The sequence below is a fragment of the Lycorma delicatula genome, chromosome 6 (assembly GCF_047948215.1).
Source record: "Lycorma delicatula isolate Av1 chromosome 6, ASM4794821v1, whole genome shotgun sequence".
In the NCBI taxonomy this organism is placed as follows: domain Eukaryota; kingdom Metazoa; phylum Arthropoda; class Insecta; order Hemiptera; family Fulgoridae; genus Lycorma; species Lycorma delicatula.
The window spans coordinates 146,388,801-146,460,889 of NC_134460.1; positions in this window are offsets into that span (position 1 = coordinate 146,388,801).

A 72,089-nucleotide genomic window follows, 5' to 3' on the forward strand; every position below is an offset into this window, starting at 1 on the left:
GCGGTATCACAAAAGTAAATAATTATAAAATAAAAAATAATTGTAATTAAAATGTTGATTATTTATTTAAAATATAAACACAAAATAATTTTTAAAGTAAATATATGAAGATATTAAATATAAAAAAATAAATTATTCAGAAGGCGTTAATTAAAATTATTTATGTATACAGTGAACGGATTGCTGAAAATTTTCGTTTTTTGTTAATTTTTTAACTAACATTATTTGAATATTTATCTACAGATTACTGTCTCTGTAAAACAAAATATTTTTGCTGTGTTTTAAAAGGTTCGAAAATTTATTAAAAAGTCAAAGGAAACAAATGCTTTACTTTATCTCAACGTTTCTATTGTCTGGCTTAAGAGAGAGGTGGATATTATTGTTTTATATAAGTTTAATTACTTTAAGTATAAAGAATAAATATTCTGTAGCGAGTATTGATGAAATTCTTTTCAGGTTTTTCAGAGAAGTTGTAGATGTTTTCATTATCTCTCCTATAAATTTAATTGATGAATCTTTCAATAAATAGCGTTTCTGAGGTAGGACTAGAATCTGCTTACTAACAACGGGAAGGGTTCTTATTTCTAGGTTACTCCATCCTAGTCTGGCTTGCTCATATAGCATGTAGATCGCATTGTCTTTAAACTAAACTACAACTATGGCGAGTCGAGTTCCGCTAAGCGGCCCGTAGGGCCTTGTTAAATAAACTTAAACACTTCCAAACAAAAGCAGTCGAACCCACCGCGGATTAAATAATCCGGTTGCCCTTTGTCAATATTTACACTAGAAATTGAATTTTGAGGACAAAAAATGTAAAAGGAAATTTAAGTGGCGCGATCAGCCATAGATATGACGGTGTACGTCATATCCCGCCTGCGGAAGAGGCTTCAGAGCCTCACGATGGAAGCATGACAGTTAGAATGGAACCCTACGACTAAGGAAAGATCCCTGTACAAGTTTATACGGAATCTGGGGTATGGTATGCCTCGAGTTCATTTTTAAGGGCAACGGGTGCCCAGCTGCTCACCGACGATGTTAATTTTAATCAATATCTGTCTCGGTTCCGCTTGGCTGCTGATGAGCTGTGCGTCTGCGGGGAGGTCCAGTCAAATGAACACCTGATGTTTGACTGCCCTGCTCTTGGAAGGGTGCCAGAGACCGGGCCACCCTAGAACTTACAGGTCAAGGGGAAAATTGGTCACTCACAAGCGGCGAGTCAATGTGGGAGATCCTTGATGTGGTTACTATGTTCAACCGACATCACTAGTTTACTTAAGGGAAAGACTTTTACCGCACTGCTGTCGGAAGCTAACTTAGGGATATATATGGCTAACCACCAGCCAATTAAGGCTCTAAGCGCTTTAATATGGTGGACAGATACTTTCTGCCATTCAGTGACCTAGGAGTGGCAGCGAATTGCTGTCTAGACAAAGTAAATTTCAATTTATGGATGTCATATATATATTTAGTAGTTAACGGGGTTCCTGTATCCATTTTAGCCAATATATGACAAATGAGCGGTTGGGACACGTAAGCCGATGGTGTATGGCACCACGCTTAGCCCGCTCATGCTGTTAGGTAAGCTCTAGGAGCTATGTTAGGACACTGGTCGCTAAACTGTTCGAGGCTCAGTTTCCGTTTGCGGCACAGACATTTCGTCTTATGCTTTAGGGCGACCAACTGGGGTGGTAGTGGGAGAAATACCAAGCAAAACATGACGGAGTACGATATCAAGAGACAACTTCAGGGTGATGAGCGACATTTTTTTATTATAGCCGGGGAATAAATCCCCAGCGTCTGCAGATGTTGCGTAGTGATGTTCGGTACTGCTCCCCTACTGCGACCACGATCGGAACCACTTCGCAGCGATCGCCATACTAGTTGAGCAGAATTATTTTGTGGTAATTTTTTATACATAATGTATTTACATTATTATTTCGTGAGTTTATATCTTCTTTCTTATAAAAAAATACTGGGTTTGTTTGTTTGATGTATGTTCTCACATTTTAGTTGCTACTGGCGCAGAGCGGACCACGTGTTGTGCGGGGCAGCTGGGTAGCTGCACGCAGCGCACGAACGATTCATTCGTTCAAACGATTTATACTTTTCGAACGATTCATTCGTTCGGACGATTTATTTATATTTCTGTTTTGTAGATTAAAAAGGAGGGTTAGAGCTGTGTTAAAAAAATCAAAACTCAAGAGACAGCTAAAAATGTTGAGGAATTTGAAGCTTTTCGTTGTATAAGGGGTTGTTGTTAGTACGCTAAACTCTTGAACGTTATTTAGTTACAGTTGGAAAATCCTTTTAATAAAATCCTGTGTAATGAAATATAAATCATGTAACATTTTTGCGGCGGGCCACAGGCCCATCTTTTTTTCCTCTAAACGGTCTAAAACCTCTAAACGGTACACCTTTTTTATTGTATTTTTTCGTTTTTTCTTTTTGTTATTATATTTTATTTTTTACTTTAATTATTTACTTACAATTTATGTATTGTCAATTTTCTTCAGTATTTACTTTGTTTATAATATTGTATTTATTTTTATAAATTTAACACATTAAAAAAAAGTAGTACTCATTAAAAAATCTCTTGACGAGGGGATGTTTGTTGAAATGATTTACAATCTGATATTAAAAAATCTGTTGTGGACACCACATCAATTTCTTGTACGCGTATTAAATTACATATACACATTTTTTTACTGCAGTTCATTTAAACTTATTCATTTGAAAGTGGGGTACGATCATCCCAATTCTAAAATAAATTTTTTTTCATTTCATTTTTTTTATTATTGAATTATTATATATTATAATTTTTTTTTTACAATCACACGTTGATAATTATTAATAAATCAATATATTTAAATTAAAAAAGTTAAAAAAAAAGAAAAGGAAATGAAGTCGGATTTGAACCGATCTGCCTTCCTCTTGTAAGATACAAATATTTCATTAATTAAAATTTTATTTGGATATAACTCTGGAACCAATGAAAATAAGAACCACTTACGATATATCATTTAAAATCTCTCACTGAGGACTTATTATTGCAGTTAAGAAAAATTCCAAAATCCAAACTTTTTAGATTTTGAGCTTTGTTGAACACTTTTGGTCCAGTCTATTACAATCTAAAAGGACAGTGCACAACTAGATGTTACAACAGTCCTAATCCAAAATTTTAACACTTTACGACTCTTTTTTTCTAGTTTTAGCCTCCGGTAACTACCGTTCAGATAATACTTAAGAGGATGAATGAGGATGATATGTATGAGTGTAAATGAAGTGTAGTCTTGTACATCACCAAAGAACACCGGTATCCACGATCTAGTACTCAAATCCTGTAAAAAAACTGACTTCACTAGGACTTGAAAGCTGGAACTCTCGACTTCCTAATCAGCTGATTTGAGAAGACGCGTTCACCACTAGACCAACCCCAAATGGGTAACATTTTACGACTCATCGTTTTTGAGTTATACGAGATACGTACGTACGTACAGACGTCACGCAAAACTAGTCAAAATGGATTCAGGGATGGTCAAAATGGATATTTCCGTTGAAATCTGAAACCGTATTTTTCGTTATCGCAATACTCCCTTTACTTCGTTCATGGAAATAATAATTTAAAAAGATTCTTTTTGTACGATAAAAGTTGTGTTTATAAATTATAAAATGCCCCTTTCTGAAGCCTACAATCGGACGTATCCATAATTTCTTATTCTTCTTAACGCCCAAAGAAATAATTGTGTCTGGTTGGTTTCATCATATTTCTACCTCCTAAAAAACAAGGAAAAAATTAATAAACCGAAAAATCAAAACACAGACGATACAATAACATTAAAATCACAGGTAGAAACAATAGATTATCAAATTCTGTACGTGAACTCTGATAGAATTGAATTTTTCCGAATAAATAGGTATTAGTGATATCAGAGAGACTGGTTATCGGCTCCGCTGCCAGCGTTACCAGTGATCTTTTGAAACGTCAGTTAAAAATGTACCTCGTTTATGTAATAATTAAAAACGAGCCTTACATTAGATAGACGTCCAAAGCTGTGGTGGTAATATACCGGAGGATTCTTCCACAATCACGATATCGGTTGTGTCTTTAATAATATTAAATATAAGTTTTACAAACACAAGAACGACTTATACTCGCTTAAAAAAATGTGTCATGACGATATGCTAATAATTAGTTTACAAGTATAACAAAAACGCACACAACAATTTATATTTATAAAACTATCGGTGTAGTTTGTATCGGTGAACTGGTATCCACACGTAAAAGTACATACAGTTAGAAGTAAAGTATATAATTTCTTACTGTTGTCTACCAGTGTCTTTTCATCTAAAGTTAGCATTGTACAAAAATCTATGAAAATCTTTTGTTTGTGTAAGAAAATATAACGGTTCATTATTACATTAGTTTAGTATGGTAGATCATAAGTAACAAAAGTTACGGTAAATAATCGAATGAATAGATTTAAATTATGCACGACGCATACGATAGCGTCGCATAAGGTTGTGAATATCCCTGCGAGGTGAGAGGAGAAGAGCGGAATACATAAACGCTTATGTGTTTATGCAACATACTAGTCAATGTTATTTTATAATATATGTAAGATTCACTGATGTTTATAGTTAAGATAGTACAACAATGTTTATAATTCATAACGTATATATAAACCGCTTTCCTTGTGAGTATACCGGAAGCTTAATCCGAAACAGAATACAACGTCTGACTGGCCACCATTTAATCGGTTCTAATTAATAACATAACCTGTTCGTCGGACAGAACTGCGCTGCAACATATCTAAAGTTTAACTATCACTTAATGAATAAGAAACGAAGCTGTCTAATGTGCTTACTGAACAACAAACTGTTATAAATTGTATTTATATAAATAGATCGTAACTTGCAATTGATGTTTTAGGATCTTAATTTCAGAAGAAATGTTGTAGTGTATTTTATTAACAGGTTAAAATAAAATTCCTGTTTTAACATTAGTAACGAACAAATTAAAAACGGGTAATTCTCACGATTATTAATTTTTGCTTTCCCGGCTGTACCCAAAATCTTTTACTAAGAATTTTGATTTTTTTCTCATCATCTATACATATAAAAATGAATGTTTGTTTGTTTGTTTCTTTGTCCCGTACGCGTTCCTATACCATTCATCCGATTGCGATGAAATTTTGGTGAGTTGTTGTCTGCACGTCCGCGAAGATTTCTCAATTAGTTTGGACCCGCTAGGTGGCGCTGGGATCGTGATATTTCGAAAAAATTATATTTATGGTTCGATTTGGTTCGTATTCAGAATATGTGTTACATGAAAAGAAATACCTCTGCAAAAAATGGACGTGCTAGGTGGTGCTGGGGTTAACATATTTAGAAAAATGAATTTATGGTCCGATTTGGGTTATATTCAGAATATATATTAATTACATGAAAAGAAAGTTTTTTCGTAAAATCTATACCTGCTAGGTAGCGCCGGTGTCGAGATATTTACGAATTATATACAAACAAATTTTCTTTATATATATATATATATATATAAAGAAAATAGAAGATTACCTCCGTGCGGACAAAATACATATTACAAAAATTTACATTTTTTTAAATTCGTCCAGAAGATCTCGCAAGGAAAAACTATTTAAGCTCTGACAATTTTTCTTAAGCGGTCAGAAAAAGGTCTGTGAACGTGGACTGCGACTGTGAAAATGGATTTGTGTGACGTGACTGGCTGCACCTGTCCCCTGTTACTTGATTAAAAACATAAAATAAAAATAATTGATCAAGACGGGAAATCCAAGTAACCATATAAGCCGCGACGAGAAGGTTCTAGTTAAAAATATTTTTATTATACTTTTATTGCTGCATAATTTATAAGATAAAAAGGTCATTTGATCAAGGGGGTCACAATTCGGACTGAAATTTTTTTAATGAACATTTTGATCTTGTATTTTATTGTATGTTAATTGTTGCATAATTAAGTTATCGATGTTTAAAAATCCTATTTCGTATCTGAAATAGAAATCTATTCAAGGGCAAAACCGAAAATTTATGCGATTCTTTGACGACTGATTTTCTGATAGATAATTGTTTAATTAAAAAAAAAAATTACAGGGTTAAGCATTTGCTTTCTTAATTGTGTAATTACTAAACTTCACATCTCTCAAAATATAACAAGAACTAAATGTTACGGGTATAATTGAAAAAAAGCGGAAGCCAATTACGTCTCATCTGTAGAAGTGTACTTTACGTTGAGCAAATGCGTTCCAGTTCATTTAGTGTTACCAACGTTAACATCGCGTGGAGCCCAACTTGATTACACTTCTAAAAAAAAAAAGAAAAAAAATTCTGCCTACGTCAGTTCAGTAAGTTAATTATAGTTTTTTTTAATGTTTTCTTTTTTTATATCTGTTCGATTATCTTTTTTTTTCCATTTATTTGCCCTTTATTTTGTTCTATCAATACAACGTAATTTAATTAGTTACATATCTAAGCTATACCTGTTCGTGTCTGTACATATATATATATATATATATATATATATAATGAATATATATATATATATATATATATATATATATATATTCATTTTTAATTGATAGAAGTGTTTTTATTGAGTAGTAATTAAAAGAAAACTACTTTTCTCTCATGGAAGGGTTTTTATTTATGTGTGTGTGGTTACATGTGTGGTTTTTTTTTAATTTTAATTTTATGGGTAGTTCATTTATTTCTCTTTCTCAATTTTATAATGTATGTATAAATTGTATTATGTAAGAACGTTTAAATTTGAGTAACTAAAAGCTGCTGATAAGTAAAAACCGGAACTATTATTGACCTTGATAAATGACAGAGAAAAAGATTTTATGTAAAATTGTGTAAAATTATATAAGGTGGAGAAGTGGACTTTACGCAAGGAAGATGAAAAAAATGGAAGTTTTCGAAATGTGGATGTAGAAGAGAATGGAATAGATAGTGGCCAGACAGCATTAGTAATAATGAGGTGTTAGAGAGAATGGGAGAGAGTAAACCAGTATTGTATGCTTTGAGAGATAGGAAAAGAAAATGGATTGGTTATGTGTTGTAGAAGAAGTGTTTGTTAAAGGTTGTCTTACAGGGTGCGAGAGGGAGAAGAAAACGAAGGTAAAAACTGCTCTATGAAATAAGGTAGCGAGAAGTTATGTTCATGCATATAGGTAGGTGAAAAACAGTGGCGGCTCGCGTAAGGCACTGTGGATTTGCAGCACCCCCCAAGTTCCACTTGATATTACCGATATTTTTTAATATAATGAGTTCTTTTTTCTTTAATTCTTTCTTTATACTTGTACAATATATAATCCTTAAGCTTAATGTCAGTAGCCATCCCCAAGTTTATGAAAAAGATACAAAATTCTTTGTATGGGACTGTGCGATTCACAGTTCCAGCGGCGTAGTGTTTGGCTGTTGTACGCATGCGCACATAGGAAGCTGCACGCGAGGGACAGAGCACTGACGCTCCCGCAGTTCCGTCCCTGGCGGCTGGTGGAAGGTAGTTTTTGTTTTTTTACTCTACGTGTGTTGTGCTTAAAAACCGTGTACGATATTCTTGAATGTGATATGGTGTAGAATTAGATTATTATCCTTCTTCCAGCTATCTGTCTGACTAATTTTTATTTTTTTTTCGGTTCTTTTTAACCATGGCGTTGAAAAGGCACAGAAAAAAAATTTTCTGGTGCAGCACCCCTACTAATATTAGCTACGACCACCCCTGCTTTTACCGTTCACTGTTCGGAAGACAGTCGCCCAGCAAATACCGTAAACATCACGCTAAAAAATTACTGCATTATTTATTCTTAAATATTGACTGACATTTATGACTGGACATAATGGAGATTGAAAGACTCCAGCCGTTGCTGTCACCGTTATTAACTCTAATGTGGCTACTATTTACAGAATTTTGTGAGAACGCATATGCGAGAACACTTTGTTGTTCGGAACGCGTGAAAAATTTGTCCAAGGCAATATAAAAAAGTGTATGTTAAAACTGAAGAAAGCCTATACATCGCCGAATCATTATAAAAACCATCAATTGCTTTTTATGAGAGGAAAGATGTTGATTATACTGCTACTAATTCCTGCCCTAGCCGATAAATGCAGCTACTGTGACTACAGTTTGATGCTTCGTTCAGAAATCCTACTTATGTTGTTATAAAACGGTAAGAATTCTGAAAACACGGAAATTGCAATAAATTCAGAACTAATCCATCTACTGAGACAAGTAGTGGCTTAAAATACTGACCGCAGAGCGGTCAGGGGGCGTGGCCTCCTAGTTCTTCTTGAATTTATAATTTATTTTAGTTCTAATCGTCTTTAAAAATTCGAAATATTACACCATCGCCTACCCTTTTGTACTTAAACCAGGTTGAAAAAAATTTTATTAAATTTTACAGGTGTATTTATCGACAGATACGCTGAATTTATTGATTACAGGTACATAACAAAGACTTTTTACGCCATGCACATTGCTCTGCACATTGTTTTGTTTTGCTGTTACAGGTGTAACCTGAATTGTTATTTATAGATGTGTTTACAAACTACATTTATCTTCATAGTTAATCTTTAGATATTGTAGCACGTAGCAGAGGAAGTATTGACAAATTTAAATACGATCAATTTTATCTACTAAACGATAAGATTATAGATAGATCTTTGAAGATTATTTGACTAAATAAAAAACTAAAATCTAGGGTAAATATTTTGTATGTATGTGTGCGCGTGCGCGCTAACATATGCGTATTTTGTTCTGTTTGTTTTATACAGAATTTAAGAATTTGAGCTTCACAAAGAAATTAAATTAATAAGTAATACTTTATGTGAAATAAAAATCGGAATTGTCAACTGCACAATTACATTTTACATAACTGCCCAAAAGTGAGTGTATGTTTAAGGTGTATGTATGTATGTTTGTTTGTTCCATTGTAGCAGCTCAACGCTTGAACCGATTTAGATATATGACTACGAGTTTGAATCCTTACGTCACCGAAACGTCATAGCCTACATATGTATGTAAATCTCCGAAAGTTCTTCACCGATTGCTTTGAAATTTTGACACAACATTGCATTCGAATGCTTTTTATATACCTTTTTTATACTTATATTTTTTTTATACCTCTTTTTATATACCTACTACTTTTATATCTAAGATTTCACACCTGCGACAGGTAAAAACATGTTTTTTTTATTTTTAAACAGCGCTATCTGTTGGATGTAAAAGCAACACACGCTATACTAAATATTTTACGATTCTATTTCAATGTTTCCGATATGTGTGTCCGCTATAGGCTAAAAAGTTACTGGACCGATTTACGAGCGGGGAAAAGGGAGAAAGCGAAAAATCGGAAAAGGGGAAAATCGAAAAAGGTAAACGGCAGGAAGTGGAAAATGGAAAAACGAAAAAGGGAAAAACGTGGAAAAGGAAAGCAGGAAAAAGAAATGGAAAGGGAAAGGAGTAAAAAGAAAAGGGGAAAGAGGGAAAGAAGAGAGAAAAGGAAATAAGGGAAAGAGAAATGGGAAAATGAAAGGAAAAGGGGAAAGGAAAGAGAATATGGTAAAAAAGAAAATGGGGAAAGAGGGATAGAAAAGGAGGGAAAGGGTAAAGGGGAAAAGGGGAAATAAAAAAATATATATATATATACACTCATGTTTAAAGAAATTTTAAAACAAAATTATACTACATACAAAATTGTCAGCCGCACGATCTTTAATTATCATATATTAAAGAGCAATATTTTAAAGTGCAGTAGTAAATGAGCTATACAAAATACATTTTTTACACAGCTGCCTATAACTTCAACACATTTTTCATAGCGTTTTATTAGCTTCTTCATTCCCTTTTCAAGAAATTTCGTTTTTAGTAACTTAAATTAACTACGAAGTAACGCAATTTTTCAATTTACTGACATCGTCAAACCTCTATGATGTAAGCCATTGTTGAAGGTGAAGAAAGAAAAAAAATTATCACTGGGAGCTGTCAGGGCTAAAGCGTGGACGATTGAAGATTTTCCAATCCAATTTTTCTAACCGCTTCACTGTTTAGGATTTTCTTTCTTTCTTTGTTTGCCGTGTGTTACCAAGTATTTTCACGCAAAAAAAAAATCCGCGGGATAACACCCCTCGTCATTTCTTTTGTTTTAGTTCTTCTAAGATTTTCTAACGTTTCGAAATGTGTCGGTTTTCACAGTAGCTTCACGTTAACTAAATTCGAGCAAGTACGACATATTTTTTTTCCTAAAAAATAAAATAGCCATAAGGTTCTTTACAGAACGTTCGTTTTTAACTTATTCGATCTAGGAGATGATAAATGCCACCATCGCATTGACTGCTTCTTTGTCTCCACGTTTGAATAAGAATTCAGGTTTCATCTCCGGTAACAATGTGATCAAATAATTCATCGCCATTTTCATAACATCGATAAAATTCATGCCTGCAACAAGACTTTTTCCTTTTGGGTATGTGTGTGTGTGTGTGTGTGTGTGTGTGTGTGTGTGCTTGCGTATGTATGAATATGTGCCGTTTACCGGCATCCATCTGGCACAAAATATTTTTTATAACTCAATTTTTCAGGCACAGTTTCATAAATAAAAAATAATGAAACATTGTGCAACAACAAACACAATTAGGAACCGTTTAAGTGAAAAATTCACTTCACAAGTGAATTTAATTTTTTTCTAAAATTATGTCGTCAATTTTTTCAATCGTTCAAATCATATACTATCACCAACAGTCGGTCGTTATGTTCTTCATCATGAAGAATATTCGTTTGCTCTTCTCAAAATGAACTGCATCACCGTCTTGCTTTGGCGTCACTCATAATATTCGGCTCGTAAACATCACAAATTTTTCCGGGAATTTCAGTCGCAGAATTTTTTCCATAAAAAATCCGATTACTACTTGTATTTTACACTTGGCGGGACTACGAATTGTAGCACAAGAGGTTGAATATAAGCAACTAACAACAAAATGACTAAACTGTTTCGTTTCGATTAAAATAATTTAGCTACGCAAGCGCTAACTGTTTAGATCGCGTGTGCAGGCGGAAAATTCAAAACGGACCTTACTTTAAATACCCGACTCGTAACTAAATGCAGGCACTGCTTGGATCAGAGCACGGTGTTTCATGATATAAACATCGTAGTGCGAGCCCTGGATACCGTTCATACTGTCCAAGGAAGAATGCACAGCAGCAAATTTTTGTTTCATTAGCGGGGAAGAAATCCCGTGATCGAATTATCATTATTAGTGGATCGGCGATGTAAACTTCCCTGTTTACTGCTTCTAATCTTTACCTCCAACGAACAAAAAATGGTGACCACTATTTTACAATAAAAAATTAAATGTAAAATCATCACGTCGTTTCGCATTTAAATAAAGAAATCTTCCTGCCAAACATCATGAAAATTGGAAAACGTATTTGATTGTAATTACATCAGAAGTATACATACGGGAAAATAATAAAAAAAAAAAAAAAAATAAAGCTAAAAATGCCAGTCGGTTAGTAAGAGAATTAATTTTATATAAATTTATAAAAGATCGGAAAAAGGGTGGTGAATTAATGAATTGTTACTGATGATCATAAAATTGAGGTCAGACTGTATACAAGATTTGTTCTTATGTGGTTTTTAGCTTATTAAAACATTAATATCTTTTTCTAGCGGGAATAATATCTTCGAAAACTTATGAAAAAAATTCTATGAATAATGAATGTGCAATATTTGCTAAAAAAAAGTAGTCACATTTATCTTAAAGAAAAGTTGCAATATCTATCTCTAATAACAAACCAGACGACAACAGGGATTTTCTTATAACTCAACACAATACTTTGGCTTACGAGAAGGTCCTTATTATGCTTCCGTTTACATTTTTTTACAAATTACTGAACCACTTAAAGTGCAATTAATATTTTTTAATTTTATTACAATATTACTTTGTTTTATTAACAATATTACTTTGTGGGTGAATTTTTAATTAATACCAAACTAATTCCTTTTTTAAAACCCAGAATTTCGTATATATATGTTTAAATAAATTTAAAAAAATTGAAAACACTATTATATATACTAAATTATCACCCGCAAGCTGTTTAATTATCCTATATTAAAGAACAATTTTTTTTTTTAGTCGTGTTTTTTAATTATAGGTAAATTTTATAAGAAAGCTACCTATTGTAATGGGTACCATGATTCGACTTCCGGGAAATTTCGATATATCTTCGCGTTTCACATCCCTCAGACCCCAAAACCACCGTCAGTTTAAAAGTGGTATATAAATTTATATATGTACTAGCGGACCCGACAGACGTTGTCCTGTTCAAACGTTGTAAATCCAAAAATTAAAGAATTTTTCAAACAAACTATAAATTGTTTGGACCGTTTTGAAGAAAAAATATATTAAAAAAATATTTTTAAAATACCTGACGCCACCACACGTACAATTATTACAACTCGACGTATGAGATCTTTCAGTATTATATCGAGAGCTTCAAGTGAATGCTTGTGAGCCATAGTGCATTCATCCCAGATAATAATTTTGCATTTTCTCAAAACTTCAGCCACGCCAGAATGCTTCTTTATGTTATACATTGCGTTTGGATTTGTGTGAACGTTCAATGTCAACTTGATTGCTGAATGCGCAGTCCGCCTACCATCAAGCAAGGTCGCTGCAATGCCTGATGAAGCAATTGTCAACGCAAAAACGTTCCCAAAGTTGCCACTGTTTCTCGCTCCTCCATTTTGTTCGATGTGGTTGTATTGGCAGCGTGTGTTAATTTGTTACTCCTCATCGCCCGTGAAGTAGATTTGCAAAGATTTTGGATCAGCATCAGGCACTGAGAACAAAGAACCAATTCGATGATACACTTGGCTCTGAATCTTAAATATTGGTTCAAAATTACGACCGACCTCATTCTGAACAATTTTTGTCATTTGGAAGCAAGAATTGAATTTACGAATTTTACGCAAAAACAATTTCGATTGAGATGTGGCTCTAGGCAATAATGTTTTCAATGGTTCTGGCGGCGAATTCAATTGTGGAAGTGAAACTTTTCCTGATGCGCAGCAAAGACCGGTCGATTCACCTTTGTATTTAAATGCATGACAGTGTTGGCATTCTTTGTCCGTATTACCGATGACAATTAGTGCATTTCCGGCTCATATCCGGCTCAACGCAAGGCGGTGAAGTGATGCACGTGTCAATGCGCGACCTTCTTGCACGTTCTGTCGACCATGTGCTCTGTGTGCGTCGGTGACTCGTTGACGTGCCTCTCTTTGTCTCAATGCATTAGCTCAAAGACGTTCATTGTGATGCTCTCGACATTCATTTGCACATGTGTTTGCAACCAGGTCTCTTAAATTTACATTGTCCATCAATTGATCTTCTGCCGTTCTGTTTAACCGACGGTTATGGACTATTTGTGCATGCCGTGTACGTTGTAAAATTAATAATTAGTGTAATTATTAAGTAATTTTCGTCCACAATACTGCTAATTTTCACTTAAGATCATTCTAAAAAAGTACCTCCTACATTTCTTTTTTTATTTAATAATTTTGAAGTTTCATAACCATGTGATAGCTTAATCAATCAATTAATAAAAAAATTAAAGCGCTGTAAAAAAGTAACGTTGTTAAAATTTTTGTAGAAATTTTTATCATCTTTCTCATTCGTTATTTTAACATATATTTTACCAAATTTTAGATAATTGTAAATTAAAAACAATTTTAGAATTTTTTTTTATAAAATTAATCAGCTACAAAAATTATAACTTCAATTTTTTAAATATACTTTAAACTATAATTATTATAAGTAACTTATATTTTAATTTTCAAAGAGCCGTTCAATACTTCATAAGTTGCATAGAATCAAATGAGAACTGACAATTTAAATTTGTAGGTTAAGTTGATTGTTAATGAATGCACGTGTATAAATCATTAAAATTCATGAAAAATTATATAAAATACTTACTTCAATACTGAACCTTACAAATTTGCACAATGTATATTTTTAAATTAATCTTTAAAACTTTATTTCAATAAATAATAATATAAATATAATATAGTCAATTAGCGCGCAATTCTAAACGCGATCGTAGCGCTGCCTACCGGACCAAATTGTGAACCTTAGCCATCCCAAGATCAACAACACATAGATAAATTAATTAATTAAAAAAAACATTTTCTATCGGATCAAATTGTGAATTTAAACCATTCTCGAATCAACTTAAAACCATATTTAAGGGGAATTCAGTCACATACACACGGACAGAAGAAATGTATATATATATATATATAAAGATATATTTCACTATATTGTGGACACTATAACTGCCGTAATTTTGAGCCAATCACTTTCAAATTGATAAATAAAATATAACGATCCGAAATCTTGGTCGATTTCGTTAATAGGTAAAATCGGACCTTGAGGGTGAAAATGGGAGGGGAGGTCGGATTTTTCAAAAAAATAAATATCGCCATAACTTTCATATTAAGTAAAATATCGAATTCGTTTAAAGTTCCTACTACTCTTTGGATAAGAGCCTAAACTTATCTAAGTAAAGATCTTTGATATCATCAACCACTGACGCAGGGGGTAGAAAAAATGAGGTTTGGAAGGCAAAAAAAAATCATATCTCCTTTAATAGGCACATCATCGAGTTGGTTTAAAGTGATCGTTAGTCCTCTAAACATTTCTTAAAACTTTTGTCTGTAACAATTTTTAATATGACTAATCCTTACGGCAAGGGATGAACAAAATTTTACTGGAAAGGCAGATTTCATAAGAAAGCTACCTATTGTAATGGGTGTCATAGTTCGACTTCAGGAAAATTTCGACATATCTTCGCGTTTCACATCCCAGACCCCAAAACCACTATCAGTGAAAAGTTTTATATATATATATATATATATATATATATATATATAAAACTGGAATTGTAAGAAGATGGGCTTGTCGTATGTTAAACGTGTGAAACTTTTTTCACATGCAACCATCGTCAACTTTAAGGTGGAAATCTTTTTTATCCCCTACTTAACACCGCTAAAATTTACCTTCGTCTTCTTGCGTGCTGAAAGGAAGTTTTTAATATTTATCTCTTGTTTAGCTTATTTTAAATAATTTAATATTCATTCTTAGGAGGCTTAAATATTTTTGGTTCGTTCTTTTAATTTATCGAGATTTTTAAAAATTTATTGGATGCAATGGCTCGCATATTTACAAAAATGTATTTGATTTTATTTTGAAATCAATCGCTTAAGGGGACGGTGAGGTAGTCTATGAAAGTCTAATTATATATTACAATAACGGTTTGTCATGCTGTTTTGAAATTTTGAAGAGTAAACCGGGTATAGAAATTGTAATTTTCGACTGTAATTTTCCTCCTAATTCTACCGATGGTTAAGCCCTTCGTAGCTAGAATTTGTACGTCTTTGCCAGAATTTATTTTTGAGCGACTATATAGGCAAAATAATAACTTTTATTTTATTTTCTAATATTTTTAAATACACAGTGTTCATGCAAAAAAATAATTCAATTAAACTGAATATTAAAATAATTTGTTATTTAATTAAATAATACAAAAAATATACAGATATGATTTCAAAAATGATTAACAAATTAAATTTTTACAAAGAAAAAGTTAGAATAAAAAAAAACGAAATCCTTGTTTATGAATTTGTCGATATATTAAATCAAATTTAGTTATAATAGTTAATTACTGAACGATTTTAAGTGCAATAAATGTTGTTTTATTTTATTTTATTTTATTAACAATATTACTTTGTCAAGAATTTTTAATTTATACTAATTAAAAATTTTAAAGATCCCAGAATTTTCCGCACTCCGTGATAAACGGTGCACAATATATTAAGTACAGAACGTCAGCTAAAATAATTTTAATTAACGCCTTCTGAAAAGTGAATTCTTTTGTTCTATTTGTATATTTACTATCTTTATGTAAATACAGGAATATATTAAACATTATCCTATCATTGTTTCAAGTTTTTATTATATTTTAAGTAAGACTTTAATGACAAATATTTTATATTATAATGATTTGTGTATTTTTACCCACGACGGACGGAGACGATATATGCGTTTGAGGTAAGAGGTTGTGTGTGTGTCTGTTATCATTTTCCTCAAAAACTACGGGGCCGATTTCGATACGGTTTTTTTCATTACATAGGTGTCACTTCAGAGTAAATTTTTAGATATGTTTTACGGTTATAGGGCATCAGGGGGCGCTGCAGCAGATGTGTTTCTCTAAAACGGTTGGGCCGATTTTGATGCTGTTTTTTTTTATTACATATGTATCACCTCAGAGCAGGTTATTCGATTAGTTTTACGGTTATATGCCGTCAGGGGACGTTGCAGTAGATATTTTTCTAAAAAATCGCTTTTGAATGTTTCTAAGCCTTTCTAATTCTAACAAGATTACATTGTTGTGTGGATTATTAAATAATTTGCGTCGGTCAAGTATACTAATCTTTCATCATCATCAGTCTATAAACGTTCCACTATTGGGCACAGGCCTACTAATATTTAAAAAATAATATAAATAATTTAATTCAAAAAATTAATAATAACCCTCGACGAAAAACCTTAAAAAACGTAAAATAATTAAATAACTGAATTTTTACCTCATAATCCTCTGTGATATTGTTTTTAAGACAATAAAATTTATGATTTTGATTGACTGTCGTGCGTGACTTGTAGACTGCACAGATAAGCTTTTTTATCATCATACTCATGCACGACCGTTGATCAAAAGTTTTTAATTTTATTATCTTAAAAAAAATGTAACAGAGGATTATCAGGTAAAAAATACAGTTACATACTTTACGTTTTTTAAGGTTTTTACGTTGTTGCTTTTAAAATTTGTAATTTTATTTTTTTATAATGCTTCTCTGATCAAGGTTCTATCGTAGCTTCTTTTGATCCATCTAGGCTACCCTATTTTTATCCACGGGATAGTATATCTGTTCGTTACTGACGTCATATTAATATTTTATTATAATCCGATCAGAAAAAGATTTATTTATTTTTTTACAGAAATATTTTTAATTTATATTTCAGTATTTTTTTCAATTTAGTAAAACTTAAAATATATTCGTAAATTTTGTACATCCGTTCAAAATATGCATAAATTTATGCTCAAATAATTCCATTAATGATTCTGAATTGGGTTTTATATTAAATGTATTTGTTATATTTTGTATTTTTATTTTTACTTTCTTGTACGAAGTAAATAAGGGAAGTATTGTGATCGCGAAAATTTGCGGTTTTTATTTACATTTCAACGGAATTATCTATTTTGACCATCCCTGAATCCATTTTGATTACTTTCGGCGTGACGTCTATACGTACGTATTTATCTCGCATAACTCAACAACGATTAGCAGCTATAGGTTGTTGAAATTTTGGATTTAGGTTGTTGAAATTTTGGATTTAGAGCTATTGTAACATCTAGTTGAGCAACCCCCCCTTTTTTGATTGCAATCGACCTGAATAAAAGTGTCCAAGAAAAAGCCCAAAATTCAAAAAAATTGGATTTTGGAGCTATTCTTAACTGCAGTAATAAGCCTCACTAAGAGCCTTTCAACGATACATCATAAGTGGTACTTATTTTCACTGGTTCCAGAGTTATAGCCAAATAAAATTTTAATTAATGAAGTATTTGGATCTAATAAGGGGAAGGCACATCGGTTCGAATCAGACTAAATCTCCTTTTTTTAATATAAATATATTGATTTATTAATAATCATTAAACCGATATTGCAAAAAAAAATTACAATAAATAATTATTCAATAACAAAAAAAAAAAACAAAAATGAAAAAATCAGAAGTTACTAGTGAAATAAAATTTTATGTACTTTTAAAAATGTGCATATGTAATTTATTAGGCATTATTACATACATATATGTACGAGGAGTATATGTAACAAATTTGGTGAAACATCTGATTATTTTATATTAACTGAAAATTATCATTTAGAATCGTGTTATTTTTGGATTTTCAAGATTAATTTCTGTTTAATTTTATCTACATTAAAGTTAACTACAGAGTGACTGAAAAGTAGACCCTCACCGAGACATACATGCCCGATCTTTTATAAATTGCATAAATTTTTATCCTTTAGTTCATTACTCCTCTGATGTTGTCGGAAAATATTCTCCCTAAGTCGTAGTTGATCATCATTTCGTTTATTTATTTTTTGTTGCCAATCATTTAATCGCTCTTTGGTTTGGTATAATTCTTCTGATCTTAATTTGTGTATACGTTCTCTAGTTTTCAAATTTTCTCTCTCTTTGTTTTCATTAGCCGCTCTTAATCTTTTTATTCTTCCCTTGTTCATAACATTTTCTTCCTCTTCATATTCATCTTCTTGTCGTTTTTTTGAGATATATTTCATCATGTTATTTTTCTTTTTCCTCTATGATTGTTTCTTTTTCATTTTTCATTATTCACCTAACAATCCAATAATAAAAACTCAATATTTTACACCGTAAAATCAAAATTAACATTTGTAATCAGTAAACAAAGTTCACTAAACGGAATAGTTTAATTATTAACTTCTTATTTATACGACACACCAGAAATCTGAAACCTTTGTTAATCAGCAACTCACGAATATACGAATAATACTGATATAGTAGTACGAGTAATAAATGAAATTTTATTTTGTCCTAATATTTCACGTAAGATTGTTGAAATTTATAATTGTATGAATGTTTGATGTTAATAAAAACAAATAAAAATATTTCAGCCATTGTGTAACTGTCAACTTTATTATAGAATTGGAGGATCGAATCTCACTTTCAAATGAAGTAAGTTTAAATGAAATGCAGCAAAAAATGTGTACCCTCTGGTTTTGTAAAGATGTACATCTGCGTTCCGCACTAAATTGCATTTCGAAAGGCAATACACCACAAGATATAAAGTCAGAAATCCCAGCTCCGAGAAGGCGTCTCTACATGACTCTCTGAACTTTAATTTCATAATCACTCTGCAGCTTTGTTCAGCAGCCGATACAGCCTACACAGCAAGCTCCGACTACAGTATCCCCAAATTCGAATCCTGTAAAACAAGTGTCGAAATATTATCCCATTGTAGACCATTACAGGTCTAAAGAGCAGACACTTTCAAGTTCACACAGGACAAAGGTTCCCGATGAAACCTTAGCGGAAACATGATCTATGTGTTTATCACAGGTCAGGCCTCGATCAAGGTGCACACTCGGGAATCTGACAGATTCAGATTCCTCCAAGAGTTCATCATCAACCGTCACGAACGGTTTTCTGTCATGCTCGTGCTGTGATCGATTAGTTTGTGCTTCTTGATTGTTTTTAAGGAAGATGGCAACATCACCTGCAAATGCTAGCAGTAGTTTGTTTATTTTAGGTCCTTTGTTTCAAATAAATAGGCCGTTTGCGATGTTAAGTTTCTCAAGTTTGGTTCATTCTGTGATCACTTCTCCCAGCGCATAATCGAACAAGATCGGGAACACTCCATCTCTCTCTCAAACTCTCGCTCTCACTCCTGTTTTGATTTCAAAAGGGTCGGAAAGTTCGTCCAAGAACTTATCTTTGAATTTTGTGTTTGTTGGATTACGGCTATTTTTTTCGCGTCTATTTTTTAATTCTTCGAGCGTTTTAAAGAGGGATTCGCGATGCATTGAATAGTATGCTTCTTTGAAATCGATGAAAACGGTTTATCGTTTTGGGGTTTCTGATTTTGTGATATTGTAAAATTTGTTTAAGGTTAAAATTTACTCTGGGCAACTCCGCCTTGGTCTGAAGCCGCCTTGGTATTCCCCTTGTTCTTTCTGTATTTGTAGGTTGTATGAGGTTAAATAGAATTTTGGATAGTATTTTATAGTAGACTGAAATCAGGAAGATTCTTCTGTAATTGATTATATCGATTTTTGCACCTTTTTTATCAAGCGGGTTGATTAAGGAATTTTTCCATTCTTCGGGGATTTTCTTGGCTTCCCAAATTTCTTTGAAGATGTATTCTAGTTTTTCGCTTAGTTCGTCTTTCGCGAATTTAAGCATCTCCACAACTGTTGAGTCTTCTCCGCTTGCTTTGTTATTTTTGAGATTATTTACGTAATATTATTTTATATGATTAATGATAAAATGATAATAATTAATAATTTTATATAATTAATGCGATTTAATAATTTTTTTTTTTTGTTATAATTAATTGTGTATTTTGTGATGCTGTTTTGATCAAAATTTTATCAAGTTTTCCCTTGATCCTAGTGAAATGTTGGGGTATTTTTTTTTTGTTCGGGTAATGGTATTTCTATGTGATCTATAAGACGTATTATTATTTACTGTTCAGAATAATGTATTATTTATGTATGTAAACTATCAATTTGAATTATTTTAAATTATTTTTATTAAAATTAGATATTTTCAGTGCGGGTATGCTTTTTGTTACTTCCTTGTACGAACTAAAGGAACTATTATGATCGCGAAAAATTTCGGTTTCCAGATTTCAACGAAAGTATCCATCTTGACCATCCCTAAATCCATTTTGACTTGATCTGGAGTGACATCTGTACGTACGTATGTATCTCGCATAACTCAAAAACGATTAATTGTAGGCTATTGAAATTTTGGATTTAGGACTGTTGTTGTATCTAGCTGCGCACCTCCCCTTTTGATTGCAATCAACTGAACTAGGGTGTAAAATAAAAATCCAAACAGATTTGGATTTTGGACTTATTCTTAACTGCAGTAATAAACCCTCGTTGAGAGCTTTTCAACGATATATCGTAAGCGGTTATTATTTTCATTGATTCCAGAGTTATAGCCAAATGAAATTTTAATTAATGAAATATGAAGATCTTACAAGGGGACGGCACATCGGTTCGAATCAGACTTCATCTTCTTTTTTTTTTAATTTAAATATAGTGATTTATTAATAATTATTAACCTCTGATTGTAAAAATAAAATTGCAGTAAACAATAATTCAATAATATAAAAAAAAATTGAAATAATATCAGAAGTTATTAATGAAATAAAATTTTATGTACTTGTCATTTAAAAAAAATGTGTATATATAATTGAATAGGCGTACAAGTAAGTCATGTGTTGTCTACATCAATTTTTTTTAAAATATATTACAGAGATCTGGTAAAAAACAATTTATGCCCAATAAAATTCTGATTAAAATCAGATAACACTGTTTTATTTCAGAAAACTTTTTAATGCGTTTTATAATAGTTTAAGATAAAATATATAGCGCATAATATAATTTATTACATTTTTTTTATTATTTCGATTAAAAAATAATAATAAAAAAAAAAAAACTTTTTTAAGGCAAGAATTAGTTTACTTTATATCCTTATCCTTTATATCCTTATATCCAACTTTATAACTTGGAAACGGTTAAATTTTGTCCGTAAATTCGGAAAAGTTTTCTTAACATTTTCACATCGGTTCTTTCTGTTCATTTCTTATTTATTTTTCTTAAAAGGATCTTTGTTCGGTATAATATTAATTTCTTACTCTTGTTGATACAATTTAAGCTACACTGTATGATCATTTGTTATAAGAGAGGCGCATGGCGCTATATCAGCTATGTTCTGGTTGGATGTAACAGGGTCACAACAGCTCTCGACACTATTCAAACCGTCCTACTTCCTGCAACACTATAATCGAACTGATTTCCGTCCCTTTTGCTGCTTCAAAGTACACTATAACTACAATTGCAGTCGCCAATCCTATTATTTTGTCTAATAGACTACGTTTACACAATGACGTTACCATGGATACGAGTATATGAGGTGTCGTTTGTTTGACAATCCACTTCCATGGCAAATTATTTTGATCAAATTGATTGAAATAATGTATTGTTATCAGGATAATTATTTTTTCAATCTATATATATATATTATACATACAGGTGTCCGAAAAAGAATTTCGTGGTTTCAAGAACGAATATAGTTTTTGTTTTGCAACACTAAATAGGATTTTATGCTTAATCTTGAAGTGACAATAATTAAATTTTAGTTTGCATATTTTCTTTCAAATAGCAGGTGCTTGAGATTGTTGCACAAGCCAACCTTTTATTAGCCCGTGCTTCAGTAATACGTCGGCGACACAAGAGAAAGAACACGTACTGGTTCACAGAAACAGAAAGATTTGACTGTCATATGAAGAAATTAAACGCGGATCCATTGTAGAAATTCTCCGAATGACAAACGCGTACGTAAGTGGTGCGAAAGTTTTTGGAAATCGAAAGAGTTTTGAATGGACTTTTACCGGATATGTGTAAAATAAGTGTCGAAAACAGAAAAAAATCGACCTTTTTCCGACTAAGTCCAAAACATTTCAGTTTGTAGTGTTAGTCATCAACTAAAAATTTCTAAAATCATTTTACATGATGTTCGTTAAACGATTGAAACTTTGCGGTTATAAACAATTGCATCAGGAAATAAACCTAGTTAAGCGATAAAGATTCAGTTTGTAACGTCCATTATAGACTTCATTTCTTCTGATGAAAACTACCTTCAGCGCATTTTATTTTCTAATCAAGCGATATTTTATGTTCATGAAGTCCTGAAACGCCATAATTATCGTACACGGGTTCACAAAATCCACATGAATCGTTGGAATTCCTCCCAACTGTCCAAAAGAGAACATCTTGTGTGGTATCATGCATAATGTAATTTTTGGGCCTTTTTTCTCATGAGTAGACTATTACCGTTGTAGTGTACTCGGACATATTAAATAATTTCTGTGTTTCCGCATATTGAAAATACTGATGGCCTAATTTTCCAACGGTATTGAACCCTCATCTTATCGTGCAGAAATTGTGCCAACTGTGTTTAACGACAGGTTCCCTCCCAGAAGCCCGGATAAGCAAGAGAATCGACTCCCGCGAAGTCCCGTTTTGATACCGATGGATTTCTTCTTTCGGGGCTTCGTAAAATATATACCACGAAAATATCCAGTTACTCGACTGTCTGTCTGTCTGTATAAAAAATTACAGCAGCTTTTAAATTATACAACTCTGGTTGTAGAGGGCTTCATCATAGACAGACTAATAATTAAGAGGAAAACTAAGTTACATATTAAATATTTAAATCTGATTTTAAAAAATTGTGTAAAAAATGATTACGTAATTTATTTTTTGGTAAAAATTTGAAATACAGTATCCATGGCAACGCGACTTTGTACGTAACCTTCGAAAATGTTTTCATAACATTTCTACATCGGCTCTTTCTGTTTATTTATTATTATTTAATTTTTTAAAATAAAGTATACGTTGATACTTTATTAAATAAATCTGTTTGTAATTAGAATTAAATCAAAGACTTGTATATTCAGAAGTTTAAAAAAAAATGAATCTAAATCCATGCTGCAAGTTATCCATTCTATTTAAAATGTAAAAATTAAAATTTTTTATAGCCCTTACCCTTTAATATTTCTTGAAAAATAAAAAAATAGACAAATAATTTCAAGTAATACGACCGCATTCGTGAATTGTGTTTCGCGCTCTAGGATCTTCGTATTAAGTAAACACCAAAATCTGGGGAGGCATAGTTTTTACCACTATGTTCATAAAATAATGTGATAAAATAAAATAAAAGTTCTTCATAAAATAAAGTTCTTGCTTAAAAAACATTTGATGGCATACCCACATGACTTCCTTCTACGCCTATTAAATTACATATACAGATTGTTTTAAAATAAAAGCGACATAAAATTTTATTTCATTAATAATTTTAAGTATATATATATGTATTTTATTATTAAATTGTTATTTATCGTAAAACTCTTTTTAAATTCAGAGTATTATTAATAAATCAATATATATAAATTTAAAAAAAAAGAATTAAAAAAAGGAAATGAAGTCGAATTCGAACCGATGTGCCTTCCCCTTATAAGATCCAAATAATTCGTTAATTAAAATTTAATTTGGCTATAACTCTGGAACCAATGAAAATAAGTATCACTTACGATATATACTTGAAAATCTCTCAAAGAGGGCTTATTACTGCAGTTAAGAAAAGGTCAAAAATTCAAATTTCTTCAGATTTTGGGTATTTTCGGACACTTTTTGTCCAGTCGATTACAATCAAAAAGAACGGTGCCCAACTAGATGTTATAACAGTCCTAAATTCAAAATTTCAACATCCTACGGCTAATTGTTTTTGAGTTATGCGTTCTCGCATAACTCAAAAACGTACATACGTACGTCACACTGAAACTAGTCTAATTGGATTTGGGGATGGTCAAAATGTATATTTCCGATGAAATGTGAAAACCGATATTTTTCGTGATACCTTCCTTTACTTCGTAAAAAAAAGAAGGTATTTTTCTCCGACTTTTTTACCACCTATAATTTATCTTTCTCTTCTTGTACTTTTCATCATTCTCGCTGTATTACATAATATTTGTTTTCTTATTTATGAGTAATATATATATATATATATATATTGCGGCCCAATGGCTTCAACGGCACGTAATTCATAATCTTGTGGTGGCCCTGAAAAGGGCGTTTTTTTGGCGTTAGCTCTGAGAAGAGCTTTTGGGTCCAGAAGCTGGACTCCGGCGAAGTCGGAGAATTGCGGCTCGTCCATTTAAGTCCGACCGGGGTTTCCCTCAGCGGCAGTTGGGTCCCCACTACATCGTGGCAATATATATATATATATATATATACTCGTATATATATGTGCGAGTGTATATATTTTTATTAAATCTGTTTCCTCTATTGTTACATCAAAATATTAAATTATAATAAATTTATTTATTACGGCCCTGTTTTTCTTTTTTTCTTTTAATCCTACAAAAGCTTATAGTTTACCATAGTTAACTATCATTCTGCGTCTGTCGAAGTTAAAACATATTAAAGAAAATTTTAACGTGGCTATTTCTAGCTAAGACACAACGTTTAAACTATTAAATTTTTTAGAGAAGAATGGATCATACTAAATTATATAAAATAATTTTTAACTTTTTTCTAATTACATTGATATATTTTAACTTAAAATCTTTCTGAGGATGGTGATTAGCTATTAAAAGTAATAAATAATAATTAGATAAATGTAGAAAAGAGGACCTGCATAAATAATACAAAAATGGTTTTATTTTATGTACGTTACAGGTTTGAAACAGTATTTTATTTATTAATCTTTTGTTATAAGAATTATAAAACGTAAATAGCAAACATAAATAATTAATGGGTGAACTTTTAAGCTTCAATTTAAAATAATTTAAATAGGCTATTAAGTGATAAGTTGTAGAGATTAAGTTTTTGTAAAATTTAATATATAATCCGTTATATCATAAACTAACTTAATTATTTTATGTTCCTAGACGCTTTAATAAAACTTAGAGTCGACTTAAAACTTAGACCATATTTCCTATTACGACAGTAAACACAATTTATTATTATTATATTAATATAAATTAAATATATTAATTTAAACTAACTTAATTTAGTTTTAAAAACTAACTTTATATTATATTCGAGTAACTTAGTAAATAATTAAATTTCGGTAATTAACTGATTATTTTTTAGCGTTTATTTTTGGCAATATCAATCGATTAAGTCATTGCTACGTCGGGATTGAATAGCTTTTAAATGTAGCCGGTAATCGAACACGGAGCAGACAAACACGATGCTGTTATGCCATCAGGGCGGTAATTTTAAATTAAATAAAAATCTATTTAAGAATTGTGTGGCCGTAAGCTTCTTTATTAGAAAGCTTTTTTGTTCGTAGATTTAAAGAAAAAATAGTTAAACAGTTATTGCCATGATGGGAAATGTAAAAGTTACCATTATAGTATTGTATTACAAAGAAAATGTTCAGTATTAAAATAATAAATTTCTATCTGTTACTCTTAGAGCGAATAACGTTATAAGAGGTGATGTTCTTATAACAATTTAAAAATTCAAGGATGTGTTTGACCAGACTATACAAAAAGTTTGTTAAGAAACGGGGGAGGCAGTTCCAATTTTTGTATAAGTATACTCATATGACAATATTTAAGCAAAAATATATATTTAAATTAAAAAAAAAGATTAATAAATTTAAAAAAAATTAAAATTTAATAAAAAATTCTGAATTCGTATTACAAGAAAAAAGTTAAATTATCATATTTATACTTAAGATGTATGGGTTGGGAAAAGGTTTCTTTATTTTAATGAAAAAATAAAAAAAGTTTTTTTTTTCATTTCAACTGAATTTGCTTAAAAAAAACCCTGATGTGGACATCACATGATTTCTTTGTACGCCTATTGAATTAGATATACACCTTTTTTTAGAATAAAAGTACATAAAATTTTATTTCACTAATAACTTCTGATTTTTTTCATATCTTTTTTGTATCGTTATTTTTTAATTATTATTTATCATAATTTTTTAAAAATAATTTTTGATAAATATTTAAATTTATTGTTAATAAATCAATATATTTAAATTAAAAAAGAGTTAAAAAAAAGGAAATGAAGTCTGATTCGAACGAATGTGCCTTCCCCTTGTAAGATCTAAATATTTCATTAATTCAAATTTTATTTGGCTATAACTCTGGAACCAATAAAAATTGGTCCAGTCGATTACAATCAAAAGAGAAGCTGCACAACTAGATGTTACAATAGTTCTAATCCAAAATTTTAACATCCTACGGCTAATCGTTTTTGACATATGCGTCAACGCCGAAACTAGTGAAAACGGATTCAGGGATAGTCAAAATGAATATTTCCAGTGAAATCTGAAAACCCAAATTTTTCGCGATTACAATACTTCGCGAGGCATATGGTATGCCTCTTCGTTTTTACGGGTAACGGGTGCCTAGGTGCTCTCCAACAATACGAACGTGAACCAATATCTGTTTCGGTTCCGCGTGGCAGCTGTCGAGCTGTGCGTCTGCGGTGAGGTCCAGTCGAACGAACATACGATGTTCGACTCTTGGGAGGGGACCAGAACTCAGGCCATCCTGGAACTTAAGAGATCAAAGGGAAAATTGGCCACTCATAAGCGGCGAGTCAATGTGGTACGAGCCGCATTGTTGGACCGTGTGGGTGTTTCTTGATGTCATTGCTTTGTTCAACCGACATCAGTAGATTATTACTAAGGGAAAGATTCCTACCTCGCTGCTGCGGGAAGCTACCCGAGAGTTATGGCTGGCCATCAGCCAATTAAAACTCCTAGCGCTTTAATATTGGTGGACCGGTACTTGCTGGCATTCAATGACCTAGGTGCGGTAGCGAATTGGTGTCTTTATCGTGATAAATTTAATTTATTGAATATCTTATATATTTTGGTAGTTGACGGAGTGCGCCTACCCATTTTAGAAATATTAGAAGTGAGCGGTGGTACACGAAGCAAGTGGTGTGTGGCACCATGTTTAGTTCGCTCACCAATTAGGTTAGCTCTAGGAGCTAGTTAGGACACTGGTCGCTAAACTGATTCGAGGCTCAGTAGCCGTTTGTGGCACAGACATTCGGTCTTATGTTTTAGGGCGACCGAATCGGCTGGTGGCGGGAGAAATGCCATCCAAATCAAATCAAATTTATTTAGTTAAATAGTTGAAGTTAGAATCGATCTTTTGATCGGTTGGCAGCAGCTCATCATGAAAAATTTTTTTCTTATCAAAAAGGACTTTCTGATAACCACATACACATCTCTTTACTTCATCAATTCTGGTTTAGACAACGTTCAGGATGCTTTGCTTTGTTTCGATCACGATGTTTTCCTTATATTACTAAAATTCGTGATTTATTTTTCATTGCATGCAATGAGAATTTTCAAATACGATTCGATTTTGTTGGGTTTTAGTAACAATTTGCTGATGCAAATCAATCCGTTGAATTTTTCTTAAATCATTTTGTAACCAAACATCGAGTTTTGTTTTGTATTCTAACTTCTTCAAACTGTTTAAAACTGTTTTATGGTGAGTATTTACATAATATATGCTTGTTTATATCATGTGCCAAACTTGCTTAGTTTTTTCTTAATTTTATCGAATTTTTCTGTCATCAGCTAACCACATGAGGAGTATCATTAACATAAAAATTTTTAGATTGAAAACGCTTGAATCAGTTTTGTGCCATACGTACTGATTCCATATCACATCCGTAAATATCACAAGTTTTTTTTAGCGGACAGAATGGCATTCTTACTTTTTTTTTACAATAAACTTAAGTGTATCGAATTTCTTGTTTATTTTCACACTTTTCAAGGCAAAATATCTTTTAAAAAAATAAATTAATATAATCCAATCCTAATCTTTCTAAAAACAATAAGGGATATTTAATTTTTCATAAACAGTTTTAATTTGTAGTTTTAGCAGTTTTAACTTTTAGTTTTTCTATTTTTAATTAATTTTATTAAAGTTATGCGATACTAAAGCCATCTACCGGAAAAATTCGAAGAAAGGTTATCGTCAACCCAAAATTAAAATTTATTCAAGTTAGGATAAATACAAATGTACTAGAATTTAGTTTATGTTTTTTAAGAAATGTAAAACTAAACAAGTGTACTTTTATTGAGATTATAATAAATAAAGTACAGCATTAATTGCATTGTGCTATGAATGATAAAGTACATACTGTGTTTGCCATTAGGATCCAATAAAAATGTCCTGTTATTTCCTGCGAGTGATACAGATTGGGTTCTACAACAAAGTAAAATTGTAAACTTTCTGAGAATTTAACCGATTTTTTAATGAAATAATTAAAAATACTACTCGATCAAGAAACATTAATGTAAAGTTGATATAAACATGAAAAATTAGGTACACATTTCTATACTTGAACAATCATTGTCAGCAGTTAGTAAAGAAACCAGTAAAATTAAATTTACTGTTCTTGAACATGACGATCGATGATATTAATTACATTTCTTTAACCACATAAAAAAAAAAAATAGTTGAAAAAAAATATCGAAATGTGTTTAGTCTGCGACCATCCTCAGAGATTAGTGTTGCTGATTTCACGTTGGCGTCGTGTGATGTTATCGACGATATTATCGATTAAATCTATTAAACAGATTTAAACAATATAATTAAAATTCTTAATATTAATTAATACACCTAAATATACTTGAGTATTATGAAATACGTAAATACCGAAAAATGATTTATAAAATAATCCAATTCTAGTACACTTTTCAATCAAATTCTTGACAAATGTGCCTAATTATAAAAAATAATATTAAAAATTTTAAAACCCATGACGACAAAATCCTTAAAAACATGAAATAATTAAATAATTGTATTTTTACTTTATAACCCTCTGTGAAATTGTGATATTGTTTTTAAGGTAATAAACTTTAAGATTTTTATTAACCTTCGTGCGTGATTATGATGTAACTAAAGCTTATCTATGCGGTGTACGGGTCACACACGACGATCAATCAAAATCTTAAATTTTATTGTCTCAATTAAAAGCATTATCACAGTATCACAGAGGATTACAAGATAAAGATACAGTTATTTAATTATTTAACGTTTTTAAGGGTTTTTTCGACGTGGGTTTTAAACAATTTTTAATTTTATTTTTATATATATATATATATAGCGGACCCGACAGACGTTGTCCTGACGCGGCATTATTCTGCAATAAATGCACAACACATAAATATAAGTAACTTATTTAAGTTAAAATTAGCAGGAATGTGGTCGAAATTTCATTAATATGACTATTATCAGTTTGTGATTGTTGTATTATTGTAATGGGTTTATTGATTAATTATGTGTAGTATGGTTAATATTTATTTTCACTAAATATTCAGATGTCACATGAAAATTGAATTAAAAAATCGAAACGTCCTTAAATTAATAATTAGTGTAATTAATCAATTTTCATCCACAAAAAAGTACCTCCTACATAATTTTTTTTAATTTGAAAATGTTGATGTTTCATAACCATGTAATAGCTTAATTAATCAATTAATAAAAAAATTAAAGCACTGTAAAAAAGCAACGTAGTTAAAATTTTAGCACAAATTTTTATCATTTTTCTCATTCTTTATTTTAACATCTGTTTTACCAAATTTTAGATAATTGTAAATTAAAAATAATTTTAGAAAACTTTTTATAAAATTAATCAGCTAAAACATTATAAATTCAATTTTGTAAATAAACTTTAAACTATATTATAAGTAACTTATATTTTAATTTTATAAATGTTATAATTTATTTTACTAACTTAAATTTTTATTTTCAAAGAGCCGTTCAATACTTCATAAGTTGCATAGAATCAAATGAGAACTGACAATTTAAATTTGTAGGTTAAGTTGATTGTTATTGAATGCACGAGTATACATCATTAAAATTCATGAAAAATCATGTAAAATACTCACTTTAATACTGCACCTTACAAATTTGCACAATGTACATTTTCTAATTAAACTTTAAAACGTTATTTCAATAAATAATAATATAATATAATATTCTCAATAAGCGCGCAATTCTAGCAATGGTTCGCTATTGCTAGATCTGAGTATACATACAGATTAAATGACAACAATTGAAAGTTTCATAAAATCTTAAAAAACTGAACATTAGCAATTTAACAAAATTTAACCTTTCACTTTATAAAAGTCAGAATGGAAATAAATCCAAATGGCAAAACAATAGCACTACCTATAGGATTTAATTCACACCACTCTCTAATCACAGTATTCGGTGGAAAATAATTTTTTAACGAAAAGTGTTGGCTTCAAAATCATTACAATTAATACTCAACATTAAGAAACTTACAAAACATTACGGAACCTTATAAAATTTCACCTTTAACTTTATAAAATTCATAAATGTAAATAAATCCAATTGTCAGAATAGCACTACCTATCGGATTTAATTCAAACTATTCTCTAAACACAGTAGTCCGTTAAAAATACGAATTTTAATGTAAGAACAACACTAAGCTACGACGCAAGTAATTGATATGCGAAAAAGCAACAAAATTAAAAAAAATTCCTAGAATCCGATCGCAGCACCAACTACCGGGTTTGACTGATAAACCCAAAATTAAAAAAAAAAAAACTTCTAAAACGCGATCGCAGCTCTGCCTACCGGATCCACACGCTGCCTACCGGACCCAATTGTGAACCCTAACCATCCCAAGATCAACAACACATAAATAAATAAAAAAAACATTTTCACTTCAATACTGTACCAAATTTGCACAATGTATATTTTTTAATTACACTTTGAAACGTTGTTTCAATAAATAATAATATAATATAATATTTCTCAATACGCGCACAATTCTACACGCGATCGCAGTGCTGCCTACTTGTTATTTAATCAGTTGTGATTTTGTTTACATTGGCAACGGTCATACGGGCTCTTTGTGATTGGTTGTTGTGTTTGACAGCAGCCATCTTGCATTGATCTGATTGGTTTTCCTTTGTTTACATTTCCATCTGGTTTATTAGCCTCTTATTTATTAAAAAAAACTGTTTTCTCGCGATTTTTTGTAACAATAATAACACAAAATTACGAAATATTTTTCTCAATTTGATCGCAGCACCAACTGTCGGGACAAACTAAAATTAAAATAGAATATTTTTGAATATTCGATACTGCGATGGTAGCGCAGTCTGCCGGATCCAATGTAAAACATTCCAAAATCAACAACTACTTATAAATAAAAAATTAATTAAAAAAAAACATTTTCCAGTGGACCAAATTGTGAATCTAAATCATTCTCGAATCCCCTTGAACACACACAAAAGATTTTATCAAAATCGGTCCAGCCGTTTAGGAGGAGTTCAGTGACATACACAAGATATATATATATATATATATATATATATAAAGATATATGTTGTTCCGTACAGAAAAGTAAATACTGGTCAGAATTGTAGTAAAACAATCGATCTTTTAGATCGTTAATAAATAATTGAAAAAGTAAAGTTCTATTTAAATAATAATAAATTAGATTCTGTCATTATAAAATAAACTGAAAAAGATACGTGTCCTAGAGGCCTACGTATAAAGCTAACAATAGATGGGTCATCGGTATACATACGGTACGCTATTTTACGGGATGCTGACTATGCTAAGAAATAAATTCGTGTAAACAGTCGGAGATTCAGAGTAGCGCGTACCGAATTATGCGTGGTTCTGCGTTCCCTCTCCCACGTTCAGGAGCTGTTATACCCAACATTTTACAGAATTTCGTAAGGGCATTCAGTTTATTTGGAACCAAGAGTTGACACTCACTCTTTTCGCAACAATATTTTTTTTTTTTAATTATATAGTTATATGCATATTTTACGTACTTTACTTTTTATTTTATATATTTAATTGCGATTTATGTTACATCAGTTTCTTTTATTTTTTATTTTTTTAATTTATAATATTGTTCATATTTTTACTAATATAAAACAATTAACAAAAAAAAAAAAATCGGTATTTATTAAAAAAAAGTGTTTTGACACAGAACGTTTATTGAAGTGATTCACAATCGATTAGTAGAATAATTTAAACAATTTCTTTTCATCTGATAAAAGTTCCAGATGTAAATAATAAACCGGTCTTTCTGGAGCGTACAATCAGCAATCTAATATGCCTAAAAATCTATTATCTTTATTCATATTTTTATTTGTGATAACGACCAGAGAAATAATTTCTTCTGGTCTCAACATATTTTTAACTACTCAAAAACACTTCGGTACACAAAAAATAAAAAAAACAACTGATTATTCGACGAGAGTAAACAAGAAATTTGACAGTATCTATGACGTCAGAGAGACTGATGTTTTTGAAAGTGTACGACTGGCTGCAGGAAAACACCGACCGCTACTGATGTACAGTACAACGGCGTCCGGCAAGGGGCAGAGTCCCTGTGATTCTTGGTCGGCTGCAGACGGCTGTCTCTCATCGAGCGTGCTGAGGGTACAGGACCGTCTCAGCCGTCAGCGTAGTGGCCGGGTGCCCCTGGATCCTCGTTTGGAAGAGGGAGGAGATGTACATGAGAACGATTAATTCGGATGGGGAGTCGTCGTTTGTCTGCAGGCGACTGGAGTGATGGGATCGGCCGACGAAGAGCAGATGGCTGATTCTGGACCTTTAGAGTTGGTTGGATCATAAGCACTGGGAATCGGAGTGCGAGTCGACCCGGTACCTTACAAATCACGGGTACTTCGAAGCATACCCTCTGCGGAGCGCGATTACTGCGGAAAGGAGGACTCGGCAGAATTTTTATGCGATCGGCTCCTGCAGTAGTGGGAAGCGTGAAAGAAGGAATTCGGCGTGCTTTTCCCAGGTAACACATCATAGTGACTATACTGTGAACCGAAATGGACGTGACACGCGATGACCCCGATATTGGTGAAGAGAATATTGGGGGTGTGAAACACATCGATTGCTCTGATAATACCTTAAGGTAGGCCCGCATCACATGTCCAATTTTGTAGACGGGGAGGGGTTTTTAGCGGGTAGGCCCGCAAGGTTTGAGACAACATGGTGCCTATAAAAGGTCTCTTCTCCTCCGACAAAAAAGTACATCGTTGTCTCGTCTGTTGTTGCTCTAAGGATTTATGAATCAGGGTGAATTATTTTTTTGCTACAATTTTATTTTTGTTTTATTATTATTTTGTATTTAAATTGATTATTATTCTATGATGAAAAAAGATAACGAATTACGCTTAAATAATAACATAACAATGCAATCGGTTCCAATATATGAAAATAATATTACAACATTTTTAAAAACTTGCTTTATACTTTTTAGTCGTACTTTAATCAAATTATTATCATTCCTAGCATGCGTTTAATTAGTAGGTTAATTTGCGTTTCAAATGATAACTATATTTATATTGAAATTTCTGATATATTTATAAAATATCAAAGAAACATTTACTATACAAAGTAACGAAATAGTGAAGTTTTTGATTATTGAAATACAATTGTAAATTAACAAAAAAATGTTTTTGCCTGTAATATACATTTTACAAATTTACCCTCGTACCGGGCGATATTTGCAAAAGTAATGGTGGAATATGGTATTGATACTCGACCTTAGTAACTGTGCAAAAGTTTATCGATCGGTAATGTCAGGAAGTATGTTAAATTAAGGATGCAATATTTGAGGACAAATAAAAAAAAAACATTGTGAGTTAAAGAAAAGCAAGTACAAAAACTATGCCGTTCTCCGTGGCGCGATTGGTAGCGTCTCGGCCTTTCATTCTGAGGTCCAGTGTTCGAATCCCGGTCAGGGATGGCATTTTCATGTACGCTTAAAATCATTCATCTCATCCTCTGAAGCAATACCTAATGGTAGTCCTAGAGGCTAAACAAATAAAAAAAAAACATTCCACGATAATAAAAGTAACTGTAATTTGTAGACTATCGAAGTCACTGCGTAGTGTAGATAGACTTATCCTGTGTTCCCATTCCTAGGTTCCTTTTCCAGGTCACTCCTCTAGTTATATTTTCCAGGTCTAGTACACAGAAACATTTTTGTCTCTGACGTCGTCGCTGTTGTACAATAGATTTACTGCCATTTAATTTACATGTTTGTTTAATCTCTGTTTATACCGCGAGTTAAAGGTTTGGATCTCTTCATTAACCTAGATAGTCGTCAATTTGTCTATCACTAACAAACCATGGTGCCTCTGTTATGGTTCTCACCAATTTACTTTGGAATTTTTATTTTTATTTTTGTTCTTTTTTCTGTGATTTGTTTCTGGTGCTGTGTTGAGTATTGAACGTTTGTTTGGACTACTTAATCAAGTGATTTTTCTATACATAAGTTGTTAAAGCTTTATAATTAGGGGTTGTGTTGGGATCTCTCTTCATGTTATTATCATTAAAAAGATTTACTTATGGTCCACTATGAGGTACCGATTGTAAATGTTTACATATAGGCAGCAAAAAAAAATTTGTAGAATTAACGATTGAATATGGATCAGTTATTTAAAATTATTATTATTATTATCTCAGCCGGCTTATGGCGAATGTCGGCGGACCGAAGGACAGCAGACGGCGATTGCTGATGTCCACGGTGCATTCCATCCTGTTATACGGGTCGGAAGTGTGAGCCCCAGGCATTAAGAGTTGCGAGAAACCGGAAGCGGCTCGCGCAGCTGCAACGCACCGCAGCCTTGCGAGTCGCTTCTGCGTATCGGACGGTCTCCGAGCCTGCAGTACTTGTGCTACTTTAGCAAGGGAGCGCCAGGCGATCTACAGGAGGCGACGGGCAGGCGAAGACCGGGTGACCATTGCCAACGAGGAACGCACTCGCATGGCAAGAGATCTGGGACCACGAGACCAGAGGACGATTCACCGCAAGGCTTATCCCTCCGGTCAGACCGTGGACGGAGCGACGACATGGAGAGGTGGAGTACTACATAACCCAATTTTTAACGGGTCACGGGTACTTCCGCGCTTACCTCCATGTCATAGGGAAAGCGCCGTCCTCCGACTGCCTGTATTGCCCGGTGAACGGGACGACGCTGAGCACACCTTTTTCAAATGTGCTCGGTGGGCGGCAGATCGAGGGACAGTAGAGGCGGATCTCGGAGCACTGAGTCCCCACAACGTAGTTGCGATTATGCTTTCTGACCTGAGCAGCTGGGAACGTGTAGCCCGATTCGTCGGCAACATTCTCAGGGCCAAAAAGGTTGACCTGGATAGTCCTGAAAATTAGGTAGCACCTAATCAGGCTAGTATAGGAGGATTCGACCAGACGTAATGTGTTAAACGGTTCCGGATGATTCCTGTAGAAAGGGGGGTGGTTTTAGTCGGTAGTCTGCTGATACTGATTGGATAATGCCATCAGCAGGAGCCTGATACTCCGTGCGTAAATGCATTTCCACCTCCCTCCGCAAAAAAAAAAAAAAAATTATTATTATTGATCATATTTCTTCTAAATATAACTAAACATCGTTTTATTTTAAATTTATGAAGGCTTTGTAAATCCTAGATTTAATTTCAGACAGTTTAATTTATGCATTATCTGTGTTTGTGTGGTCTTTTACAAGACAAATCTTTCAAAGTATGAATAAAATAGATATCTCTTTCTCTCTCTCTCTCTCTAATTCATGAGTTCAGTTCTATACATCGAACTTCCTTTTGTGCCGGGTAGGTTGAGTTAAGAGACTCAAGGGATACCTTCTGAAGTCATTGTTTATTTAGTACAGAATTGATACGCTCTGCAGCGAATAATGATTTACATTAAAATACTGCACAAACAATAATTTTACTAATATACTAAACTATGTCGACAAATACGGTATCCAAAATGCTAAATTAATAAATAAAATTTAGATATTTGCATTTATCCCCAAATATTTTTGTCGATTTGTTACATTTCATTTAGTCTTCTGCGCCACGTTTCTTGAGATAAATTGTAATCGCTAAATAAATGTTTACTGTTCGGGGTTTATTCTTCTTGTTTCTATGCGCCGAGCGAGAGGGAGGCACCCACCACGTTCGCCGTTATTTTCTTATGTATTTCCGATACGGTACATTATTTCATTCCTAGTTCAAATCCTTACGTTATATGAAACAGCAACAATATTTTTATATAAGAAGAAGAGAATTTTCGTGAAAGAAGATCGCTTTATTTTCAAATAAAAGAAATATTTGTAGATAAAAGTGTAGTAGAATATATATTGTACCGTATAGTAAATTCACAAGAAATTTATTACCTCGCGTCTCATCTTCTCAAGGTAGTCTGCTACGATCGTGACAGTATTTTACTCTATTCACCAGTTAATATAGCAGAATTTTTTCCCCTATATCACTTGGTCCGTGAAAATGGTTAATTTTCATGTATATATATATATATATATATATATATATATATATATATATACACACACACACACAAACAGACTCTGCAAATCTTCGCTATTGCTAGATTTGAGTATATATATAGATTAAATGACACAATTGATAGTTTGATAAAACAATAAAAAACAGAACATTACGGAACTTCACAAAATTTAGCCTTTCCTTTTTTCCTTCTTCCCATCTTCCCTTTCTCGCATCTTCCGTTTTTCCCTTTTTTTCCTATTTCCCTATTTTCTGTTTTCCATTTTTCGCAAAATTTTTTTTTCAATATTTCTTTTTCTTTTTAAATATATACATATTTTTGGTTTTCTAATATATATTCTGAATATGAGCCAAATCGGATCATAAATACAATTTTCCGAAATATCTCGATCTCACCGCCACTTAGCGGACCCAAACTAATTCAGAAACCTTCGCGAGCATGCACACAACAACTCGTCAAAGTTTCATCGTAGTCGAATGAATGGTATAGAAACACATACGGGACAAACACACAAACATCCGTTTTTATATATTTACGTAAAATTATACAGGCTGTTCCATATAAAACGCAACCCAATCTTATATTGGTAAGTATTGAAATAATAAAAGGGCATGTGTAAATGTACAGGTAATTTTTATTATTACCATCCATTACCTTACATTTAGAGTAAATGTTGGAAGTGGCCGCCACCTTCTTGAATACAAACTTCAATTCTTTATACAGCGTTTCTTGCAACTTTTTTCAAAGTTTGTGGCCGGATATTTAATACAACTTGTTCAATATTGACTTTCAATCGTTCAAGTGTTCGTGGTTTGTCGCTGTAGGCTTTCTCTTTGAGGTTACCCCGTAGAAAAAAATCCGCCGCAGTCATATCTGGAGATCTTGGTGGCCACAAGCCTCGACCGATAACACGATTACCAAAGAATTCCTCGACGAAATCAGAAGTTGAACCTGCGTAGTGCGATGTCGCACCGTCATGTTGTAGCCAGCAGTGTCTGTCTTCCTCTTCCAAGAGTGCGATGAACTGAAATAAAATATCCTGATATCGTTCTGCTTTAATGGTGTACTTGAAAAAAATAGAACCGATTATTTTCTTCCGCGATATCGCGCACCACACGCCCAACTTCTGCGGGTGTAATTATTTTTCGTGATAAACGTGGGAATTTTCAGCAATGCAAATTCTACTGTTTTAGCTGTTTACGTAGCCATCCGAATGAAACCGTGCTTCATCTGTGAAAAATAACGAACCTGTAACATTAATTTCCTCGCCCAGAAATCGACGGAACCGTTGACAATATTGTAGCTGTTTTTCTTTGTCGGGCTCAAGAAGTCGATGAAACGTTTGATAAGGTCGTAATTGTAATCGTTTGGTCACCCGATGAACGGTTGATTTAGACAAATTAATTTCAGCAGACAAACGTCTGATCGATTTATTTGGCGAGGCGAGAAATCGGTCTTTGATTTCAGTGACCGTATCTGTATTCAACACTGACGCAGATCTTTTGTGTTCCTTGTTATTAACAGAACCGGTCTCTCTAAATTTTGCAACTAACTTTAATACTGATGTTTTGTTAGGAGCCGGTTTATCCGGGTACTTATGGCGAAACAAATCTTGCACTGCAACCACTGATTTCGTACTGAAGTACGACTCAACGATGAAAACACGTTCATCTAGCGAAAACACCATCTTGTCTCTAGCAATACACTGAACGTTATGATTGAATTGTTGTTACTTTCGGTAGTGTTCTACTGCGTCGCCGCGATGTTCAGATGTTGGACGAGTTCATTTCAGTAACGAGTAGGGGAGTAAACTTGACTTTTGAAATTTCATTGAAGAGTGATTGATGGGTTGCGATTTATACTCTGTATATCACACACTGTATATATATACACACACATGGTCATGATTGATTCGTCAACTCTTAGCAAAAAACGATTGAAGATAAATTAATGAAAATTTGTGTACATCTTCTTACGGTGTAAGTGCACAGTAAAGATTTTTTTTAATTCCGAGTTTAAAGGGTTAAAATTCATAAAAATCAAATTTACTATTTTTTTTTTTTTTTTTTAATTTCTCGTAACAAATGAAGATGATATCAACTTGATTTTTGGTGTATGTTATCTTCATCTGAATCTAAAACTAATTACCAGATTTTTTAAATTCTAAGTTTTACGGATTAGAATAGATTTTGATTTTTTTTTAAATCCGGCTATCTTTTTACTTCTTTTTACGAAGTAAAAGAAATATTGTAATTGCGAAAAAATATTTAGAACGTGGACCTTGGGAAGAACTCAGGTAAAAACATTGAAGGATTATGTAATTTTTAAGTAAGACGTTGGATGAGAATATTACGGATAATATGGATGGAAAAGTAAAGAATTACAAGATACATCCAGGCAAGGATGATTGTCAATCGCTGTTTAAAGTTAAAAAAAAAAGGCCAGATCGATCAGGGTATGTATTTAGGCAAAACGGTCAAAATGTTGGGTGGTCAGCAGTATAATATACTTGGACAATGGGGTAACAGGAGGCTGCGATTAGACCTTTTAAAGCGAGTCAGCATGGATGCTAGAGTTGAAAATTATGAGACAAAAGTATGTTAAGTTCAGTTGAACTATTGTCAAGCAGTCATTAGGTTGAATTGATAAGAGAGGGGCAAATACATCCTATCAGTAAAAGAAGAATTTCTTTAAATTCTTACTGTGTTACCCTATCGAACTGAAATTAACAAAATCTGATGTGAACACCACTTAACTTCCTTGTACGTCTATTGAATTACATATACATTTTTTTTTTTTTTAATGAAAAGTACATAAAATTTTAATTCATTAATAACTTCTTATATTTTATCATACTTTTTTTTATTGTTATTGAATATTATTTATCGTAAAACGTTTTACAATTACATGTTAATAATTAATAATAAATCTATATATTTAAATTTAAAAAAAAAAATACCAAAAGGAGATGAAGGCTGACTGGAACCGATGTGGCTTCCCCATGTAACATCCAAATATTTCATTAATTAAGCTTTTATTTGGTTATAACTCTGGAGCCGATGAAAATAAGTACCAGTTATTGTATATCTTGAAAAACTTTCCGAGGGCTTTGAAAAAGTTAAGAAAAAGTCCAAAATCCAAATTTTTGGATTTTAGGCTATTTTGGACACTTTTGGTCCAGTCGATTTCAATCAAAAGGGGAGGTGCACAAGTAGATGTTACAACAGTCCTAAATCCAAAATTTCAACATCCTACGGTTAATGGATTTTGAGTTATGCGAGATACATACGTAGGTACAGACCTTTCGCCAAAACTAGTCAAAATGGATTCAGGGACGGTCAAAATGAATGTTTCCGTTGAAATCAGAAAACCGAAATGTTTCGCAATCTCCGAAAATTTGCGAAACAACTTCAATACTTCATTTACTTCGTACAAGGAAGTAAAAAAACGAATATTTGTTAAATACGCACACGCACGTCCCGGTTATACGATTTTAAGAAACAATTCAATTATGGTGATGATTTATTACTGTGATGCAAGATAATACGTTAGGTTTGACAAAGGGTAGGTTTTATATACATATTTTCTCCTACCAGTTTTCCAGCTACTACCAGTTTTGGGTGTGTTTATATAGGCAAATACAATTACGGCTTGCCAGACCTGACGTAGCAGCAGATGTACCAAAGTTCTGTTTCATCATCTTAGAAATATTGTTCTATTTTATATTTTATTTTTAAATGAAGCATTGTCACAGTGAAAATATTTTTTTCTTATAAAAAAATTAGTCTCGGTGTAAATATACGAAAATATCAAATACTGTTAAGGTATTTTTCAACTGATTGTACGGTACCTGAACCTGAATAGTATTTTAATGTTAGATTGATTTTAGTTAGATTTCATAAGAAAGCTTATTGTAATGGGTACCATGATTCGAATTCCGGAAAATTTCCACATATCTTTGCGTTTTACATCCCCCATATCCCTAAGCCAACGTCAGTTCAAACGTTTATACATACATATATATATATATATATATATATATATATATATATATATATATATATATATATATATATTTCACTTTATTTTGGATACGATAACTGCTGTAATTTTCCACCAATCACTTTCAAATTGATACATAAAATATAACGACCGAAAGTCTCGCTCGTGTTTGATAATGGGAAAAATTGGACCATGGGGGTAGAAATGGGGGAGCTTTCTCGAAAAAATAAAATATTACTATAACTTTCATATTAAGTAAAATATCGAACTCGTTTAAAGTTTTTACTATTCTTTGGATAAGGGCCTAAAACTTTTCTAAGTAAAGTTTTTTGATGTCACCAAGCATTGGCCCAGGGGATGAAAAAAATGGGGCTTCGAACACAAAAAATATCATGCCTCCCTTAATAGGCACAGTATCGAATCGGTTTAAAGTGGTCGTTAGTCCATCTGAAATAATATTTGATATGACCAACCGTTAAATGCAAGGGTTACCAAAACAAGAAAAGAAAAAAAAAATTATTGCTATACCTTTCTTATTACGTAAAATATCGAATTCGTTTATAGTTCCTGCTATACTTTGAATAAGGGCCTAATACTTTTGTAATTAAAAATTTTTGACATATCCAACTATTGGCCTAGGGGATCGAAAAAATGGTGTTTTGAAGACAAAACAATCATACAATTCTTAATAGGCACAGAATCAAATCGGTTTAAAGTGGTCGTTAGTCCTCTAAGCATTACCTAAAACTTTTGTCTGAAACAAGTTTTGAAATTACCAACCTTTACGATAAGGGATGACCAAAATATTGCTGGAATTGTAAGAAGATGGGGCTTGTCGTATGCTAAACATGTGAAACTTTTCTTCACATGCAACCATTGTCGTATCGAGTAATTTTGAAGTTTTCCTTAACTTTAAGGTGAAAATCTTTTTTATCCCCTACTTAGCAACGGTGAAATCTACCTCCGCTTTCCGGAGTGCTGAAAGGGATTTTTTTTTATTATCTGAAATTTGTTTGCGGATCGATGTTCTTAAAATTGTTTCCTCTTTACAAGGAATCTAAAAATTAAATAAATAAATACGAAATAAGTGAGCCTGTAAGAGCAATAACAATACTAATTACAAATTTCATCAAGTGGAAGAGTTAAAATTTTAATACTATGCAAATACAGAGAGAGTTCAATTTCAGAAGTATAATTGCTATCTTTCTAATTTATTTAATGCAACTTTTTATCGTAACCTACTTTTATACTAATTTAAGTTTTAATTTTATTCTTCTTCTTGCATTACCGTCGATTGATTTTTCTGTATTTAAAATTAAATACTTATCCATTACTTTTTAGTACGGTGTTCCTTTTCGTTAATGAAAAATTTCCGTTTTACTGTATGTTCCATTTTTTAATTCTGTGATTCGGTTATTAGTTTTATTTATGCGTAAGTAATATAGTGTCGGTAAAAGGGTGTAAAAGAGAAGCGTGTAGGTCAAGGGGAGGAAGTAAGTGTTAGTTCTGATAGTAAGTGGAAAAGAGAAGCATAGAGACAGAAACAAAAAGAGAAAAAATGGTTCTTGATGGCGCCAGGATAAACAGTTTGCAGACTGTTCTCATCCTCGTAGTTACTACTACTTACGCTATTCGTACCATTATCCCCACCATACCGATCTTAAATTCCCCCACCACTGGCTTCACCTTCATCGAACACCCCACTACTACTCCGACTATCAAAATTAAGGAGAAACAACACGAGACCATTTGTCAAGGTCGTGTTTACTACACGACCAACGGGAACCAAACATTTTAATTAAAATTTATTTTACTCGTTTAACAAAAGAAAACTTCAGAATTATAATAAATGTATGTAATTTGTGAAAAACCCGGGATAGGTTCACTTTTTTCTGTTTACTTATTTATTTACCTTTTTTCTTTTTTGGTAAAATTTTCTCTCAGTTAGCTTATTAATAAAAAGGAAATTAAGGACAGCAGTTAAAGTTCACATAAATATATGACGTGTCGTAATCCACTCTTCTTTTTACTTTCTTGTACGAAGTAAAGGAAGTATTGTGATCGCGAAAAATTTCGGTTTTCAGATTTCAACGAAAATATCCATTTTGACCATCCCTGAATCCATTTTGAGTAGTTTCGGGGTAAAGTCTGCACATACATAACTCAAAAACGATTAGCCGTAGGATGCTGAAATTTTGGATTTAGGGTTGTTGTAACATCAAGTTGTGTAGCTCTCCTTTTGATTGCAATCGATTCGACCAAAAGTGTCCAAAAAAGACCATAATCCAAAACATTTGGATTTTGGGCTTTTTGTAGGCACATCGGTTCGAATCCGACTTCATTTCCTTTTTTTTTACTTTTTTTAAATTTAAGTACATTGATTTATTAATAATTATTAATTTCTGATTGTAAAAAACCTTTTACGATAAAATATAATTGAATAAAAACAATAAAAGAAATATCAAAAATATCAAAAGTTATTAATGAAATAGAATTTTATGTACTTTGCATTAAAAAAAAAAAGTGTATATGTAATTTAATAGGCGTTGAAGGAAGTTAAATAATGTCTACATCAGATTTTTTTCTCTTGCGATCGAGTCTTTTTGACGGACTACGCAAATATTTATTGGATGGTTTTTGAGATTTCATTTTGCTCTTTTGGTAGCAGACTCATCTGCTCTAAAGAACTTAGTTTTTCTCTGTTATCCGACCACTGGACTCTTCCTTGGCTACTTATTAAGCTTCCAAAGATTCTGATGTTTTTTAAGTGCTTTAAATAATTATTTAAAAGACACCGTAGACAATTTTTTAGGCTGTAGAAAGAAAAAAATAAATTGCCGTCGTTTTGGTTTCGATTATCACAGTCAGAAGTTGTTTACGTCAAAATCTTTTTTTTCGGTGTTTGTAAAACGGCACAAACCTACCATTTCTATTTAAAACTTTTTACGTTGGCCTTCTGGGGGTTTGGTGCGTGGTGTCAAAGACACAAAAACAGTTCGTTTCGAAGTGGAATCATTAGCTAAATCTCATTTTTCTGTAGATGTTTACCGGTTGAAAATTCATTTGAGGGTTTCCATACTTTACGAATCTTTCTGTATAATATGTCAAATTAAAACCGATTTATTTTTGGTATCGATATAAATAAATCTGTTACATCATTCTCTTTTTTCAATGATAAAATATTTTTAAATGATACAAAACGTCTATTCAATTTTTTTTTTCAAGTTCTGGAAAACAAATTATAGGATAATTGAATGTTACACTTCCTGTATAATTATCGATAAATTTTAAACTTCATGATTTTAATTAGTACATATATAATTCCGCTTCTTAAAAATAGTAAAAAATGTAGATTATTTTTTCCCCAATAGATTTTGTTAACTTTTCAAATTTCATTTATTATTTAAAAACTCTTATGTGGACACCGCATGACTTCCTTGTACGCCTATTAAATTACATATACACATTTTTTAAAATTAAATGGACAGACTATTTTATTTCATTACTAACTTCTGATATTTTTGTAATTGTTATTATTAAATTATTATTTATCGTAATTTTTTTTTTACAATCAGAGGTTATAATCATTAACGAATCAATAAATTTAAATTAAAACAAAAGAGATGGAGTCTGATTCGAACCGATGTGCCTTTCCCTTATAAGATCCAAATATTTCGTTAATTAAAATTTTATTTGGCTATAACTCTGAAACAAATGAAAATAAGTTTTACATCATAAGTACCACTTATGATGTATCATTGAAAAGGTTTCAATGATGGCTTATTACTGCAGTTATGAATAACTCCAAAATCCAAATTTATTGGATTTTGGGCTTTTTTTGGAAACTTTTGTTCAAGTCGATTGCAATCAAACTGGGAGGTGTACAACTAGACGTTACAATAGGCCTAAATCCAAAATTTCAATAACCTACGGCTAATCGTTTTTGAGTTACGCGAGATACATACGTACGTACAGACGGCACGCCGAAACTAGTCAAAATGGATACAGGCATGGTCAAAATGGATATTTCAAAGTTTAAATCTGTAAACTAAAATTTTTCGCGATCATAATACTTCTTTTACTTCGTACAAGGAAGTAAAATCTCTCAGTTATGTTTTTTTTCAAACATGCCTACTCGTACATTAATTAAACTTCAGTCTTATTTTCTCAAAAATTAAAATTCCAATATCTATAATTATATTGCTTTCCTACATTGTTTTTTTTCTAGTTTTTTTTAAAAGTATTATTAGGAATTTTTTTCATTCTTACTGATAGGTGAGGAAAATGATCTATTACTATCACACTTCCTGATTCAGCTAATAACTTTTTATCATTTCTTCATGCTATCAAGAATTTGAGCCCGACTCACGACCACAATTTTCATTCTTGATTTTATTTACACTCTATTAGGTAATCCTGTAAGAGCTCATTTATTGAGTTTTACTGCTGATTCAATTCATTCTTCTTCTTCTTATTAATAATTCATTTATAAACGCCATTTATATAAACGTCATTTATATAAACGCCCATTTATAACCCTTAGAAAAAATACTGTTAAAAGAAAACTGAATTAACAGTAATTATATACCGACTGGATAGGAATTACAGAAGCAATGAAGTAACAGCGAATACTGAATACGTAAGATTCGTAAAATGATTTTAATAGAGACAATACTGTAGAACCGATGTAACGGTAGACATAACAGCAAATATGACAAGACTGTAATAAACACGCAATTACCATCTAGAATTATTCATCAATGTGTCCGTATTAAGTAAAATTAAATACGTTGTAATAAAGCTAATTAACGCTACCTAGGCATATTTTTACATTTAATAACAGTACTTTTTAAGAATCGGATCCACTTTAAAGAAGAGATTATTGGTACTACATCGTACACTGATATTGATAAATCGTTTGTATTCATTTTAACCTACTTATAATGAATGTTGTATGTGTATGTGCATGCACACGTGCACGCTCAATGTATGTATATGGGACAAGAGACCGTTACCGTAATGGTTATGTGAGATTTCTTCACGAACCTTTTCAGATTCATTTTATATTTTACATAGTAACAGTATGATGATATAAAACGCGAGCGTGGGACTCTTGGTGAAAATTTAATAAAAAATGTAACAACCAGAAAACGGGCCAAAAAAAGTAATAAAAAGTGGAAGAAGAAGTTATGTAGAAGGGGAAGTGTGACGTTTGAGAGAAGGTATAAAAGAAGTGAGAATGAAAGAAAGAAGGGTGAATTGAAGGGTTGAAAATGTAATTACTTGAAAAAGTCAGTCGCAGCAGTGGCATGGCGAGTGGTTAGAGCAGAGAAAAACTATGCGAAGCAGGAATAAAGGGTGAGTGAGAATAGAGACTGGAACAGAATAATAAGGATGGTTCTCGGTCGAGGATACAATAAGAGTTGCCTGCATCGCTTCCTTTACTGATTATAAAAGAATATAAAATACATACCAGTAAAAATAATAATATAATTAACAAGGTAAGAATTCAAAATTGTTCGAGTACTCTACTACACTTATGAAAATGCCTAAACAAAAAATTGCGTGGGTTGAATGTAATTCCCTCAATTGTTCAAAATAAAAATAAGGAAAATTCTTTATAATATTTAGTGAAAATACAAGACCTACTCAAAATTAACTTAAGAGGATTACATAAAATGTACAATGTTTTTTTGCAAAATACAAAAAATGAATTAGAATTAGATAAGAAAAAATCAATTAAGAATTTTCCAAAATTTGAACGATTAATTTTACAAAAAGGAATACCGGACCGATAATTAAAGTTTTTCTTACTTGACGCACCGGGTTGGTCTAGCGGTGAACTGGTCATCGAAAATCAACTGATTTCGAAGTCGAGAGCTCCAACGTTCAGATCATAGTAAAGGCAGTTAATTTTATACGGATTTGAATACTAGATCGTGGATACCGTTGTTCTTTGGTGTTTTTTTTATCACATCCGCCTAGGCACGGACCCGCCGCAGAAGCACACTCGGTCCTATTGGTGCCATTGCCTCTAACCTTCCGGGCGACAATGCCGAAGCCGGCTATACCGTCCTCGGCACGGGGTACCACCCGGTCAGCCGAGACTAGGTCCTCTCAATTGTCTGCCTCAAATCAGGGATCCCCCAAGGAGGTCCCCTAACCGGGTCTCCGTCTTTATTTGCCTGTTTCAAATCAGAGGTACCCCTCAGGGGACCTCCCATCGGGACTCGGTCTTTACATTTCCCTTTCAATTCACCCCAGGAGTCCTCGCTCACTCATCGGAAGTGCAACACCTCAGCATCGCATTCCTCATGAACGGGACTATCAGCCACACCCTACACTACCCCGCTAGGTATCATCCTCTTCCTCTTCAACGTCGTCCATCGCCTTCCTTTTCAAAATGTTGCTCACCGTCTTACCAATGAGGTTAAAGTCTCTAGGGCTATGCAACATTGCCTCTATCAGATTATCTGGTGTTATGGCAACAACAATAGCCAGGGGCACTTCCCTTCTAGCCTCTTCCCATCTAAAAAACCGTGTGTTCAACCGTATCGCATTGCCGTAATACCTACACTCTGGCGACCTCCTCCTTTTCCTATCACAGAGGAACTTATTAAAACAGTCATGCCCAGTCAAGAATTGTGTCAATTCATAGTTGACTTCACCATGTTCTTTGGTGGTTGGGTTTCAATTAACCACACATCTCAGGATTGGTCGAACTGAGACTGTGCTAGATTACAATTCATTTACATTCATACGTATCATCCTCTGAAGTAATATCTTACTACGGTTCTGGAGGCTAAACAGAAAAGAAAGAAAGTTTTTCTTACTTATTTCCAAATTAAAAAGTTTTGCACTATTGTTCGCCATTTTAGAAAGACTAGTGAGAGCGATTTTATTCTGACAAAATGTCGAAATTTGTATGAAATAGTACACTGATAAAAAAAACTTAAAAGCATACTTTACGAATATATAAGTTCACAAGGACAGACATCCGACTCTGCATATAGGGCATAGGTTGTGAATCATAGAAAACTAATTTTACTTTCGGCTATATAATTATACTCTATAACTGTACAATATACTATATAAGGAAAAGTACGTTAATGGGGTCAAATTTGCACGACAGGGTTTTTTGTGAGTCTCAATTTTTATGACCCTCTCCCTCTAAACCATATTCATAATTTTACAATAAAAAATTCCTGTAAGGATCTACTCACGTAAGTGTAAATGTTCAGATATACTTTGGCATATTTTTTACTCGATATCTCGTGACTGGATGGACCGATTTAAACGAAATTTGACAAATAATTTTTGAATACGGAGCGGTAAATACCATTTAATTTTCATCAATGTCGTTCTAAGGGGCAAGGAGATTCGAACCTCGTGAGTCCAGTATTTCAATATTTTACTAAAAGGGAAGGTTTTTTCACATAATTTAATTCCCCTTAGTTGACCAACATATTTTCTTTCTAATAGTATTTTTTTATTCAAATCCCCATAAAGGAGCGGAGGAAAAATTGTCGTTTCTAGATCCAAAGTCACGTTTCTCTAAGAATTAAATGATTCTATCGCATTATTATCTCAATTAGGTAATGTATTTGGGCATTTTCACTCAGAAAAGTGATAATAAGCCTATTTGTTTTGCTTGACATCTTCTGATTGGATTAACAGTTTTAGATGACATTTGGCACAATGATTTCTGTTTGAAGAATATATATTAATCCCATTTAAGTTTGATTATAACCGTTCAAGGGAGATACGGACCGCATGATTCCCGTATATCAAAATTTTAATCAGAGAATAATAATTTTTTACGTAATTCTTTACTTGCACGTTTAATTTTTGCACTTAATTAGTAGTCAGTTGAGGATGAAGTCCTCCTTAGAGTGAGACAGTTTTCCTGGTTTTGCATAACTTGTCAATGTTTTGCAACTCTTTGGCGACTCTTTTCTGTTTTTTTGTTTTTTTTTAAATCTAACCTTTCAAAAAAAATAATTTCCAGGATTGTAAGTAATCCCAAAATTATATGATACTTATATACTTTAATTATCTTCATCCTTGATAATGGATAATAAATCGAAATTTCATAAATATATTTAATTTTATTTTACAAAGCAGGATTTATAAATTTTATAACTACCTAACAAATAAATATAATAGTATTATAAATACAGAATATTTAATATATACAACGGAATATACTACTACCGGTTACAAAAAAAACGTAGTACTTACGAAATACATCGCAACATGAATAAATACTTAATATTTAAAAATAATACGATCTGATCAGGAATTGCTGTAACACTGTATAATTATTCACACAATTGAAGATAGCTAAGTTCTAAATTGAAACTGTAAAAGAAACGTCTGTCTACAATTTAGAAAGTTCATTCGTATAACCAGTAGTACAAAACCTTACGTAAAAAGCGTTAGTTATCAGTTTTGTAAGCCACAGTCTCTCCCTCTTGCTATCCACAGTCGACGTCGATAACAGAACATAAAGAAATGATATTCACCTATTTCTAATAAAATCTAACTCCACCTCGACCGAAGGAAGTATGCACAAATTAATCCCATCGTATTTAGCGAAGCCGGGCAAAGAGCAATGAATTTCTATTTAGCCGGATTTTTTCAAGAATTCATAACGAGGTATATGTTGTAGCATAGCTTTTCTATCATATTACACGTAATTTCTTCATCGAGAATAATCAATTACAAAAACCGAACAGCTTTTGTGATAAGGAAGGCAGAGTTTGCTCGATGACGGCGCGAAACAGAGGGGTCTGTTAGTGAAACACAAAAAAAATAAATAAATAAATTGTAATACTCTTACGTAAAAACTGTCTGTTTGTCGCTATGAAAAAACTATTCTGTTTCGTGGAAGTTGACCGCGTTTGAAATCTATAAAAATGTTATACGACCACTATTTTCGGTAGGGTTTTAATAGTTCACCGCTGTTTTTAACGTTGAATTTTATTTTTCAGTACCTTTTAAAAAATCTCTTTCAGCACGCTGGAAGGCGGAGGTAGATTTCACCGGTGTTAAGTATAGGATAAAAAGATTTCCACCTTAAAGTTAAGAAAAACTTCAAATTTACTCAATACGATAATGGTTGCATGTGAAAAAGTTTTCACATGTTTAGCCTACGACAAGCCCCATCTTACAAGTCCAGCTATTTTTTGGACATCCCTTGCCGTAAGGATTGGTCATATCAAAACTTTTTTCAGACAAAAGTTTTAGGTAATTTTTAGAGGACTAACCATTACTTCAAACCGATTCGATGCTGTGCCTATTAAGGAAGGTTTGATTTTTTTGTCTTCGAAACCCCATTTTTTCCACCCCCTGGTCCAATGGTTGGTAGTATCAAAAATCTTTACTTAGATTAAGTTTTAGGCCCTTATTCAAATAATTGTAGAAACTTTAAACGAATTCGTTGTTTTACTTAATAAGAAAGTTATAACGAATTTTTTTTCGAAAAAGTCCTCCCATTTCCACCCATGGACCGATTTTGCCCATTAACAAACTCGACTGAGATTTTGGGTCGTTATATTTAATGCATCAATTTGAAAGTGATTGGCGCAAAATTACGGCAGTTATCGTGTCAAAAAGAAAGTGAAATATATATATATATATATATATATATATATATATATAGATATACACGGTAGGTCTGAGGCTGAAAAGTTCCCGAACCAAATTTCTGTAGTCGATACAAGTAAGTAGCGCCATCTCTCGGACAACAACCAGGGAACTACGTAGTACGATATCTGATGAGTGTGCGTACAAAATTTCATCACGTTTTGTCACTCCAGTCTCGCATAAAAATATTTGGCCGCGTACGTTGTGTTCATGTCACCTTGCACGAACTGGTGACATGGAACAGTAAAGCACATAATATTTTGTGTTTGTCTTCAAAAATCTTTTGTTAGGAACTTATTCTACGATACAGCAAGCATTCGGTGATGAAACCGCATCTCGTACTACAACACACATGTGGTGGAAGCGGTTTAAATACGGTAGAGAATCGTTGGATGACGACGAACAAAGCGGGAGGCCGTCAATAGCTGTTCACGACGAATCCATTGCGAAAGTGCGCACGCTCCTGCTCGAACAACCTCATATTACCTTTCGGGCCATATCAGAAGAGCCAATCATCGGTAAATGCAGTAATAGCAATTCTAACAGTAAAAATGAACCACCGAAAGGTGTGCTCTCGTTTCGTTCCACACTTCTTGACCGAAGAACAAAGACAGGTGCGTCTTTCTTGCGCTCAAGACTTCGCTGGAACTGCCGATAGCGACCCGAATTTTTGCAAACAATTGTAACCGGGATGTAAGCCGGTGCTTCATGTATGATCCGCAAACGAAGCGTCAATTCGCTGCTCGGTTGAGTCTTGGAGTACAAAGATCGGCGAAAGTCGGGCAACAAAAATCAAGAGTAAAATCAATGTTGATTGTATTCTTTGACTCAAAGGACCTGATTCATCATGAATTTATCCCGACCGGTCAAACCGTGAATTCTACATTTTATTTGGAAATAATGAAACGTCTGATGCGTCTCATTCGTCAAATCCGGCCCGAGTACCGCGATCCGGGCAGTTGCTCTCTTGCACGAGAATGCCCCGGCACACATGACAACATTTTTAACACGTTATTACGCCGCAAGTCAAATCACCATCTTATTCCACCCGCCCTATTCACCCGTCATGGCTACAGCAGATTATTTCCTCTTCCCGAAATTCACGTTAAAGATGAAAGGTCGCTTTTTCGATTATATTCCGGCCATCCAAAGGGCTTACAACAAGCAGTTGAAGGCTATCCCACAAAGTTATTTCTCCAGAGCGTTTGATGGACTCTACCGGCGCTGCAACGAATGAATAACTAGAGAAGGATTCTACGTAGAGGGTTGATGTGAGCAAATTCGTTTATCTATAAATCTGCATTTTTATTTAATTTAGTTCGGGAACTTTTCAGATAAATATATATTATAAACTCTTAAACCGATGATGGTTTTGGTGTCTGGGGGATGTAAAACGCGAAGATATGTCGAAATTTTCTGGAAGTCGAATGATGATATCCATTACAATAGGTAGTTTTATTATGAATTCTACCTAATTGTGTCTCCACCGTATCCTCTCCATTTAACATTTTTGAGGTGTACTGTTCTCACATAAAAAAATAAATCATTTTGAGTTAGAAACATTTGCTAAATTGTACTTTTCTATGTTTTACCGTTAAAAAGTTATTTAAATTTTATTATAGTTTATGCAACAACTTGTAAAATTCAAACTTTTTTACTGATATCTATTAAAATTTAAAGGTGAATACCGATTATATTAAACAGAGTAACAACTCATGTACTAAAAAGTTTAGTTATGCGCTGTATAAGAAACAAGGTAACAGCGCGCCGCCATACGGAATTCCCTTATGTTGTGATAATGTTCATACGGCGCCGTATTATTGCCTGTAATAAAAAAGAGGAACTTTATGCTTTTTACAAGTGCAATATTATTATTATTTTTTTCTTTAAAGAATACTTACTACTTTCTGTAATAGTCTTAATATTTTTTTTTTAAGTCGGTAACTTCTTGAAAATGTCTGTAACGATGTAGTAGTAACGAGTAATTTCGTTCTGTTCATTTTATGCTTCTACTAGTATGGAATATTTCATCGCCTAAAAAAAACCACTTACCTTCATTCGATTTGCTTTTTCAGAATAATTAACTTAAAATATACCGGAGATAATAATTTTGCTATTTTTTTAATTATCAATGTTATTTTCATTGTTGCACTTATCGATGCTGTTACTCTTTATGCTTTTAAGATAATTTTATTGACGAGATGTTATTCTATTTTCCTTAATGATACAGTAAAGAACGATTTTTTTACACAGAATGTTTTATACAATTTTATTATAACAGTATTTCAGGAACTTTCTGCTATATTTTGTTACTTGTTACTCGAAGCGATTGATAAAATAGCAAAGAAACTTTAAAAAAGCTTACAAATTTATACTGCAAACCAAAAAACGCGTGCTTTACGGCACCGATTTGTTAGGTTTTACCACAATTTTATCGGAAATTACTGAAAATACCCATCTGAATGAAATCCATTTTTACTTCCTTGTACGAAGTAAAGGAGTTATTGTGAATGCGAAAAATTTAGGTTTTCAGATTTCAACGGAAATATCCATTTTGACTAGTTTCGGCATGACATCCGTACGTATACGAGATACGTATGTACGTACGTTCGTATTTATTGTTTTGTTAATGTATCTTTTTCTTAACTGCAGTAATAAGCCTTCATTGTGAACGATATATTAATAAGTAGTAATTATTTTCATTCCGTCCAGAGTTATAGCCAAATAAAATTTGAATTAATGAAATGTTTGCATCATAAAATTTGCACATCGGTTCAATCCGACGTAATCTCCTTTTTTAACTTTTTTTTAAATTTAAATTTATCGATTTATTAATAATTATTAACCTCTGATTGTAAAAAACAATTACAATAAATAAAATAATTCAGTAACAAATATATATATATATATATATATATATATATATATATATATATATATATATATATATATATATATATGTATGAAGTATCAGAAGTTATTAATAAAATAAAATTTTACGTACTTTTCATTAAAAAAAAAATGTTTATATATAATTTAATCGGCGCACAAGGAAGTCATGTAGTGTACACATAAAAGTTTTTTACGAGGGTTTCTCGTAATCTATTTACCTTAGAGATTGCTACCGGGTGCCTTTTTTATTTTTATTTATTGTTTCGATCTACACCAGAGGTTATCTGTGTTTGTCGACGTATACCGGTGAAGGTCCGACTAAGCAAATATTTCGGTCTTTCACCGACGTGTTTGGTATGTGTCGACTTTCAATGGAGAATATCGACATTTTCGACGGTGAAAGATGTAGACACACACCCATACACCCCCTCCTTACACACATACACTTATGTAATAATAAAAACTAATTAAATAAATAATAAATTTTTATTAAAAATTAATATCAGTATATAAACTAATGGATATAATGTTTTTTGTTTTTAAAAAAATTGGAATTAATTAGATATATATTAATTTTCTTTTCATTATGCTAATCGTTTAAGTGAATTTAATGATGTATGATGAAGGAGGATGGTGTTATGGTATTTCGGCATAGCGGGGCTTTCTGCTAGAACCCGTTCAGTAGTAATAGCCGTTAATTAAACATAAGTGATATATAAGTGCAAGTCAAGCCTAATGTTAAATGAATGTAGCTCGTAAATATCGCTTACTAATTTATACAAACGACGAAAGAGTTTCTTTAAAAAAACAAGATAATCGAATTAATCTGTGTGAATAATAATTATATTTTATACTTTTATTTGTAAGTAAATATTTTGTTGTTTATTTATGTATGATTTGTGAGATATATTATAATATAATTATATATTATATTATAATTTTTTAAAATCTTGCTTATAATAAATTGGGTAGTCGATCTTCTGATAAAAAGTTCTTCTTAAAAGAAATTAATTAATTTTCCTTTTTCAATTCATTTACGCTTTATAATAATAATTTTTAAGGTGATGTTTTTTAGCTTTAACTAAAAAATTCTCCTGTAATTCCACTTTAGTACGGGCTTCAGTTAATACTTTTCTATTACTTAGTTTGGAATTATTAATGACTATAACATCTGTTACATGAATCTTAAGAAAAGATTTATTTTCTGTTGAGCCTCCAACCACTTAAGAGAAATATTAATTATTTCACTATTAAGATTTTAACAATAAAAAAAAAATAAATAAATAAATAAAGCAAATATTAATAAACGGTATAATTACATAAGAGAACATTATGCAACGCGTCTATAATGACAGCCATTAATGCACGAATGCGAAGTCAATTATGACGCAAGCCTTGGCGAGTGTCATAAACTTTGCAAGAGTGCATTAATGACCATTGAGTTGCATGCGAATTTTTTCGACGAATGTGGTGTACAGTTGTTAGCAGTCGCAGCAAACGCAAAAGGGTGCATTTCTCTGAGTCATGAGATATCCGTGAGTGAGCCTAGTGGCCCTATACAAAAGCGGGAAATCATAACTCTGGACGGCTATTCCTGAATGAGGAGTTCCACGGTGAAACAGAGAAGCTGTATCAACTAAAAAGAAGAATCGAAAGTGTTATGAAGATGGAATAACTCCAGTTATTCATTCTTCGTAATGTGTGATGTGAAATTGAATATTGTCTAGACATTTTACGCGCCACAAAATGTACTCATACGGAACTCGTTTGAAGTTAATAAGTGTTTTACACAAAACTGTTTTGAAATGCCTTGTTCAACGAAAAGACAGGTATGTAAGTAAGTAAGTAAGTAAGCACATTGTTCTGTTATTATTTTTAATAACACCTAAAATGCGCTGAACAATTTGTAAGCATCCTGTATATTATACTTGAACAGATCACATTAAAACGGGTAACTATGCTAATCCATGGATAAGAAAGAAACTACCATATCATATGCCAAGATGGATCAAGGCCGAATTTGGTAAAATCTTGATTAGAGCAATATTATAAAATACTTAACTAATTTAAAATTAAAAATAATAGGCGTGGTTGAAGTTCATATTAATTATTTAAAATATAAACACATGAAATAATGTTAGGATAAATTCGTGAACACACTAAATATAATAAAATCAGATGTCTACACCACATGACTCTTATACGTCTATTAAATTACATATACATATTTTTGCTGAACTTCATTTAAACTTATTTCATTTGAAACTAAGAAAGGATCCTCCAATTCTTTAATAAAAGTGGACAGTTACACAAATGCTAAAATATTAGTTTTTATTAACATCAAATATTTATACAATTATTAATTCAACAATCTTGCCTGAAATATTAAGACAGAGTACAAGTCCCTTGATTACTCATTAAATAAATTGTTTACCAAATAATCCGATAATAAAAACTTATTATTCTACATCGTAAGTTTAAAATTAATATTCGTAACCGGTGTACAGGAGTTCACTAAACGGAATAGTTTAATTAATATTATTAACTTTTATTTATACGACACACCAGAGATCTGAAATACACACCAGAAATCTTGTGCATAATACGTACAGTGGAAAAAATTGTCAACAATCACTTTAAATTGAATACAATTCAAAAATGCAATTTATTTTTCTGTTAAATAATTAAATAAAATAATTTTAAAGAAAATAAATATACAATTTTTATAACAGTTTGTTAAGAAAATCCAAAAATAATACGTTTCTAAATTATGAATGTCAATGAATAATAAATAATCAGATGTTTCACCAATTTTATTACATATATACATATGCAATGCGTACTAAATTACATTTAGAAATTTCTAAAGTACGTAAAATTTTATTACACTAATAATTATTTTTTATTATTTTTATTATGATTGAATTATTATTTATTGTAAATTTTTTTTTACAATCATGGGTTAACAATTATTAAATCAGTATATTAAATTAAAAAAACAAAAGGAGATGAAGTCTGATTCGAACCGATGTACCTTCCCTTTAAGATTCAAATATTTCATTAATTAAAATTTTAATTTTCATTGCAATCAAAACGGGAGGTGCATAACTAGATGTTACAACAATGCTAAATCCAAAATTTCAGCATCCTACGTCTGGTCATTTTTGAGTTATGCAAGATACATACGCACATACATACATACATACATACGTACGTACGTACAGATGTCACGCCGAAACTAATCAAAATGAATTCAGAAATGCTCAAAATAGATATTGAAATATGAAAACCGAAATGTTTTGCGATCACTATATTTCCTTTACTTTGTAGAAGGAAGTAAAAAAAAATTAAAAAAAGAAAAAAAGAGATGAAATCTGAAGACCGAAACTTTTCCGATCATAATAATTCCTTTACTTCGTACAATGACGTAAAAAGCTTACAACACAGTTCTAGGACTTTCCCGTCACACGGCTTATTACTTACTTGTACGAAGTAAAGGAAGTATTGTGATCACGAAACATTTCGGTTTTCATATTTCAACGGAAATATCCATTTTGACGATCCCTGAATCGATTTTGACTAGTTTCGTCTCGACTATCTGTACGTACGTACGTATATGTACAACTCAAAAACGATTTGCTGTAGGATGTTAGAATTTTGGATTTAGGATTGTTGTAATATCTACTTGTGCCCCTCCACTTTTGATTGCAATCGACTGAACAAAAAGTGTCCAAAAAAGCCCAAAATCCAAGAAAATTTAGATTTTGAACTTTTTTGTAACTGCAGTAATAAGCCTTTTCTCATTGAGACCTTTTCAACAATATGTCAAAAGTGGGTGGTACTTATTTCCATTGGTTTCAGAGTTATAGCTAAATGAAATTTTAATTAATCAAATATTTGGATCTTACAAGGGGAAGGCGCATCAGTTCGAATCAAGAGTTCATCTCCTTCTTTTTTAATTTATTTTTTAAATTTCAATATATCGATTTATTAATAATTATTAAACTCGGATTTAAATTTTTTTACGATAAATGATAATTCGTTAATAACAATAAAAAAACCATTTATGAAAAAATATCAGAAGTTATTAACGAAATAGAATTTTATGTACTTTTTATATTAAAGAAAAGTGTATATGTAATTTTATATCCGTACAAGGAAATCATGTGGTGTCCCATCAGGTTTTTTTTCTGATGCACGGCTTACACACAAACTAAATTAAAAATATTTATAATTTTATTTAAATATAATATTTTCTGTTTCTTTAATTCACTGATTTTAACTAACGCACGTACACATAACGTATTTCATTCGCGCGGTGTAGCCGTAATTGCGGCCACTTTAAATATTATTCAATTTCTCTACCGCTCACCTGTGACGTTACAACATCGCCCTATCTTTTTTTTAGCCTCCGAAACCACCGTAAGGTATTACTAAAGAGGATGATATGTGTGAACGTAAATGAAATATAGTCTTGTACAGTCTCAGGTCTACAATTGCTGAGATGTGTGGTTAATTGAAACCCAATCATCAATGAACACCGTTATCCGCGATCTAGTATTCAATCCAGTATAAAAGTAATTGCCTTTACTAAGATTTCAACCTTAGAAATCATATGTTCATAATTTATATTTGTAACCAATATACAGGAGAAAATCAGGTTGATTACAAAATCAGTTGATTTTCGATACGACATAGCAGTTGACTACAGCAGCTGCATGTCAGTACTATACTAGCGCTCCTTGTGGCGAGAGAATGTACTAATGACGCAGTAAACCCACTTAGCCGCAAGTTTAATTAGAACATTTTTTTGGGGTGAGGGATTGATTTTTACAAAAAATGTTTTTTTGGAAATATTATTTTCTAATTGTTAATAAATGTGCCTAAGCGTAATAAATAAATAAGCCCGTAATTAGGTGAAATCTCTAAATACTGAGGGTGACCTTGCTCTGCAGCCTCACTCCCTTGAACTTTAAAATTGAAAATTTAATAGCATCAATGCCTCATATATTGAAGTAATCTGACCATCTTTGGTCAAAATTTATCGAGTAGTTCTGGAGATATAAGGTGATTTATAGGGAAACACCGAACATACACACATATATACATCAGAACATCGGGAAAATTTCAATCCGGTTTTTTTGGTTTTTCGAGTACCTTAGGTATCAAAACGTCAAGATCCGGTGAGAATCGCATATGCCTAAATTGGATCGATTACAATACTTTCCCTTCTAAAGCTATAGGTGTGCTATAGCGCTAGACGGGAAAGTAAAGTAACTAAAAAATAGTTAAAATTCAGAAACATTAATAAAATTCTTTTACGCAGATTCTTTGTAGGTTGAATGGGTTGCAGAAAATTCATGTTTTTCATTTTTAATTAATATTATTTAAAAATTCATCGACAAAGTAATATTGTTTTTGTAAAAGAAAATTTATCACCGGTTTAAATAAATTGAATAAGACACTTTTTTGTATCCCAAAATGTTGTGTTACATAAAATCAGTTCTGTTTGTCTAATCAACCGGGTTAGTCTAGTGGTTGAACTTGGACGATCGGAGTATCTGAGAAGAAAAGATTAGAAGCTTTTGAAATGTGGTGCTATAGGAGAATGTTAAAAATCAGGTGGGTGGATAAAGTGACAAATGAAGAGGTATTGCGGCAAATAGATGAAGAAAGAAGCATTTGGAAAAATATAGTTAAAAGAAGAGACAGACTTATAGGCCACATACTAAGGCATCCTGGAATAGTCGCTTTAATATTGGAGGTACAGATAGAAGGAAAAAACTGTGCAGGCAGGCAACATTTGGAATATGTAAAAAAAATTGTTAGGGATGTAGGATGTAGAGGGTATACTGAAATGAAACGACTAGCACTAGATAGGGAATCTTGGAGAGCTGCATCAAACTAGTCAAATGACTGAAGACAAAAAAAAAAAGTCTAGTGGTTAATGCATTTTCCCAAATCAGCTGATTTGGAAATCAAGAGTTCTAGCGTTCAAGCCCTAGTAACAGTTACTTTTATACGAATATGAATAGATCGTGGACCGATGTTCTTTGGCGGTTGGGTTTCAATTAACCACACATTTCAGAAATGGTGGAACTGAGACTACAAGACTATGCTTCATTTAGAGTTATACATATCATTCTCTGAAGTAATATCTGAACGGCAATTCCCGGAGGCTAAACAGGAAAAAGGAACGTTCTGTTGTGGAAGTGGACATTGTCAATCGTTAAAACGACTATAATCTTTCCAGTTAATATTGTACATTATAAATACTGTATAAATGCAAGGATGATTAACATATTTAATTTTCTATAAATCGGTGCGCATGTTTCGTATTTATCAGATCAAATGATAATTGACCTTTTGAGGGTGCATCCAGAAATTATATTTTATTTCAGACGATAATATACATATATTGAATGTAGGATATTTAATCACAGTTGTAAATTAAAATTTATATATATATATATATATACCGCAGGTAGGCCCTCCGGCCGGGATGCCCAGGCGGGCGGTTCTCGGAATACTATTGTTAGGTTTTTTTTTTTTAATCTCCGGGTCCGCAGTTAAGCAATTTTATTCCGCAGAGGATGAGATGAATGCTTTGTAGCGTGTCTGAAAAATGGGCCATTCCTGACCGGGATTCGAACCCAGGATCTCCGGGTGAAAGACCCAGACGCCTCGGAGCCACTCGCGCCACGGAGGCCGGCCTATTGTTAGGTATCCAAAATTGACTATCACTGATGTAAAAATGTTTTTTTTTATGATGAAAATTGAAAAATTGCACTCTCAACATTTTCATGAAGATCATAATATCCATATGCAGATTCACACAATATGAGAGCTGGAAGCTTAAATATAAATTAAATTAATTTATGTATTATATTCAATTTACGAAAAAAATTATCGTAATACGAAACTAACCTTCCTTTACACAATAACAAAATAGAATTTGACTTCAAAATCAATAAATCGCTAATGAGGATATACAGGATTCAAAATTCTTCTAATTTACCATTATGTTTCTTCTAATTTTGACTTTATTGTTTACCATTTGATTTGACCCACGGGTTTTGTCTATATGTATGTTTAATTGTAACTAAAAGGCGTAAAATAATCTTATATACGATTCTAAATGGATAATCAATAGTATTTTTAGTATCGATTTATTTGTATCGAAAATAGTTTGTTTTTTTTGTTTAACCTGCTTGACTACATTAGATATTGCTATAGAGGATGAGATGAACGATTTGAAGCGTGTGTGAAAATGTCATTCCTGACCGGGGGATTCGAACCCGGGACCTCCGGATGAAAGGCTGAGACGCTACCGCTCGTGCTACGGAGGCCGGCATCGAAAATAGTTGTGTTTTAAGATCTGCTGCGATATTGAATGAATTAATTACAATAGTAAAATTTATTAATTTATTCTATAATTATTATTACTGTTGTTATTTATTGTTTATAAACATTTAAGAAAAATATGATTTTATGACGGGCAGTTTGTTTGATCATAAGCATGTTTTTAGTTAAGCGGGATGCACACAGACACAGACCCATACAAATGCCCTTTAGGAGGATAGTATATATATATATATATATATATATATATATATATATATATATAGATTTTAATTTTCAGCTTGGGTGCCTGTGTTTTCTTCTTCAGTCTGACTGAATTAGTTATTTTTCCTTCTAATCAGAGTGTTTATTGTTAAAAGTATAGGGTAGGAACTATAGAATTGAAAGATAAAGGAGGAAAAATGACTTAGGCTCAGGATAGAGTCAGTTTAAGGGATTAGAAGGAAGTTAGAAGTAGAGAAGTTTGGAAGCAAAATGGTTTCTTCCTTCTTCTACTCCTGCATGTGTGTGTGTTTGGGTTTGTATATGTAATCAGACAATAGAGAGGAAATAGAATGGCCTGATGAATTGAATAGCTGGGACACGGGCCGAAACAAAGGCGTCCGTCGCTATTCAAAAATTTTATTTGTCCTCTTCTGACCCAGTATTGGCTATATTAGTTGAAATAGTGGTAAGCGTAACAATGATTCCGGTAAACTGGAGTATAAGAGTCGGTGGAACCCGGAGAGAAGTCTCCTTGTTGCATGTTTCCTGGTGAAATTCAATTCGGTTCAATATTTGAACAGAAGTTTATCTCTCGTTTGATGAGTTGATTTTCTCTTCATTTATCCTTTACCTCTCCATTCCTCATTTTTTGTAGGTTTTTATGTTGTTTAGTTGTATTTTTTTAAACGTATTGTTTTTTCTTTCGTTTAGTCGATTGATTTTGTTTGTAATGAAATTAATAAACTTAAGATTTATTTTATGAACGATTAAAAAATAAATTATTTCAGCATTTAATATATTTAATTAAATAATTTTAATAGGTTTATCGTAATTTGTAAAAAAAAAATTGTTATTCTATATATTATATTTCAAAAAGGATGCAACCCTAAGAAGGTAGAAGTCACTTTTAGGTAAATTTTATTTCTCCCTACATGTCAGTTGGCAACACCATACTCAAGGTTAGTAGCTTGTAACAGTTGAAATGTCCTTTTTATGCACTAGTGCTATACCAGTATAGATACGCCTCTATCGTGTTAACAATGTCGTTTTCCAAGGACGAACGTGTTTATTATTGAGATTTATTGCGCGTATAAATTTTACGAACGAGTGAAAAACGAGTTTCGGATAAAATTTTCCAATTCTTCAGGTCCTAATAAGTCGACAATATCGTGTTTGATTAATAAATTTCGTGAGACTGGAAGTGTACATGATCAGAAAAGTACAGGTCGACCGTCACTGTAGAAGTTTTGGAGGATGTCAAAGAACGTTTACTCATTCGCTCACCCAGAAAATCGCTCAGAAAGTTATCTTCACAGGCTGAGGTTTCGCTATTTACAGCTTTGAGGGCTAATAAAAATTACAATCGCATGCTTATCGCATCGGTGTCGTTTAAGAACTGAATGAAGTAGACCGCGGAAAACGTTTATAGTACTATCGTCGGTTTCGTTCTCTTGTTTCACGCGGTTTCACTCGGATGACTACATTAACAGCCAAAACTTCCTAATACGGAGCGCTGAAAATCCTCACGCGTTTCAAGAATGACACCAATTTTTTGTGCGTGTCATTCATTACACGCACAAAATTGGTGTTTGGTGTGCGATCTCCCGGCGTCGTGTAGTAGGGCCTTTATTTTTTGACAAATCTGTAGACGGTTTTTTTCCTGTTTAGTCTCCGGGAATCACCGTGAGGTATTACTTCAGAGGATGAAAGAGGATGATATGTATGAGTGTAAATGAAGTGTAATCTTGTACAGTCTCATGTCAACTATTTCTGAGATTTATGGTTAATTGGAACCCAAGCACCAAAGAACACCGGTATCCGTGATCTAGTATTCAAATCCGTATAAAAGTAACTGCCTTTACTAGGATTTGAACGTTGGAAGTCTCAACTTCGAAATCAGCTGATTTGCGAAGACGTATTCAACACCAGACCAACCCGGTGGTCTGTAGACGGTTTATTACAGCTTAATGGAACAGTTTATTGTCATGTTAGATTTACACGAACGAGAATGTGGGTTCCAGCAGGATTACGCAACGCGTCATATTGCTAATGAATTGCTGGATACATTACGGGAATTTTTTGGCCGCAGTTTGATATCAAAAGGGTTGTGCCTCCAAAATCCCCAGATTTTACACCAGCAAACCTTTTCCTTCGAGGGTATTAAAAAGTGTAGTTTTTTAAAAACAAACCTCGTTCACTTGACGATTTGAAGGTAACATTAAAAGTGAGATTTCAAACATTATGAACAACCATTAAAAAACGTTGCTGTTAATGTTATAAAACGTGATGAACGAGGTTTCGCTGTTACGTCGTACAGTATTTAGAAATCGTTGATTTTACGTACGTACTACAACGCAAATTCCGCCTACATTTTCATCTTTTGCCTTGTGCTCCTATTAGGAAGCCATTTATGGTTGGACTAACAACTTAAAAAAACCGTGTCAAACAAGAAGAAGAAAAGGTGGTAGTGCAAGCACTGTTAGGACGTCCGAGAATGTGAAGGCTGTACGAGTAGCGATCTGAGAAGCCCTCGAAGATCTGCCAGGCGCTTAACAGTAAGGAGAATTTTGCATGATGACTTGCACCTTTCTTTCTTTTTCTATATATCTTCCGGTACCACCGTAAGGTATTGATTCAGAGTATGATATTTATTAATGTAAATAATTTGTGTTCTTGCACAGTCTCAGGTCGACCTAAATCGGGATGACAGGAAATCATTTTGAACATAAATTTGTTTGAATATTGTTGAAAAGTATTTTATAAACATTATTATATTTGTAATAAATTCGCGTCATCAAATAAAGAGTTTGCCGGCCTCCGTGGCGCGAGTAATAACTTCTCGGTCTTTCATCTGGAGGTCTTGGGTTCGAATCTCGGTCAGGAACGGCATTGTTCATACGTTCCATTCCATATCCCATGCAAAAGCTTCAAGCTTATGCGGCGATATCATCAAGCAAAAAAAAAAAAAAAAAAAAAAAAATTATAAAATTTTTGTATCTAATTTTATAATTCCAAGATTATATGAACTTGAAGAAATAAATATACATAAACAGTTTAGGATATAAATGAATAGTAAATTTAAAAAAATTGAACTTAAATTTTTTAATCGGTCTTTAGATATTTCACAATATTTCTCTAAATTTATGGTATAAAATTTTACACAGTATTTTTAATGGGCATTATAAATATTTTCAAAACCCTTAGGCGGATTTTTAATGAAAATCGAAGCTTGTAGTCGTAAAACAAAAAGGACAATTAAAGAAGAAAAAAACGAAAGTATTACTTATGAAACCCGACAAAAATAATTCTCTCTGTATTTAGTTTTCCTGACGTGTACGTCGAAAAATCTGTTTAATTAATGAACAATAAGCAATTCCCCCACAGCCAATTGAGATGAGGATGATATGTAAATGAGATGTTGTCTTGCTTAGACTTAGACCGACCATTCCTGAGACGGGTGCTTAATTGAACCCCAGCTACTAAAATACACCGGTATCCACTGTATAATATTCAGATCTATAAAAAACAACGAACTATTACAAGTTATTGAATCTCAGAATCATCGGTTTTGAAAATCAGTTAATTACAACTGATTTGCGACGAAGTATTCAACTACTAAACCGACACGTTGGGCATACACCTGTATTTAAAAAAAAGGGAGTTGTTAACAGTAATATTTACTTTATTAGCAATAATTCGAGAAAATTATTGTTAATTAAATGCAGGAATATACATTCACATGTAGCATTAATAAGTTTATTTATCTCAACAAACATAACATAAAATACAAAAGAAAAAACATCGAAAGCTACCTAAAAAACATTGAAAGCAGTATTATTTAAAAAAAAAAAAACATTACAGCAGTGCAAACATCCGTTCTTTCTTAACTAAAACCGGAAACCCACCTTTCTGACTTACATCTATGACAGTTGTTATATTTATTATCCTCAAATGCTATTTAAATTACACGTGAAATTTTATTTCATATCTTTTATCGAATATATATATAAAGTGTATGTCTATTTATTTTTCCCGTATGCGTTCCTGTGCCATTCACCCGATTGCGATGACAATTTGAAGAGTTGTGGGCACTCCCGCGAACGTTTCTGAATTAGTTTGAACCCGCTAGGTACCGCTGGGTTGGAGATATTTCGAAAAATTGTATTTATGGTCCGATTTGCCTCATATTCAATATATATTTTTTATTCCGTAAACAAATTTTTTTTTTGCGAAAAATAGATCCGCTAGGTAGCGCTGGGGTTGAGATATTTAGAAAATTTGTTTTTATGGACCGATTTGACTCAAATTCAGAATATATATTAGTTACGTGAAAAGAAAAAGTTTTGCAAAAACTATACCTGCTAGGTGGCGCCGGTTTCAAGATATTTACGAAACAAACAAACAAATGTACAGACAGACTTTGTTCTTCTGTATGTATGAAAGGCAATGTTTGTATGTGTGTCTCCTATAGACTAAAAAACTACTGGACCGATTTACGCGCGGGTTTTTGTAAAATCGTCACCGTTGTCCGAAGAAGGTTTAAAGCTATTGAAATCCTCGATTTGATCAGTATAAAGAAAGTTTAAGGTATTTTGAACCGACTACTGTATTGTGAGAGTAGTGTGAATTAAATCCGTTAGGTAGTGCTGTTTTAACCCACCGAGTTGGTTTAGTGGTGAACGCGTCTTCCCAAATCAGCTGATTTGGAAGTCGAGATTTCCGAGTTTAATTCCTAGTAAAGTCAGTTATTTTTACACGGATTTGAATACTAGATCGTGGATATCGGTGTTCTTTAGGTTTCAATTAACCACACATCTCAGGAATGGTTGAACGGAGACTGTACAAGATTACACTTCATTTACACTCGTACATATCATCCTCTGAAGTATTATCTGAAGGTATTTACCGGTGGCTAAACAGGAAAATAAAGAAAGGTAGTGCTGTTTTGATAATTGGATTTATTTACATTCTGACTTTTGTAAAGAGAAAGGTTAATTAAATTTTGTGAAGTTCCGTAATGTAGAGTTTTTTAATGTTTTATCAAACTTTTAATTGCGTTCATTTTAAATATATATATACAGTCAAATACAGCATTATCGAAGTATTGCCGGGTCTGCTTGTAATAAATTACATGAACTTTAATTAAATTTTTTTATTTTATAGCTGAATCTCTATTTTTTATCAAGCCTTTACTATGATTTCCCTTAATCCATCTAAGCATATGTTACAGTAGTTCCTGTTTTTATCCGTGGAATAGCATATCTGTCATTTCTGATGTGATGTATTACGATGTACCGATCAGAATAAAATATTTATTTATCTAAACTAACTATTAATAAAAAATTATTATTGAAAGACTGGTAAAATATTTTTGTAAAAAATTAATCCCCCCTGAAAAAAAATCCTTTGAGATATGCGAATAGAAGTAAGTTAACACAATAGGTGTAGGAGATAATTTTTGTAAATTAAGTTTTTTGGTTTTAAAATCTTACGTTACTGTAATCGTCATATGAAATTTTTTTTAATACATTTCTTTTTTGAATTTAGAATGGAGTCCCTTAGTGGGGTTTACAGTTAATTTTTCTTAATCTTCTAAGTTATTACAAGTTTAGAAAATCAATATAGAATATGTATTTTTTCAGATAGTAATTAGATAGTTACAACAAAATAATTTTATTAACGATTGAGTTAGCGAAATTAAAGTCGGTTGTAAAATCTCGTAAACAATGTCGTAGCCAGATTTTATAAAATGATAGGATAAAAAATTAAAAAAAAAGCCGAAGGACAAAACCGAATATATTTTAATATTTAAATCCTATAATTAAAAAAAAGTAGGGTACACAATTATCCAATTTTATAAAAATTCCATTTATTCGTCTGTTTATTTATTCTACGTTTAGTAAAAACAAAAATGCTAAGTTATGAATGATATTTATCAGAACAGGAAATATTGTTTTTTTCAATAAAAACTATTGTGAAAACGAAAGCTACGTACTGAGCAGTTTGTAAAAACATCTATCTGGTCGTTTCCATTTTGCATGTGTGAATGTAATAAGAAAAAAGTATTTTTATATAACATTATTTATACTGTCGCAAGCGCGCGCGCACATACACAAACACATTTACAGAAAATTATTCGCCGATTTTCATCAGCAATAAAATAATATCTTCAATCTATTTTTTTATCATTTTCGATATTAAATATATTCAAGCGGTAAACCTAACATTTCATTTCTTTTCTTCTTTTTTTTTTATTTTTACACAAAAATACAAGTCTAGTGTTCATTTAAATATCGCATGAAATAACTCCGTTTCTATTTTCTCCAGGAATATATAATAATCCGATGTAACCGAAAATACGTAACCGTAAATTACCCTAATTTTATATTAAAAATACAAATAAAAATAATCTTAAACCAAAATATGTTAAAAAAAAATTACTTTCTACTAAACGTATAGAAATTATATCATATCATGTTAAACTTTAATAAAAAACACAATCATATATAACATAAATTATATCAGTTACATTACAAAAATCATAAAACTACAATTTTTATTCCATAATATCCACCGGGTTGGTCTAGCGGTAACAGCGATGATTTTACCAGAAGACCGACTCAGAAACAGGTAAAAACACTAGACCAGTTTTAACCACATAAGAACCTTTCGAAGTAGAAAGTTATTTCTAAACAGATATTGAATACTATAACAGCGGATACCGGATGTACTTTGGTGGTTGAGGTTCAATTGATTATCTCAGGAATGGTCGGTCCGAGTCATAGACTCAGCCGTAGTAGGAGTAGCAAGGCTACTCCTAATTTAAATATCATACATATCATCCTCATCAGGCTATCTGGGTGCTTTTTTTCTAAAGTTGGATGATTTGACTCATATTAAGAATATTTAAAAGTTGCGTGACAAAAAAAAATTTGCAAAACCTATACCCGCTAGGTGACACCGGTGTTGAGATATTTACGAAACAAACAAACAAATATACAAACAGACTTTTTTCTTCTATATATCCAAGGTAATGTTCGTCTGTGTGTCCGCTATAGACTAAAAACCACTGGATCTATTTACGTGCGGGAAAAAGGGAGAAACACAAAAAAGAAAAAAGGGAAATAAAGAAAAAGGGAAAAAAGACAATAGGGAACAACGTCGAAATAGTTTAGCGACCAGGGAATTAACAAGATTCTAGAGCTAACCTAAAAGCGTGAGCGGAATAAGCGTGGTACCATACGCCACTAGCTTGCGTGTGCCACCGCCCACTCGTCATATATCACTAAAATGAGTAGACGATCGATGTCTGTGCCAAAATGTTGTCCTCCTAGCCAGCGTTTCATGTGAGCAAAGAGGTGAAAATCGGATGGAGCCAAGTCCGGGCTATATGGTGGGTGAATAAGAATAAGCGGAGAGGAATGTTGTCATAAGGAATTGTCTTTCTCCATGACAATGCTCGGCCGCACACTGTAGCTGTAACAAATACGTTCCTACAACGTTTTCGGTAGGAAGTGATTGATCATCCACCATAAAGCGCGGACTGTGCTCAAAATTTTCACTGTGGTTTTAATTTCGTGACCGATCGGACCTTGAAAAAAATAACCCACTTACTCTCACCTTATGATTGGTTAAAAAACAAAGAATACGATTGGTTGGAATTTTGTGCCCGATAATGATAAGAATTACACTCACCTTATGATTGGTTAAAAAACAACGAATACGAATAGTTTGAATTTTGTGACCGATAATGATAAGAATTACACTCACCTTATGATTGGTTAAAAAACAACGAATACGAATAGTTTGAATTTTGTGCCCGATAATGATAAGATTTACACTCACCTTATAATTGGTTAAAAAACAAAGAATTCGATTGGTTGGAATTTTGTGTCTGATAATGATAAGAGTTACTACCACCTTATGATTGGTTAAAAATAAAAGAATACGATTGGTTGGAATTTTGTGTCTGATAATGATAAGAGTTACTCCCACCTTATGATTGGTTAAAAAAGAAAGAATACGATTGGTTGAAATTTTGTGTCTGATAATGATAAGAGTTACTCTCACCTTATGATTGGTTAAAAAAGAAAGAATACGATTGGTTGGAATTTTGTGTCTGATAATGATAAGAGTTACTCCCACGTTATGATTGGTTAAAAAAGAAAGAATACGATTGGTTGGAATTTTGTGTCTGATAATGATAAGAGTTACTCCCACGTTATGATTGGTTAAAAAAGAAAGAATACGATTGGTTGGAATTTTGTGTCTGATAATGATAAGAGTTACTCTCACGTTATGATTGGTTTGAAAAAGAAAGAATACGATTGGTTGGAATTTTGTGTCTGATAATGATAAGAGTTACTTCCACCTTATGATTGGTTAAAAAAGAAAGAATACGATTGGTTGGAATTTTGTACCTGATTATGATAAGAATTACGTAATGCTTATTGGGAAAGAATATCGATTTAGTGGTGCAAGTTCGGGCGGCCATGTGGAAATTGCGAAGAAGTAGGGATATAGATTTATACAGGACTTGGGGGTATGGTACGCCTCTAGTTCGTTTAATAACAGCAACGAGAACCCAAGTGCTCTCGTTGTACGTTTTATATGTACGTTTGACTCTTTATGAGCCGTTATTTAATTTGTAAAATCTTCTATCTCAATTACTATACGATACAGAAACACTGGTCAAGAAACAGTGATTTTTTCTATAAATTACATTATGATAAGAATTGCCTTTTTTTTTGGTTTAGAGGACTAACGATCACTTTAAACCCATTCCATAGTGTGCCTATTAAGGAAGGTTTTTTGTCATCGAAACCCCATTTTTTCTACCCGCTGAGCCAACAGATGGTGATATAAAAAAATTTGCTTAAATAAGTTTTAGGGTGTTATCCAATGAATAGTAGAAACTTCAAACGAGTTCAATATTTTACTTAATGAGAAAGTTATAGCGATAATTTGTTTTTTCGAAAAAGTTCTCCCATTTCTATCCCCATAGTCCGATATTGCCCATTAACGAACTCGACCGAGATTTTAAGTGGTTATATTTTATGTATAAATTTGAAAGTGGTTGGTGGAAAATTACGGCAGTTGAAGAAAGTAAAATATATATACAGGGTCATTCACGGGAACCGGATGTTTTTAACATAATCATAAAAAATTGAATATTTACTTTAATAAAGTTTTATTGGTACTGAAACACTTGTTTCAGTAATGCTGAAACTTGATACAAATTGTTCATTTGTTACTTACTCATGAACAAAAAATTATGACCGGCAAGTGATGTCCATTTTGGGCGATACATTGTTGTAGCCTTTCACGGTAACCGGCTTCAATTCTTTGCAGCATGTCTACATCAGTCTGGGTGACGTGATGAAGAATTGCGATCATTAGGTCCTCCAATGTACGCGGTTTATTGCCGTACACACGCGATTTCAGAAACCCCCACAGAAAATAATCTAACTACTCAAGTCGGGGGACCGAGGGGGCCAAGGAATGTCGCCGAATCTGGAAACGATCCGTTCCGGAAACAAGTTACGGAGAACAGCCATCGTTGGCCTCGCTGTGTGCGCTGTAGCTCCATCCTGCTGGAATAACACATTTTGAAAATCGATTCCCCGGTTTCGTAACTCAGGGATGAAAAACGTATTCAACATCGCAATGTAACGATCGGCTGTTACAGTTACGGCAGCGTCATTTTCTTCAAAAAAATATGGTCCAGTAACACCGACCTTTCCCATTGCACACCAGACAGTCACCTTTGGGTTATGAAGTGGTCTCTCGTGAAGCTGATGCGGGTTCTTTCTGCCCGATACCGGCAATTCTGTTTGTTGACGAAGCCATTCAGATGAAAATGGGCTTAATCACTCATTAACAATAACAAATTTTCAATTTCTTCAAAAACGGTAAGCATTTGTCGACAAAATTGTAATCGCTGCGTGAAATTTTGCTCGTTTAACTGCTGCACGACGGCTATCTTGTAAGGATGGAATTGCAGGTCTGTATGCAGAATCCGTCTTATCGTACTTGTGCTGATTTGAAGCGCTGCTGAATGCCTCTGAATAGAGCGGCGTGGGATTCTGACAATGGTTTCCCTTACTCGTTCGATGTTCTCTGGAATGCTAGTAGTTCGTCGGGGACCCGGTGGTTTTTACTTCAATATTGAACCGCTTGTTCGAAGGTTGTTTACCCGTCGCAATATTGTGTTACGAGAAGGGACACTTGCATTACGATGGATATTAAACTGACGGCGGAAATCTCGCTGATCAGCAGTTACGGATTCGTCATTTCGCACAAAACTGTCATACGCGTAAAGGCGTTGGTCTAGCGTCCACGGCTCCATCTCAACGACTAAAATGTAAATGCGATGAACAAAGGAAACGTCAGACACCAGCCACATGCCCCTCCCACCACGAACGCCCGAGTAAAACTCACTTCAAAAACATCCGGTTCCCGTGAATAATCCTGTATAAACTTTTGAACTGACGGTGGTTTTAGGGTCTGGGGGATGTGAAACGCGAAGATATGTCGACATTTTCTGGAAGTCGAATCATGGTATCCATTACCGTAGGTAGCTTTTTTTTAAATGTACCTAAAAACTGAGGGCAAAAGTAATATGTACCCCAGGTGTTTTCTTAAATATGAACAATTTTTTTTTTATATTTACATCTCTTCTGGACATAATACCATGAAAATTGGTTTTAATATATATTATGCTTTTTGAATAAAAACTTTTGACTAAAAATTATAATAGCTGAAATTTCGGTACGTCCTTGTTATACGCTTCCCACTCCATTGTTTACGTGTTCTACGTTATATCTGTACGGTTTTGTGTAACGCTCAGGGATTATATTACAGTAGTTTTATACATTATTTCGTGATATTAAATTCTATTGATATTATTACGGTAAAACGGTTTTGCTTTGTTACGTGTATCTTTACGTGTATCGGTTTCTTATTTATGCTATTATCGTAGAAGTCTTCACTGTATGTTCTCTTTCCAGATAAGTTTTGTCATTTGTTCTCTGTTTGTTTAACTACAATCTGACTAACGCTTATGATTCTGTACCTACGATAGGTTTTTTGCGGTGGCACGGCATTATTCAATATTCGCGTTTTTGGAAGAGATAAATCTTCATCTAATTACCTAAAAAATCTGATGTGGACACCATATGAGTTCCTTATGTG